Source organism: Helicoverpa armigera, chromosome 12 (genome assembly GCF_030705265.1).
Source record: "Helicoverpa armigera isolate CAAS_96S chromosome 12, ASM3070526v1, whole genome shotgun sequence".
Taxonomy (NCBI): Eukaryota; Metazoa; Arthropoda; class Insecta; order Lepidoptera; family Noctuidae; genus Helicoverpa; species Helicoverpa armigera.
Window position 1 is genome coordinate 7,649,495 of NC_087131.1, and position 72,089 is coordinate 7,721,583.

The window sequence follows — 72,089 nt, forward strand, 5'->3', positions numbered from 1 at the left end:
AATTGATTTTCCTTGTGTCATACCAGTCAAATAGGTAATTTGATGATACATTGTCCACAATGGTTTCCATAGCACTTTTACGGTTTCATAATCTTTTTCAGCTAGAAAACGGTAGCACACCAATCAAAAACAAATCGAATTAGAAAGCGTTCCTCTTTGATATATATTTTATTTAAATTTATATTTACGTTCATTCTCTAAAGGTTAATCTTATTAAGATAATAAGATAGGTACTCGTCTATTGTTCTACTCGAGAGGCTATTTACAGGTCGTCTGAAGTCGTATACAATAAAGCTCAGTAATAATTTATGCGTGTAAAATCATCGCATATAGCCAATAAATAACATTTTATAGCAATCGTAAGAAATTCATCGTAATTTTCGCGAGAAATCAACCATCGATTGTGATATATAAAGCGTTTTCAAATTACTAGAGTTGCCTGGAGAAATATCTCATTATAAACGAGCGATTCGAGCAAGCATTTCAAATAGGCGCGTAATTGCGTACACGCCGCCGATATATCAAACAAACTCATTATTGAAGAGGGTGCAATCACACATCACGTGGTCTTTTTAAGGCGTCCCGTCCAATACGTGTAAATAGCGACCCAACTCTAGTAATTGCGCTTAATGTCGTCCCAAAGGCTATTCAGTCCGTTTTCAATGCGATATTTTATTTTAATTCGCCGACGGTGTTCCCTAGATTTTATCTTGTCACGCCTTTGCTCATTGTGAACTCGAGCATTAACCGGCTGTTCGTTTTTGTTCCAGAAAAAGGTATTTCCAGTGTATTCGTGCGTCTTGTAATAGGATAATGATGTACCAACGCTGTAAGGAAATTCTCACAATTCCGTAGCCATTATACTCAATCTATACATATAATAAATCTGTAAAAAAAGTGTGTCTGTACATTGAATATATTAAAAAAATAATTATTGGGTGGGGTTTAGAAACAGTAATGGAGCACAAATCCAAAAAAAAAATTCTGTCTGTATGTCTGTATGTCTGTATGTCTGTTTGTTTGTACACGCTAATCTTCGGAACTACTGGACGGATTTCAATGATTTTTTCTTTGTTGTATCAGTATTAAGCCTGGACAACATATAGGCTATAATTTATCTTCGAAACTTGAAGACCTGATGCAGAACACCAACAGACCAACACAACTATAAGAGATACCAAAATGGTGCCATAGCAAAAATTGTTTCATGTGATGAGCATTTTCAGCTGAGATAATAAATTTTAAGATCTGGAACACCTGATGTGCAACCCCAAGAGCCCAGCTTCTCTGTACCATATACAGGTATGACGTTTTAGCAAAAGTTGTTCAACTTGATAAGCACTTTCTATTGACTTATACAAATTGAAGATCTAAAACACCTGATGTGGAACTCCAGGGGCCCAGCTAGACTATAGCATATAGAGGTGTGACGTTTTAGCAAAGTTGTTCAATCTGATAAGCACTCTCTGTTGACTTATAAAAATTGAAGATGTAAAACACCTGATGTGGAACCCCAGGAGCCCAGCTAGACTATAGCATATAAAGATATGACGTTTTTGCAAAAGTGGTTCAATCTAATAAGTACTCTCTATTGACGTATATACATCGAAGATCTGGAACACCTGATGTGGAACTTCAAGAGCAATACTACACTTGAAATGTATAGAAACGAATGTTATGAAATAGGTATGGTGACACAAAACCGACGATTATCCCTTTATACACTATAGAAATATGAACTCAAGGACAATCCCCGGTGGACGTCGTTAAAAAAAAGACAATCCCCGGTTCTGTGCTATACCATTGCTAACTGTGGATGAAAACTACTTGGGCTATTGTGATGGGATGGTAATGGACTAGGAATGGGGAAACTACGGGAACTATGGCACCTGCCGATTACAATGTATTAGATACATGTAAAAATTGCAGGTGGAGACTTCGCCAGCTCACTTACTGGGCCCCCAGGAATCAGTCACTGAATAGCAACAAGAGGGCAACAGGGACATGAGCGGCTGAAGTGTGAGAATACCTCGGCGGATTTTAAACGCAGATTACGCGCTCCCTGTGGGTCACTTACCACGAGGCACCTATCCTCCGAGCAGGGCTACTAACCCTGCTCTAGCGACTTCACTCTGGGCGGCCAAGCCAAGCCAGAGGCTTGAGACCTACCCCCGTCATGGTTCACTCCGACCGGCCGGAGATGGGGGCAGTATACTCTCCCTGGAGAACTCAGTATATATAGCCCCGCGGGGTAGCTACTCCCCGTCATCAGCCTCAGATGTCCTGCGGTGCTTATATCTCATTATTATTGTGGTTATTATCTCAAGAGCCTTTGTCCCAATTATGCTAGAGTCGACTTCCAGTCACGATGCAACTGGAGCGACTGCCTATCTGACCTCCACAACCCGGTTACCCGCTCAACCCAACACCCCTTGGTAAAACTGGTCAGACTTACTGGTCTGACTACCCATAACGACTGCCAAGAATGTTCAATGACAGCCGGAACCTACAGTTTAACATGCCTTCCAAATAACGGTCATTGGTATCCAAAATATACGTAGAAAGTACCTACCTACATACGAACTTAGAAAAGTTGCATTGGCAGGTACTTGCCAGACCTGGAATCAAAGACGCACGCTCATACTTGAGAGATTGGTTCTCGACCCACTAAACCACCACGACTTCCACTAAGTCACCACGACTTTGTCATCTATTTAATGTTTTTTACGTAATAATACGTGTAATATTTTTGCCACACACAACTTAAATGCGGAATAATTAGAATCACTACTTTTATCCCTATGGTCGCGTCTATTGCGGTTCAGTTCTCAGCGTTTTCTTTAGTCTGCTGTGCTTTTGCCGTTGAAGTACAAAAAATAAATATATGGAACGTTTCTAATGCGTATTCCGTTGTTTTCAAGTCAACGGGCTCTTAAAATTCAATATCAGACGATTAAGATCTTTGATTTTGCTGACCCCGTAGTCGCTGGCATAAGGGACAGGATCCGCGTACGAAGTCGCGGGCAGAAGCTAGTATTGAATACAACAATGAGTCGGCTCCTATTTAGATAGGCTAATGATTGGTACGTAATCTCAGACACAACAAATGCCACGTGATTGTTAACATTCTTCGAATGTGACACAGAAGTGAGAAATTCGGCGATCATATCAGCTTATAACCAATCACCGGAACCCGGACTCTGGCTATCAGAATTCGCTATCAATACACGTTGAGATGCAAACAATAGATAATGCAAGTAAGGAAGAGGTTCTATGAACTGCACAAGTCGCTGTTGGTACGGAAGACAGGAGCATAGTTTCACGTAAAGCATACTCGGGACGGCTGTCAAAAGCGAAACGTCCTACAATTTATGAAGCCGTTCCATTTCGCAATAACATAACTTTCGGCCCTTTTGTTGGCCGCAGCGATCTCTCTGAACAGAGGAATATGTTTAAGATAAAAGTTCTTGTATCGAATAAACCGATCGAAAGCCTTTCGAAGACAATGTCGTGTACCATCAACAATCGAGATTTTATTAATATGACCGTCTATAGACTTACTTATTGGTTTTGCGCGATATATTTCTTTTGTTTGTTTTGTGTCTCTTACACATGTATTGATGTGTGCAATTGTCAGTTGAAACCTTTGGGTCATTTATTTACATTGTGGGTATGTTCTAGATACCAACATGTTTAGAAAGACTTATTAGAAGTAATTAAAGTTTAAAACTGAGCAAAGGCCTCATTACGAAACTAACTGGGACTTTCCAAGTTCCTGTCGTAATCATCAAATTCCTTAGTTGCAACCGATAGAAAGGACCCTGGCATTAGTTACATTACTTATATTTATTCAAATAGAAAATTATGTAAATATCTTGTATAACTAATGAAAGTAAAACTAGTAATGTCGGATGTAATTAATGAGTAGCGTTTTGCGTACTCTCTGCCAGTGGCTTGGTTACGGGTGGCCCGTCAAAATATTTTGACAGATATCGCATCGCGTAATACGCAAATAACTAAACATAACTCTTTATTGCTACGCATTTATTAAAAAAATATCACTTAAATTTCGACAGGAATTATTATTACACACATTTATTTATTGCATTAATTACTACATATTTGTTAACCAAATATTTGGGTGTCGTAATTTATTGTGTCCATTCAATTCACGTTAGACTAATTAAAGCAGAATTCCAGTCTTAGCGCAGCACATAAATAACTAATAATGCGTAATTTATTGCATCAATGCGATGACAGGAACATGACGAAACATAAACAGCGGAAAATTGAACATAAATCGTAACATTTTGTAAGACGTTTGCGCCGAACTTTTATATAACGAACTATGAAGAATTTTATAATATTTTAACAAGAATGTAGCAACGTTTTGACAAATGTTCCGTATACGGGATGTGTTAAGTGTTTGCTAACTAGCAATGTTTAACAGATTAAATAGTAAAGAGATTATATCGGCTGCAATATGCTAATGCCATCTAATTACCGAAAACTTATCCTTAAGACATTGATCACGAAATGTGACTTGTCTCTTACATAACAGTAAAAATAAACCCAGTAAAAGTAGTTCGAACATTGCGAAGGAATAGTTCTATGTCGTTAAATGGAAATTTTTCACATTATATTTGCATTGAAGTTTCCTTGGTAAAGAATACGTTTTCTGTATATTGGTCACTCGCTGTATTTCTTTCTTCATATCTTAATTGCAATACAATGTTCATTATGTTTATTTCATTACGAAGCCTATGCGAAACCAGTGTCCAAAACTAGTTAATGTGAGTATATTGATATTTGCGCAACTGTAACGGTTTACAAATTAGCCTCTCAGTTTTATCTATACATTAAATTATGAGCTTAAGGGACAGTTCTTTAGTTGGTAGAGAATATCTTAATTCAATTTAATTACACTTATTGCCACCCAAGTGTTTACCATCTGTTTCCAAAATATTTTTAGATATAAATGTCCTTCAGTTAAAATGTAAGATGAGTATGTTAATATACTTTTTTACTAGCTATTTGTAAAAGTGTTTATGAGATGTCGATTTGAAGAAGGTGGAGGGTAGTGGATGAATGCGGTCTGCCCATGACCGGGATGATTGGCATTCGTTAGGGTAGCAATACGTTCAGCATCGGAGGGCAATTGACTGATATGATGATGGTGAGGCGTTTTATCAAAAGTGCTCTTGTCAATGCATTTTCTAGCACATTACTGTTAGTTCTCTAACAGAAGCCTATCATAAACTGTTTATATAACAAACTGCATGTCTCATAAAACGATTATCCAAAAAAGAAAATATTAGAAATCAATTTGAAAGCAGCACTTAAGAGCATTATTTACACATTTATTATATGCGGTTTCTATCGTTGTCGTAAACAATCGATCGAGTAGTTGCACCTGCTATAGATTTATCGTTGAGTGTTGCCAGGTACCGCCCACGACCATCCGAATGACCCATCACGATCATATTACTCATCCGATTCGTGAGAATAAAAGTTTACAGTTGCTAATTCGTGCTTTGTGTTAGTTTCTATAGAAAATTTACTATGGATACTAACGTACTGGATGTTTACGTGTTAGGATCTGTTTTCTAATAAGTGAGTAACCTTGTACCGTATAGGATTTTCCCGTTCAGTGTGACTCAATGGAAACCGTCTTCCCCTATTTTTCTTGGATTCGTTGTTCAAGCTTTTTTACCGCAGCTGTGCTGTGGTCTATAGATGAAATAAGATTTGTTAGCGGACACTTCTTGCTGTCTCCTGGGGGAGCAATTTCACCAGTCTTCTTACCATAAGAAAAGCATTTATATTGTTCCTTTATTTGTACAACGTGCTATAAACTATTTTATACCGTCTATCGAATAACAAACAGTGTTAAAACTACGCCTTAATAGCGGCAAACTTGTCACTTTCTCCGCTCGGTCGCAGACAGTCCTCGTCAGATCTTCTCCCGCGATTATTTCCATTAGTGTCCATTAGCCATTTAACTCGATATGATTAGAACACGTCACGACACCACACACAGTTTGCCAATGCCATAAATCAACCGATCTGGTTCTTCGATTCGAATTTGCACTCAGTTTACGTAACGTAAGCTAACGTTGTCGAGTTATGAGCGCGTGAAATTTCTGTTACAAAATTGTTGATCTTTGTTTTTCTAGAGTTTGGGGTTTGGTTGGGAAATGGCGAAGATATACATATTTTTATTGTGCAAATATTGCAAGTCGTCGAATGAGAATGATGTGTTTCGTTTAATAGGTAAACAAGTATTTTTTACATGATCTACTTGGGTTGCCTTTGTTTCATATATTCCTCTAAAATCAAAGCTATCATTGTTAGTAATAAGTTTGAGAGATGTTCTTCTGCTGACTGACTTCCGATTATTCACCACATGTAAAGTCGTAGTCGTTTTATTACTTGCTCAGGCTCAGAGTTCAACCATCGAGTAATCTTGATAATGTTTGGCATTATCAAAATCTCTGCAGCAGTTGGCCACACAGACACAAGTTCATATCTCCATTTATAATAACTGTTAGTTTATTAATTGAAGCAGGGTTAGTAGCCAAGTTTCCATCAACGTTGACCACGCAATTAGGCCATTGTCGCTCATTTAACTCTTGATTAGTTCTGTAACAAAGTTTGTTCTATTTCTTAATGGAATCTTACTGGCTTCACTAATTAGCTGTGTTGCTGCAATCGTGGCAATACTAGGTACGATTAGGAAATGGCATTAAGTAGGCGTGCCTAATCTATTTTATAATGTTGGTAACTACGGAAAAGAGAAATGACAAGATAATGACTAAAAATGAAAATGTTTCTGTTGTGGAAATGAAGTTGAAGGAGATCGTATAACTGCCTGGTTTAGTGTTGGATTGTTTTTTCGTAAAAAGCCGAATAAGGGCCAAGCTAACTCTTTCCAATAATCTCGCAGCCTCGGACGAAAAGCTTTCCTAAGTATATGAACTATTTGTAAGCCTTATTTACTAAACAAAAAATAGCACATACATAATAACATTTTTTGGACAACGTTAAAATTAAGTGACAAGTTTACTAAGAACTTGATATTTAAATCAATGCAACGATTACAGTAAGACGCATAAGTGTGTAAATTCACACATTCACAGAACGACCACAACAAACTTTCATAGAAACAGTAGCACAATACCGACAAGTGCACGATTACGAAAATGACTCTCACTGCCAAAACTAACAGATCCCTTATTCACAAATCACATAACATCCGTAATGTCAATGACACCTCGCGGATGCGCTTACGCAACGACCACCTTGACAGTTATAGAGATGATGATCGCTGTGACGTAACGTCTACACGACGATACACTTATGTTAGACATACAACGCATCTTTCATTCAGTAAAGCACCGTGTGAACCCAAACAAACACAGCGATGGTAAGACAGTTTATGAGAATGTTCTAGCAAAAGCGTAGGTCGCCGATAGAAGAGGCTCTCGATGAGATGAAATGCAAGTGATAGCATAATTGCACAATAAACTATTGTTCAGTAAGCAAACGTAATTCGTATGAATGGACTATCATCAGTATTATGATTATTATCACAAACTTCGATCTCATATCTGTTCCGATGATTGAAAATATTATAGACGAAATAGATTTGGTTTTTACTACCGTCATAAACGATTTATTGCTTTAGAAACAGTTTTCATAGATTTCATGTTTGGTTTCAAACAGGATTCCGGATCTAGGATTTTATAGTGCTTCTACGTAAGTTATAGTATCCTAAGGCCTGAGTACAAACTGAACCAGCACAGGATAAGGAGTCTAAAAAGTTTTAAGGTCAGATATGGCCGAAAAGTTTTTAAGCCACGTATGTTTTTTTTTTTAATCCTTCTTCTATATTAAGATTCCAAGAAGGGGAAGTAACTGCAAAAGTAGTTAACACAGAATTTCGACAATGAAATAAAATTACTGCATTTACTGTCTCATGTTAGATCTTACGGTTTAATTGGCTACCCTGGAAGATTGCCATAAACGTTAGGGAATTGCTAGCCCACAAAGATTATTTCTATGTCCATCCCGGAATGATGGCAAAGCACTTATTGGATCCTGTGCCTTTGTACTTAAGAGTTAACTAAGGGGAACAGGTTGTTTTACTCTCCGGCGATAAAGTTTGTAAACTACCCACGATGTCGTTGCATGTATCGAAGGAAATAGAACCTACAATGGTCCAATGGCCAGCGCCGCCTCGCGATACACTGTAGGTTCGAGTCGTCCCTATGTCTTATATGGTGAAACTGCTGTACTAAAGTATAGTGCCTTGTTACACAGCCCAACGATTTCAGATCCTGTACTTTTCAAAGAAATAACTACGTCATAAATATTTTAAGGGCCTTGGCAATTTTATGGTCAAAGTCTTTTGGTAAGGTTTTTTTTTATTAAACTCCAACCGCCTGAGGTTAGGAATGTACACGATCCCAATTTAGCTAGCAAATGGTTTCAGCAATAAAGTCGTCAGACCAACCCATTACTCTAAGGCATAACATTTTACTTGCAAATACCGCGAGCCTGTCAGTTCTTTTGATGAATATGCAAAACTCATCTTTTTTTGAGTTCTTGAATAAACTGTCATCGAAATTCCGTCATTTGTATGCAGCAGATATCTGTCTCCATTAGAACTGTGGTGGGCTACATGAAAGTTCTTGTAAGATGTTAATGAAATGATGTAAAGGGCCGGGAACACGGTTCCGTCCGGCGCAGGTAGGTGGCGCCAACATCGACAAGTCTCGCGGTCGCCTTGGGTCGTGTTATTAGCATAATATCGCCTATACTAATGCTGCACAACAGTATCGTACTTTATTGCTTTAGATTTCACTTTGATTTAGGTAAATATTTTGATCTGTTAATAATTTTTGATAAACAGTTATTTTAGATATTTATCTAAGTGAGTTATACGCCAAGACTCCTGTAAGACTATTCTGTAAACATACACCTGTACCTACGTAATATATTTGTAGCTAGATACATCTTCTAATAACAATGTCAAAATAATACTTTTATTCATCTCTTACAAATCCGTAGATAGATGATATGCCCCAAAAGCCTTTAAAGGGTTCTCCGGGAGGTGATTGTTATCAATGGAGTAGTTTTGCTAAAAACTTGCCTTTTGAGGGTGATTGCGGACAAAAGAAGAATCATGAAGAAGTACGCCATTATTGAATGTGGTACATATTATGAAGGGTTCATAGAGAATACCTACGTATATAGCTTACCGCAAGTGATTAGACATTCTGTTGGTGGGATAATTTTTGCGCATTTAAATATGTGTTAGTGGCCTTTCCAACTCATAGACCCACGTCTTAAATTAATTACAAACTTATCAAATAAATCATCTAAATGTTACGCAAGCACTTTTCTTTACGACCAAAGAAAGTAACAGCACTAGAGAATTTAACATACCTACCTACAATTGAATCATTTGATACAACCCACGCGCTATTGTTGTTATGTAAAGCCACTATTATATTCATTCACAACTTCAAGTAGTAAGTCTATACTAAACATGTATACTTGTAAGTGTACCAAGTGATTGATAGCAAGTGTCCATTTCGAGAGAAAATTGGATGTTATAGTGGTTTAGTGTCAATGCTCTGGGTATTCTCTAAGATAGATGAATTAATTTGAGATGTATGAATTTTCCAAATATGGAGAAGGTACTGAAAATTTCGTTGTAAGATCTTCAAACATTCGGTGCTGCGGGATTGTTCGGAAGAGTTACCACGGCCCTGGTACATAACAGGCCTACGACGGAATACGACGATTGTAGTAACCCACAGCGCGAGGGGTCATTTGATGATTTTTGACGTCGTTAAAAAAAATCTTAAGATCTTCAAATATTTTTAAGAAACCCTCAAAGTCAATAGTTTGCTTAACTGATAAAGTGGCGATATCCATCCTGCAAAATTTTCCTTATTTGCGCTGCAGGATTTCCTCATACCTGATACTAACAACTTCATCAGTACAGTCAAAGCCCAGCCAGTGTCTGTTTACAACGCAATAATATTCCGTGAATGCATCCAAATGTCGCTTTGATTTATAGGAATACCACGTTGTAAAAGTAACCTTAAATATCACGGTCTCAACGTGACCTTTTATTTGTAAAAGAATTTCCATTTACACTTTTATGTTCCTTTGTTACGTTCCCAACATATCTACAAATCAAGATGTTATGTTTACTGTACATAATGTACGTTTTTACTGAAAAAGGCAAACAGTTATTTACAAGAAATCGGATTCTTTGACAAAACGAGGTAGTTTGCTGTTCATCATTTTGAACTGAGAATACCTACAAGCTTGGGTGGTTGCATTCATTCATTTCAGGATCTGTAAAGACAAAGGAACATTTCAGATGAAATGTGAATTTCGTTGACACAGTTGTGGTCTAGCCCTTAGGCGCCACGACTGCCACAGAGAAGCAGCAGTTTGCATTCGATTAGATGTAAATTTATTGAAAACATGAGTTCATTAGTTGCACTAATTGCGGTCTCCATTCCCATGAACTGTCGGGTGACCTTACGGTTCATTCTGCTTAATATTCATACGGGAACAAGACGTAACTACTTTGTATCTCTATAATTTTTCTTAAACCAGAAAGAAAGTAACGATCAGAACAATATGTCAAAGGGAGTAAAGCTAAGACTTTATACGTGGGAGTAACGTGGGAGGTATCGTATCAAGTAGCATCGTTTAAATCATACGTAATCTGTTCTTTTTATGATATCCAAATATTTGTGTTTGCGTAACAGAGTAATGGTCAGTGAGTTTAGAGCGTCATTACGTTTTGCCCTAGTTACTTTGGTCACAGCAAAGCGTTTGGTCTCGGGGATTATCCGGCGGCGCCTCTACACCTCGGCCTGAATACCACCAGTGTATACCTATTTGTTCCGTAAACACTGATTAGTTACGTCGTCTGAAGGTGACCTTTGTACAAGGTTCATACCTATAGCATTAGTCAGCAACAGATGGCAAACACGGGATTGTCCAATTAACACTTCGAGTAATTTTTGGCAACGCATTGCATATGACTCTTTCAGCAAATCGAGGGTTAAGAACTAGAGTAGCGTAAGGGCAAAAATACAAAAAAAAAATTTTTTCACCATTCGTTTATTTGGCCGTCGTCGTGGTGGCCTAGTGGGTAAAGGACCAACCTCAAGTACGAGGGCGCGGGTTCGATCCCAGGTCAGGTCAGGCAAGTACCAATGCAACTTTTCTAAGTTTGTATGTACTTTCTAAGTATATCTTAGACACCATTGGCTGTGTTTCGGATGGCACGTTAAACTGTAGGTCCCGGCTGTCATTGAACATCCTTGGCAGTCGTTACGGGTAGTCAGAAGCCAGTAAGTCTGACACCAGTCTAACCAAGGGGTATCGGGTTGCCCGGGTTACTGGGTTGAGGAGGTCAGATAGGCAGTCGCTTCTTGTAAAGCACTGGTACTCAGCTGAATCCGGTTAGACTGGAAGCCGACCCCAACATGATTGGGAAAAGGCTCGGAAGATGAAGATTCGTTTATTTAATCCCCATATTTTTATGTGCCAAAAAACTGGAACGATGTAGTGAGTTGATTGCTTAGTACAACAATAACGTATAACAAAAAAAGATATTTGTTTATTGCTAAAATGAAGTATTTCTACTTACAATAGTCTTGACAATATTTTCTCAAAAAAATTACGAGCACAACGATCGTAACTCGATTTACAGAGCGAATAAGACACCAAAATATGCCTTCAATGTAATCGCTTAAATAACGTATCTTGTTATACGTTATTAACGCAGAAAGTTTGATTATGTAGGCTTAGTTTGTTTCGTGCCAAATAAACGTAAAGTACCGCTACTGCCTTGTTTCGTAAGCTTCCGTAATTTTTCTTCCTGCCAAAAAAACGTAAGGGTGGGATACGCTACTATGGCACTAATTTATGTAACAGCCAAAATGACGTATGTCAACCAGTTTTTGAAAAATAAATTTTATTAAAATGAAACCGTATTTTGATTGACCAAAAAGTTACATTATTCTGTAGCCGATAAATAAAGTTTTATTATTAGTAAAAATCAGATATCTAACTACTATAGATATGCCACAAAAAGGGCTATAAGATAACAGTAGGTGAATTTGAGTTGTTTTCGGGCTCTCCTGAGAAGTTGTCATTTTGGCCTTACGCTACTCTAGTTCTTAACCCACGAAATGCTTTATGGGTGTTTCTGTGCGACCTTTAGCATTTATTAGTTTTAACATAATAACAACCTTTAATGTACATATCATAAACTTATAGTGGGCTGTTTTTAGGAAGAAAGTTTAGTTTCATTCGACGACTATGAAAGTTCATAAAATCATCGTCTCAAACAATACAGGAATACTCACTATCGGAACACTATTCGCAAAATTGTACTTAACAGATCATTAAAACCAGCGCTCTTTAGAAACAATACAGGTAATGTTTCTATGATGAAAAGCATTCCAGGTTTTATTTTCAAATATAACGAGCATTGAATAACATTGGTTTCGCTTTGGTGTAACATCTGCCAAGTCCTTTCAAATGGGGTCGTTATGGTGTGTAAAGTGCGCTCATAACTTCCGGCTGCAGACACTATAAAATGTTGGTACGAGACTATAAAACAGGACGTGAGTTTCCACTGCACCATTAGGCTCTACACGGAGTACACGTGGCAAAGGAATTAAGTGTGAACACGTAATGTAAGTCCACAATTTATTTATTCCAGGGATGGGTGATCCCAGGTCTTCTCAAAATTAATCAAAAAAATAAATTAAAAGTATCAGCAGCAACAAGAAAAGCTTCTTCAAAAGCTTTTGCAAAATTGAAAATTTTTCTCAAATAAACAGCTCAAAACTTCAGTCTTCAGTGGTCCATTTTGTCGATTTTCAAGACACCATTAGGGAGAACGTATAAGCTAAGAAAAATTACGTAAACAAACTGTTTTGCCCACAGTACACAGGTTAGCTCATAAAGTCATAACAGCGTCTTCATGGCATCGCTGCAGTGGGATCATTTATAATTCAAATAAATGCGTCGGGCTCGGTAAGTGGCGGACATGCTTGTTAAGGCGTTAAAAAGAATTATGGTATGTGTTTTCTTATGCTTTGATTTGTGGCTATTTCTAAATTTTCTCATCTGAAAACTAATTATTTTAGTTGGAAGATTAATGTTTGTTGAGTTGAAAATTAAGCAATTATTGTTAACACATTGCATAAGGCCTCTATGTTTTAATTCCAATAATTTTAACTATGATTTTTATTGGATACTTACACCCAACAAAAGTGATAGTTCTAATTCCATCTCTATTACATTTACGAGTGCTATTTCCCATGACATAACGTGGTAAGGACAAGTCGTTTGGCAATGAAACTGATTCATGTCCACATGTTCAGTATAATTTCCCCGGAGTTTAGGTGATATTTTCAGCGTTTCGAACTAGATGTTTGTAATAAGCTACACGAGTTAGACTGTTCTATATGAGGGTATATTTTGATTATCTTTGTCCAATCGTGGAATTGAAATAAAGATTTTTTCACAGAAGCCCGAACGCTTATAAATCTCTGGGGAAGGACATAGATTACTCTTTACTGATTTATATGAAATTGTTCTTTCACATTCTCATAACCATTAAAATTTTGAAAAACGTTAGTATCTTAGCATAGAAACTTAAATTCTACGAAGTGTAACTCATAAATACAATCCTCGGTGTTAATTTGCAAGACAAGAGTATGTAGCAATTTCTGTAGCGTGATTCGGTGTACAAATATTTCAAATGTAATCGCAAGTAAGAACTGCAAATTGCGGATCTCCGGAACAGTGACGGGACATTTCTTAGTGATGTAACACTGACGCAGGCGCAACTGACGCATTCGATTTTTTTTCTTATTAAGAGCAAGCAAATGAAGATCACATTCCGAGTAGTGAGTCAGTACTTTCTCTCAAGTGGTATCGATGATTAATTGTAGTTTTATTAGTAAGTAGATCGATATTAACTGTTTGATCTTTTTAATTGAGCCAATGTACACATGCATTGTATAAATGAAGCTGATGATATATTATGATACTTCAATTTCACCGAGGATGAGTAATACAGTTAGGTATTTAGCTTGAAACTTTTCACATTTGTCCAAAATATTAAGAAGAGCTTCCAATATTTCGCATGATCGTGATTGTAAATATACGATTCCTAATGAGGTTGCTATTGGTCATCGAGTAAATAATTGCTTTTACAAGAAATTGTTAGCGTACAAGACAAAAGAACAGTGTTTGTGAAAGATATTCGACAGTCACTGAAGTCATATTTTCTTTTCACTTTTCCTTTGTACTTTGCACTTTAAAAACAGAACAAACATACATAATATATTAACTAGTTGTAGTATTAAGTACCTACTTTCGTTTTCAATATTTATCTACAGATGAAGATCGAGCAATCGAAATAATACGTTGACTCATAGGCTCTGCAGTCGATGCTAACAGCCTAATTTTGTAAGAGCGCAGACTATTCGCGGATCTGATATAATTTAACAAAACAGATGTAAATGATGAAAATGCTAAATAGTGAGCTGCTAAATGCGTAATAGCTTATTGCTAACGATTTAGATTAAAAGGTGACATGGAAGTCTCCAGAACAAGTGCTCGTTATCTCGGAAGAAGCTCATGATTTTAGTACTATATAAATAAAACAAGCACTATATTGGTAAAGTTCAGTTTCAAATACAAAAGATAAGTTAGCTAATAGGTAATGATCACGTTACTTATTCTAGTCTACGATCCAAAAATCCCCAGTCCACATAGTGATAGAAGGTAAACGGATCTTCGATATTAAATATTCCTCTTCATTAAATACCTACCAAGCTAGGTAAAAAATTAATGATCTAAGTTGTAAATTGATTGTTGACAGAGCTACAGTCGCTGATGAACGATTCTGAAGTGACCAATGACCCGTAAGGAGGTGCATGTTTATAATTATACATAATATTACGTGAATGATATAATCGATTCATTGCCCCGAATACCTGACTAATATCCTACTGAAGACCAACTTCCTCATACGATAGGTGCGGTTGATAGATATCTTTACTTAGTATTAGAAATGCCAAAGTTTGTGAGCAAATGTCTGCCTGTCTGTTTGTGTTTTGTTATGATTTCACGGTTTCTTGAATCGATTGATGTGGAGATAGCATGAAGCCTTGGATATAAGGTATATTATTACCTCTTAATGCAATACAGGTGACGTATGTCAAAATCTAAATAAGTACACTAAACACTTTGTAAATGTAATGACGGAAATGTGGACCTATGATGTTGAAATAATTTTAAAAGATAATGAATTGAGCTTTGGTCACATTCAGCGTACCTACTCATGTTTGCACTTATCGAACATTTAAAACATATGTATAACATAATTATATATTGCATAGATCCTGCATGTAAGTTACATAACTCTGAGACAAAATTACTTCAGTAAATAAATCGACATTCTATAGTACAATTAAGTAATTAAAGTAGAAATCGCTGCAGATAATCAGATATAAGTAGATGTTCATAAAGTACCGTTTCCCACTACCCAGTAAGTAATTGATCGTGAGATAAGATCGATATCTTCCGATGATCGATAGTGCAGATCGGAAGAGACCTAGAAAGTGGGATAAATCGTGATTTTACTAATTATTCGAGTTACGTTAGCCATTGCGACAAACGTTTGTCTCCTTATTGCAAATACGAGAAGATTTATGGCTATTAATCAGGCTATAGCGGTAACCGTGTTTGTTTTATTACGTGATCGAATAGATAATAATGTGTTTAACTTAAGAAATTTGTTTCGTAATGACCTTTTAAGTGTTTTTTATTGGCCAACACTAATGTTTACCCTGGCTGTGTCGCAAGTGTAGCGCTGCGTTCGTATGCATTCCCTCCGCTTAATTAATCCTATATTTGCAAGTCATACATCACAATACTTTACTGTGCATGTTGAATGCAGACAGAATGTGCAAAAAAACTGTACCTATAAAAGGGACTTTACAGTCATACCGAGAAGTGACGGCAGAAACATCAGTAACTCAAAGGGACAGGGGAATGAGTTGTAAATTTTCTAACATAAAAAAAATTCGAGCGTCAGGTCGCGGACTATAAAATTTCAAATAAGTCCAGCACTAAAACTCTTGGCTCACAAATTAGTCAAGTTGACATGCTTGTATACACTCACCACGGGCTATTTCGCATTAATTTAATGGTAGAAGGCGTTGTTTAAAATATTGTACACGCATCGTCGTAAATAGTTTTATGGTCATGAATTCATTTGTTTTTATTTTACACTTTTTCATCGACGACATGTTCTTTAAGTCTCGGCATTATTTTAAATAGCAGCTTTTAGTCGAAACATTTCTAGGCGATATTACGGCATAAGTTAATGGAGCTATAAAAGTTTTTTGAAATTTATTTAAGGGCCACAATCCTTAGATATTATTAGGTACTTAGCCCCAGAGCTAAGTGCAACAAGAATAGATTACCTGCCCATAAGCAAACTGTTAAGCAAAATCACATGAAGAAAATATTATGTCGTAACATTTTCAAGTTAATCATGAATATGACATCAGTCCATCAATAACACTGTTAAAGTGGAACTCTTAAAAGCGGTTGATTTTGATGACCTTTAAAAAATCTCCATGCAAATCTAATCAGTAGCGGAAGCCATTTCATTAAAGCTCTCTTATAACTGCTACTTATCGAGTTGTCAATCATTCGAATGACCATTTACGGAAATAATCAAAAGTTATTTTCTATAGATATTTCATAACACCATATTGGCGGCAAAGAAAAGCGCGATGTCATTGTCGTGTCGTGGTTCCGCAGTCCCTCAGATGGTGCGCATGATTCGCCCATTGTGCACTATCAATGGAGACAGTTTCATAGAAATCATTTGCATTTGAAACGGCCTAGCAGGTAATGTGGACTGAGAAATATTTAATAATGTTATGAAAAAGTTTGGTGTTATGCAAATGGTGGTAAATTGTCTAATGATGTGAACTTCAAATAAGTACTCGTACTTAATCAATGACGAAATATAATAGTAATTTTGTCCAATTAAGGAAGCACTATGATAAAACGCCGTAGAATAACATTTAAAAGGAAAAAACTTCGTTGTTATATTTGAGGCAAAACATTGCGAGGCGTGAAAAAGTACGATGAAAAACTGAAAAGCTCGCTCACAAAGGAAAAGGCAACAACAATGAAACATAAATTAAATGGGACTGCAATTAAAAAGGAACAGCACAAAGAACATCCAGCAATTAATAATTCAATGTACCACGACTTCCTTAACGCACACCATATAGTATTCATTACATCCTATTGAAGAGACGATCTTTGACTTTGATATATTATCTATTTAAGTGCTAAAAGGACGGACACTATTAAATTACATAGGCAGTAACTTTAGATCATAGATATCTACATTGACTAACGTATGATTAACAGGCTTCATCGTATTCACTGCATTCAGGTACGAGTGTTCCTCGATGGTACTTGAGTCCAACTGGTATCAATCTTGTACACAAATAGAAGTCGTTTCTTGGCCCGTGCAAGACTAGTTCTTTCGTACCAAGCGAGTCATTAAACAAATAAATACTACTTCGATTACCTAGTATTTTATATGCGTAACGCGTGAAGATTTGTTTATGGACGTTTACTTGTTATTCTGGTAAAAAATATGGATGTGTCTGTTGCTATTTTCTTAGTATATTGTTATTGTTTCTGCTTATTACAGTTTTAGCAGACGTGTTTGTTTTTTCTATTCCATAATATTGTGCACCTAGCTCAACAGATATACTTAGATCGGTATCATTCAACCAGTAACGAGAATATATTAATGTATTCTTCGAAGTCTTGTTTCACAGCAGGTGCTGTTGGTTCACTTTTAGCTAAAGCAGTTACAAATCTACCGATTTTGCTTCCACTTTATTACTTCTATGCTTACTAAAATATTAGACTAATTCATCATCAGCCTAGCTTTTTTCTTCAATTTACATGGCATCAACATTTCATTCCTTTAACGATACGAGCAAATTCACATCCATAATTTATTTTCCTCATAAAAAGCACGCAAACTCGTCCACATTCTATATTTAGCGATAGTAAACAGTTCTGTTAACCAACTGGCGGTGACCGCGTCGGCGCCGGCGCCAGATTGACATTTACACGGGGACCTTGCGCGGAACAATTTGCGAACAATGAGAGACCTGTCATATGTTCCCGGAACCCGTCGCGAAGGGGTGACCTCAGGCACCGACCTCTACACTTGCAAACGTGCCGAGTTACACAAAAGATCCATGTACGAAGGAAAATATGTGCAATGTGGACGATGTGCATAGGAGCTCCTACAATTGATATGTCTGTGAAAGTATTTATTATCACGCAAATTACATTGGTCCCAGAAATACATAGACACTGGTAGTGTCACACTACGTAGGTACATCAGTTCCATCTATTCGAAGATATTGACCTGTCTTGGTTAGCCGATCAATCTGAATCGCGATGAAGGTTCGTTCAAGTCATAGTAACAAGCCTAAGCTGAAAGTAATAGTGGTAAACATAATCAAACCATAGTCCTATAGACCTTTATTTCTGTTGTAAAGCCTGAACTTTAGAAGCTATTGTTCGAAATGCGTAAAACTATAACATTGTGTAAGTGCAATCACTTGAACAACTTGTCACACGATACATTCAATCTGTGAAATACTTCCGTATGAGAGTTTAATTTTGTTAACGGGTCTTATATACTTCTATAATATGAAAATACTATATTCTGTCTCTCTCTCTGATTGTCTGAAAGTAGATATGGTAAGAAAGAATGTTACTTGTGAGATGACGGCAGATAGAAGAGTATGGAAGGAGAAAACATGCTGCGCCGACCCCAAATAAAATTGGGATAAGGGCAGGAGGATGATGGTGATATATTATCTCTGGTAATTCATAATCTATTGAAAGCGGTGACTACTGGATGTTCGGCTGTTCTATGTCATGAAAAACCAAGTAAGAAACGAATTTGTTATTTAGTTATTGTATAACATCTGTTTATTGTGTTCATTATAAATGATGATTTCAAGGAAACGAAATTTGTAAAACATATTGCTACTATCATGTACTTATTTCTGGTAAGTAGAAAATTGCGTGAAAGAATCTGAGTCACATCGAATATTTTCGGAAAATTGATGCCAGACGATGAACATGATTCCATACATCATATGTCAGAATACTTCACCGTTACTTTAGGCCGACCACCAAATTATTATTATTAGTATTCAACGGATGGCTGACACGATCATTGGATGATTGGTCTTGCATTGCAACATGTCAAAGATAATATCACCCTTGAGATATTGAATAAGCGGTACCTAGAATTTGTCAGAAATTAAACATTATCCTCTCAAGTTACGAAACTGCAGCCATGCATGTCGCGATCCGAGATTAGTGTGAAACAAATTGCTTAACCCGTAGTTCCCACAAGTGCGTCAGTGTACCCGATGAGGTAACGATCAGCCGGATCTACAGGCTCATTAAAAGAAAAAAGATCATATCGCAGACAATAGAGCACTCGGCGACCGAAAGTGATAGTCTAATAGATATTATAGTGAGACGATGACGATAGTGACCAGTAAACTGGCCAGTCATTACTCATTACGGAATACTCGCGGTTTTCCTAACAACTAATTGGTTCCTTTGTATAGCTGATACAATACTTAGATGTAGACAATAAGATTAAACACCATTTCCTTCTCCTATACAAATATTAAATTTATACAACCACCGATAGCCTTTAATCCGAGGTTTTACTCAGATAATAACACGATATGGACATTTCAACCGCTCCAGGACTTTGCAGGTGTCTAAATTTCAATAAACAAACCTTGGCAACACGAATTTTGCTTTCTCTTTGAGAAAATTATCAAAATTATAGCTTATTACTTAAGAAAGGTGGGGTGTTACAACAAATCCATTCAGATACACCTGAGTGGCAGTTAAACAACAGATCATTCGTCATTTGCAGTGAAATTATAGGGAAACGTAGAACGGTGGCAGTTTATGCTGTTTTGAATAGCAAACGGAACGCGAACTTCAAAATTACCGCCATTTGCAATACATCAAGCTGCGCCGGCGGCTGCGCGTCGCACCCCGGCTTGCGGTTGTTTGACAAATGAAGTTGTTGTTCTTCCTGGCCGGCGCCACCGCATCTTACGACCCGGAATGTGTGTGTGCCATACACCTTCACGCGTTCACGGCTCACTCTGACCCCGCACACACTGGTGACACTGATGAGATATTGCTCAATTGGAACGCGGTTTACAACAAAGACATTGATTGATGCTCGGGTAAGAGACTACGAGGTTTGTCAATAAGTGGTACAATCATAACATTCGTAGCCTCAATACTCAAAGTAGCCAGTTGGTAAAATTATACCGCAATATCCGATTTCAAAGTTGTCACTTTTGTAAACTAGGTTAACGGCTAACGGTTCTCGTATTGATTAGTCATTATTTCCATGTATGGAGCTCCTTTAACATTGGAGCGATCGTATATAGTGCTAAGTAGCGGAACAGTAGCGAGTGGCACCGCGTGGCAGCATTATACATAATTGGCGTCACTGACCTACGGTAAACATTGCGTCTCCGTTCAAGGTCAACAGCCTTGATGTTTTATCGTTTCCAATAAGATGTCAGTATACGTAACGTATTACAGTTTGAGCAAGCTTTATTGGCTGTTCGTGTTTACATTACTGTTACCGGTGAAGTAGAAGTACTTATGTAGGCGTTTTAAGAAATAAACGTTAAATTAGTATGAATTAGTTTTTCTGATCTTACCAGAAAGTGCATTGATTCAGAAAACATAGTGGATGATTAAGGATAACTTTTGGAAAATGTTCTTCGTGATCTAGAAAAATGTAGATGATAGAACAATGAATTGAATTGAAGATTAATTATTAAATGCCTCACGAATTTCAATAGAGGTCTACAGGCATCTAGCAATAAAAGTGAAAATATTCACGGATTAACATGAATACCCAATAAAATTTAACCTTGAGGAATACCTTGGATGGCAGACGAAAATACAGACGTAGCGAAACAAAGGGCGAGATAAGAAATCTACAGAGTCCTGGCCATTTAATACATAAGGCATTTACATACACAGGGCCACGAGATGTATCGAACTGATTGTAGGAATACTACTGGATTTAACTTACTTTAATGGCACCCTGAATATTGAACTTGAACTCCCACATATTCGCAGGAAACACGTTCTAAAACCTTAATGGAGTTATTCTAATGTCTGCATCTTGATTTTTGCCATCGATACTTGGTACGTGTTTTTTTATTATTCAGGTAAAGTTAAGGAGGATTTTTATATGTAGGTATGCTTTTAATTTTACATGTTAGATTCTTATCATAATGCTCCAACTAAGTACTTAGCTAATAAGTTACATAAAGCCAAATACAGGAAAATCGAAATAACGTTCTGAAAATGAACGACAAGAAAAACAAGTGCAATAGTAAAATAGTATAGGTACTTATCTACCTACTAGGATTAAATGAAATTATGCATAGAACAGGTGGATAAGAAGTTAATCTCATTACAGGTCGATATGAAACTTTTCATCGGCTTCTTAATTAGATTAGGTAAATGTCAGTTATTGAGGTAGGTACATTTCAAACAACCTGCATGAATCGAAATACTTTTTTAATTTAACCGCCCTAGCATGGCTTCCATCTTGGATAAAGATTTATTTCCAAGTGTACCAAAATAATTAAAATACTGGGAAAACAGATAAGTATAAAAGGCAAAGATAGAGATAGAAGAACAAATTAAATTGATCACTTAATGAATAAAAAAATATGAGCAAGATTTAAAGGAAGCATCATCATCAACTAAGAAGGTAGGTGTAGTGGACAAAACAGACCGACATCGTGCAAAATGCATATAAATCAGTTGAAATATTGTTTTGAAAAAATACATAAAACAAAGCCATGAACAGAAATACAATGTTCGATTACGGTCGCACCTGAGGTTTCTCGTTCGAATACATTGTTTACGAGGTCAATTCATTCGACCCAATTTGTTCTGTCTAGCTCAATTTTATTAAATCGCTGCTAACATAACAGATGTTGCCCGCTATAATTAAATCAATATATCACAGGTACTTATAGTTCAATAAACGATCATTGAAGATCTACCAATAATAAAATTATAAAGGATTCTATCCTATGCATTTTGGAAAATGTAAAAAGTATAATTCTGCTAAATAAATGGCTCAGAAAGTGCATAGGGATTTTGTAATCTGATTAAAATTACAGGATACGCTGTACCTAACTACGTAGGTTTATTACAAGTCAGTGACCGGTGCAGGGTAACCCCTAGCCGTAGCCTGTGTTAGTAAAATAGTTATAGTTACTTGTTGCAAGGTAAGACAACGGGCGATCCCGCACATGCGCAGTTACCCTCATTGATTTTTCTCACTTTGACAGTTCCACCTATGTTTTGGGCCATCGCTCGCGTACCAACAACAAAGTAAACAAAAAATGGCTTTAGATTTTTCTGCAACGTATAAATTACTAGTTTTAGGTGATTCTAATGTAGGCAAAACGTGTATAGTGCACAGATATTGTGATGAGAGATATTACGATATATACATATCCACTATAGGTAAGCAAATGTATTTATTTTTAGTTTTACGAGCCTTTGTGAGACAGGTGATGCTGTTTTTTAGTGCCGTTTTGTAACATAACGAATCTGCGATTATATTTTATATTGCGGATGTAAAGCGGGAAACAATGGAACATGTGACGTGAAATAGCCTTTTAAATATTTATATGCCCAGGACTTCCCTTTGCAGACCATTTTACAGTTAAATGTTAGTGGCCGACCAACGTCAGTGAGCTATGTAGTCAAAGACATAGAAACAACTTGTTTTACAACATGTAATTCGTATATTTTTTGCTTAGAGTCACGACGAAGTTGGCCACTTGCAAGTGCTGTACGAACTTTGAGATTTTACGAGAAGGTTTTTGTGTTTAAGAACGTACTTTAACAAAAAGCTTTTCGTCTTGGTATTACTCGTAGCTACATTAGTATAAAATGAGATTTTAAGACGTATGGCGAAGTTTTAGCATTACTTTAGACGTCTGTAAGAAGTTGTATGACTAAGCACCTTCCTACCAAACTGAGCCAAACCGTATGATAATTATCTAATCATTAGTTTATAGCACCTTCATTCGATGACTGTGCAGGTCATCAATAAACAATCAACTTCAATCATAAGTTTCAGGAAAGTGGTAATTTTTCCCCATAAGCGTTTTTTAAATAAAAACCTGAAGTCCTGTCCTGACGTGTAAATCCAAAACACTGTATCTCAAAAGTACCTTTTTCGTGTAAAGGGCTATTAAAACTTTTTTTGATTTTTGGTTTGTTTTCTTAATATATTAAAAATAAAGTATATAGTAATAGGTACCAAATTATAGGCATTTTTACGTCTAATCTAACCATCTTAATTTTACAACCATACGATCCATACAATAAGACTTAACTAAGTAAACGTGTATTGCCCCAATAAAACTAAGATTTATTTATCCGATTGTTTGAGCAGAACACTGTATATTTAGTTACAGTGTATTGGTTTTATGAGAACAGAGCCAATGGATCATACAAAAACACTGTATTTTCAAATACAGTGTATTACCTTAACAATAATAAGTATTTATGAGGATGTCCGAATGAATTTACATTGACAATTTTAAATACTTACAGTTACAAAGTGTTATAGGGGTGTTAAATTTTGTTTGGGTCCACTTATGTCAAAAATAATAAAACAGAATTTACATTAAAAATTATTTATTTGTTATAATAAAATGAATCAAATCTTACATTATAATCAAACGAAAAATTACAAATAAAATCAAACATTTCAAAAATAAAATCAAAAATACTTGAATAACAAAAGCTCAACTTAGACTTCTCCAAACATCAATTATTATTTCTTAATTCTTACTTATTTCTTAGGTAGAATAACCGTTGCAGTAAAATTAAAATTAACATAACAAAACTAAAAAAAAATGCAAATTAAATACAAAAAATTCAATAATGAGATCAAGTTTTTATTAGTAATCAGTCTGTAAATTACTTAGAAGTTATATTAAATCAGTATCAATGTGTTCGTCAAGATCGGGTGATTCCGAGACAACAAGATTTTCATAAAAAAATGTTCTTGTTTGAGGTATTGACTTGCACAAGTCTAATAACTCTTTTTTAATCTCGCTAATACCTCTGGGTTGACTCTCCTTAGGTATGTCTTCCAAAAGATCATTTACTCCGTTTGATATTTTTGCCCGCAATATTATTTCTATTTTCTTTTTCAAAAAAAATATCTCTTTAAATTCAGCATTGTAATCATTCTTAACAAATATTGTTACATTATTTCTTCTAAATTCGATTACTTTAAGGTTATGTATGTTATATTCTTTGGGAAATGCTACTTTGGAATCATTACTAAACATTATCATATTTTGGTGACCTAATAAGTCGACTTGCATGTTTTTTCGTGAACTTTTAATTGTACATATAAAATCATCTATATCGTAGACTTGTCCCTTAGATTTCAATTTTTTTGTGATTGCGGCGTGTACAGCATCAGCGGCCATAAAGGTGTGTCCTGGTTCAAAGTATTCCAGAGTAATTTTGTCTATATTTGTCATTTTATCATTAATAACTCTTATCAAAGCAGACAATAGTATCTTATTTTTATTTTGTGCATTACAATTATCCAAGAAAAATGTTACGGACTTCAGGTCTCTGCAATATTTTCTAAGAAAATGGGTGTACGTAGAAGCAACATTGTGAGCTTTTCTACCACTTTCTCCCTCATGCCAAACGGCACAGACAGCCTGTTTGTTTTTCCCGGAGGCACAAATGATTCATTGAAAAGTACGAGTTTTCTTGAAAAAGTATTCTTTTGTAGTTAACAGTGGCATACAAATAGCTTTTTGCATATCTACAGTATACAGCACGTCTCGTCCTTCTGAATTTTCACACTTTTCTTCTATTGCTTTCAAATCTCTTCTTGAATCTCTTTTGTTTTCTAAATGTTTGCCTATATCTATACAGTCAGTACAATTACACGGTAGAGGTAATGCTTTATGTTTTACCTCGTGGTTTCTACATTTTGTACAAATATCTTGAGCTGGCTCTGCTGTAGAAAGATTGAGCTGTTTGATCATCTGGTGAAAATGTGCCCAACTACAAACTTTCAGGTTTTTCTCTTGACAGTATATTTGAAATTCTTTGTATATGGATGTAAAATTCACGCCTACTGGCAGATATTTTCTGTTAGGCGCATGTTTTATATTATAGTGTGATGGCATAGGATTATACTTTAATATAAAATTCTTCATTTCGTCTTCGTACTCCGCAGAATAAGCATTATAAGGTGTGTGACGACCTCTGGGATCAGGAGCAGCACTAATTTTAGGATTTTTATTTCCACTCAAGTGATTTTGTTTTAGAACAGCCTGGACTGCTTCATCGTTACTGTATCCTAAGGTATTTAAAAAAAATGTTTTGCATACCTTGAACTCATTAAGAGTCCATGTCAAAGTGTTGTGTCGCCTTGAGGTAGGACCAGCCGTTTTGGTTGCCGTGGACATTTTATGCACCTGTCTTGATAAGTAATCCCGTCGTCTCTGTCTGTCCATACTCCAAAACTGACTGTGAATGGTCTCTCTGTTGGATTCAGAGATGTTAACAGAACAGTTTTTTTTGCAGTTTTGGCAAGAAGGTCTCATGGGATGCTTTTTTGCTTGATTTTCCAAAATAACGTTAGGGTCTCGGCATCTTTTGACTGGTGGAGAATAAGTTTCTTCTAGTGTTTCACACGGAAATACAGCACTTGACGTATCGAGACACTCTACGTTGGAAGTAGAAGAGGGCGCCGCGTCTACATTAATTACGGGTCCAGTATCAGAATGGAATGATGGACTCTCTGCGCAGGGTTGGCTACTTAAATCCTTGCATAATTCTTGATTGGTACTAGAAGCAGGTACGGGTAATAAATCAACGTAGTTGACGTCGCCACCAAGATTGTCGGCAATACACTCATTTATTTGAGATTCACTAAGGGGTATCAAGGGGCTTATATTACGTGAATCGAATGCATATGTGGAACAATCATATTCAATGCTACCACAATCGTATGATGTATTGATACCAGGACGCTCCTTATTAATGCCGGTGATATTCTCTTTTTCATTCAACACACTGTTTAATTCTGAAGCCATTGTGGTACATGATGAGTTGTTGTGATGTTGTTTATTGCTTTGTGACAATTTCACTAATAATCTATTTCGATACCCACTCATTGTTATTATTTATAAACTCGTTTAAACGCACAAACGAAAATCTATCGAAAGTAGGTACGCGCCATCGATCAAAACACGCGCGTCCGAGCAAGCAATGATTCACGACTGACTACTAACCGTTGAGCCCTCGCTCCACCCCCCGCGCGTCTTGCAAGTATTACGCGCAGAGAAGTGTCGCCGCGCGCGGCGTGTCAAGATTGTTTGGGTATCGAAAACACTGTATCTAAAGCTTTCGGCTATTCGCGCGTAAAATGTTTTGCCAACACACTGTAACTTCAATTACAGTGATATGCCAAACTAAACCATAAATGTAACTAAAATACAGTGTTTTTTAGGTGCTCCTATCTCCTTCTATGTACTTTAAAATGAAAAAGTAATATTATAGAGATATGTAACTGCCTCGAAGGAATCAAATGAGCGCTATTAAGGCAAAAGACTGTAACTCGAGTTACAGTGTTTTGGATATACACGGTAGTGTCGTCCTCTTATTATAGAAATTATTTGTCATAATTTGATTCATTTACCGTAAGAAAATGCAGAAATCGATTACCACAATTTTGTAATCTTTTCACCCACACACTAAGTCAAACCTGGTTAAAGCAGGGAATTTACTTCAATTCCATACAGGGCTCAATTACGAAGTTCAATAAAATAAAATACTATAAAAAGTGGAAGTTCTATAGCAGGAGTGTAAGCTAGACTTAACATCTCGAAGTCAATAGATCTTCCTAACTGACTGTCCAAGCAAGATCCGTCAACATTACGAAATTGGCCACACAATAAGCTTCATTGTATCTAACCACAATTATATAACATTTCCAGGCATAGATTTCAAACAGAAGATAATAAACTTAGACGGCGTGCCAATCAAACTCCAAATATGGGACACGGCTGGTCAGGAGAGGTTTCGAACACTCACCACGGCGTACTATCGCGGTGCTATGGGCATTATACTTATGTACGACATCACTAATCTGGAGTCATTCAATCATTTGTCGTACTGGCTCAGGAACATTCAAGAGGTGAGAGATAAATTCACTAGAACTATCGAAAATTATCAATCTACTAGATTAACCTCCTACCGTTAGTTCGGGAAATATTTCTTTGATATTCGAGCAGGACTCGTAGAAAGACCATTATAAATGTTCAATTAGCTGATAGTCATCCATTGTCGGTGTTCAAGGCAAGAGCGATTACGGTGCCTATATTGTAACGTCAAGGGATAGTGGGTAATTTACTTTGATTTAACGACAAATAATAACTCACCACGATAGCGTCAATAATTATACATGTCTACATGCCTTTGATTGATAATACGGTAGCAACTGTACCAAGGTGTTAATAGGTAGGTACTTCTATGAAGTTCATGGTCGTGTCGAATTGTGTCTGGAATTGAAACAAATATTTTGTAGATTATAATCAACTGGTCTGTAAGTCATTGCCAAAGATTGGATAACCATGATATTATAAAAACTGTTGACCTTAGTGATTTCTCACAGAGTATTTTTTATACGACCTAGTATTTTTCATCCTCAGTATCTATAGCCAATTTTTTTAAGACCCAAATTATGCATCAGTCAGTATTAACTGATTTGGTATTACATTTTCAGTACGCGTCTCCCGACGTGATCAAGGTGTTAGTCGGCAACAAGTGTGATGTTCACGAGAACCACAGAGCTGTACCAAAAGAGAGGGGCCAAAAGGTAACATTATTCTATAATTGAAGCCACGGCACATTTGCAAGGATTTCCAGTAGAATATTTGGAAAAAGATTGATGATGATGACTTTGACTTACTCGTATCAAATTGTGAATCATACAAAATGACCTTGTTTTCATCAAAGTGAGGTTTATTCCCACAGAAATAAAACCAAAACGGTATTCAAAATATCACGATTTTAATCAGTTACGGTGCAATCATCATTATCAAAGGCGCCTAAACGCCGCCGGTTCATCAAATTGATGAGATCCAATGTTAAACGAAGGTCTTATCAGAACCTATATCGGTGAAAAAATAAGCCACAGGCCAGGATATTTAGAAATCAAATGTTTCTGGATATCCAGGGGCAGATATTAAAGTACCTACACTATGACATGAAAGATTTTTTAAACATACTACTATATAAATGCGCTGAATGTTTTTAGAGCTTATTAAGTATATCGTGCCAAATTAGAGTTGTATTAAATGAAAGACAATACAATGATTTCAGATAGCGGACGACTTCGATATGCCGTTCTTCGAGGTGTCGTGTAAAAGCAACATAAACATAGAAGAAGCCTTTTTGACATTAGCCAGGAAAATTAGAGAATACCGAGAGACCAAAGTAAGTAACACTTTTTTCTTGAACGATATAATTTGGACCAAGAGAAAAACCTTTAGAAGCCATCACCTTTATGAGGTCGCTTCAGCCTTTTTAATGTTGTAAAATGTATTTTTCAGGCGGATGCCTTCGAGCTGAAGGAAAGGGACAACGTAATAAAGCCTTCTGAATCCGAGACGGACGTGTCAAAGTGTAGCTGTTAGCCTAATTATTGTAGCATTCCTGCGTTCGTAGACCGCAACGATGAATGATGTCGGCCAAGTTTTCATCTGAGATATGATAGGCTTGACTGATTTACTGTTTGATATTATATGAGTTTTATCGACTACAATGTCAGTTTAAGGCGTCGTCTTAATTGGCAGCGATCGCACGATGGCGCGATGCGTTTTTCATCTCGCGATCTCACTATCTCACTTGCGAGGTTCAAATAGGACACTCTGATGAAATCTGTATGTTTGAACTCATCGAACGACGAGAACGCATCGTGCCATCGTACAATCGCTGTCAATTAGGACGACGTCTTAGATGAAAAACGCATCGCGCCATCGTGCGATCGCTGCCAATTAGGACGACGCCTAAGACTTATAATAATCGAGAACTGTGTAGTATTGCTGTTTGAAAAGATATAGCAAGTAGGTACACGACGATAAAGATGAATGAACAAAATCAGTCTCCTGTAAAATAAATTGTAAGCGTTGTAGAATACAAACACAGAATGATAGATACAGATAGTCTAGTCTGATATCTCAGATGTAAACATTGGCGAGCGCCCAAATCATGCGTCAGGGGAATCAAAGTCGTTTTCTCTTTGGTATTTACAAGTACGCTGACTAATCAGAAAACGGCTGACAAGTCTTGTTTTAAAACCCTCTTACCACTAAAATAACGTTTAGGATTTAGTTAATTTAAATTATTAAGATAATGATTTTAAAAATGTAGTCTGGTAAGAGGGTGGGAGTGGTCGCTTTATGCAATCTGTGTGCTAATTTGGCGAAATAGGGCGCACTATCGAGACTGTCAAGACACATCATTTTTGCCCCTCTTGTGAGGAAATGAGCGAAAATTATGAGTCTTAAGGGACTCGAGAGTGCGTGCTAGTTCGCCTGCGTATAAGACCTATCGCGATTTCTGAATGCACCTTATAATGAAGTGTTACTAAACGTCTCAATCCATATTTTCTTTTCCTCAAAGTGCAATAGATGTATTTATCAAAAACAAAAAGATAAATAGACCAGCGGCTACATGGATTTTCGGTACATTTTATCGGTTTTTATTCGTGAAATTTGAAATACCTAATTTAATGATACGTGAAATAAGTTAGATTTAAAAATAGTTGTAGATTTCATTACCTAATTCTATCATAGAAACTACTAACTAGAAATATTTCAATTTCATAAACCTATACTTAATCTATACGGTGTAAAGTCAATTTTAAGAAGTTGTATGTTCAAGTTTCACAAATAAAATTGATAATGAAATGCTATAAATAAGAAAGTGACAATAAGTGAAAAACTATGTCATTATGACTGACCATCATGATAAAGAAAATAGTTTCCATCTCGGTGCAGTCAATAATAATTTTAAATTGAGGCAGAGCGCAGATGTTTTGAAAAGATACATCTAGGTACCCAGACGCGTATCAAATTTTGAATTCGTCAGGGTGGCCGAAAGCTCTTTAAATAACACCAATTACCAATAAATTCTAGCTGGTCGCATTTATCTTGTTTTAATTATTAACTAAATTTAAAACTACTGACACTGAGAAGGCCTTTAATGTTGTCGGTTTAAAAGTATTAATAAAGCCTACGCGACTATCAGACTTGCTCAGCAAATATTATAGACTCAATAATAAAAAGCACATTATTATATATCTAACGAATTTAAAAAATATATAGGAGTCGTTTTGTATTAGATGCGTTTGTTGATAATTGCATTTCCATTAAAATTTGGCGAAAGGTTACAACTAATGCGGTCATTGGAGACTTATTTATAAGCTTTTAATGTTATATTGTTAATAAGCGTACACCTATTTTATGCTTAAAACTATACTCATGTTTGAAACTTAAATTAGATACCTAATGAACTGAGGAATCTGAAAATCCATAGTTACAACGTGGAAGAGGATAAGAGTGTAAGACAAACATACATAGGCAATTTTTAAATGTTGCCAAATTCTGAATAAAAGACATGTTCCCTAATGTAAATAGACAAATAGTCGCCTGCCCAGAGAAAACCTTGTTAATTTCGTGTGGGTGCTGCTTAATTTTTTCTTAACAAGTCATAACATTGTACCTATGTAAAGCAAACTTTAGTTCAACGCTTCAGAAAATGGTAGCTTTTAGTTAATATTTAATTTGTGAAGTGGATAAACAGTCAGAGCAAAAATCTAATAGGGCCGGCCCCTAAATACTGCTGGACAGTAAAAACAACACTTAACACTTACAATGATACTAGATCAAATTACACCAGATTTTGCATCAGGATTCAGAGCTGTGACTGTTCATTAAAATAAATATCAGTGATCCTTCAATTTGAAAAACATTCTTGAGAATTTCAAGACCTTTTGATGGACCAAGTGTTCAGCTTGATTCATTCCGATATTGGTATAGTTTCACAGACTGTATTAAAGAGGTAGTATAGTGTGTGTGTGTGTTATATTTCCCTTGCTGAAGTCGTAAACACCTATCCACTATTTATTGTATGTTACACACTTCTATTCTATATAATATGCCAAAATGATTTGTGAGAAACCTACGTTTTTGGTCTTGCATGAGTTGATAATGCGCTAAATTGGTAATGCTTTGTACAACGAATTAAAATTTAATACTAAATATCATCTTTGAAATATTGTTAAATCCAAATATGTAACTTCAGAAAAATAAAAATTACCTTCTTTATGATACTGTCGTATACATAGCGCTGTATTAATATTAAAATAAGTTAAAATAATAAGAATATTGTATTGTTAAGCTTAGTCATTGTTATATTACGTTTAGTTATCGCTCGCAGCTCCAATAGAACGCACTAGTCGTAACATTTTTTACACTAGCACAACTAAACTAACATTAGATTTTAACAGTTCAATGTATAATAAAAGTTTTAATATAAAATTAAAGTGTTTATTTCATTTCAATCTACACAGATATGCTTCGTATTCTATTATCATTATTTTCGAAAAAGATTTAATGGTAAGATATCTCTATTACATTTAATTACTTTGATATTTCATTATACAATAGAATCCTTGATTACTACATTTTAGATATTATGTTTATGAAAATAACATTTATAAAGAGATCCATTTCATCAAAAAAAAATCTATAAGTCAGCAAAACATTATTCTCAGAAAATAAAATAAACACATAATAAATTCCATATATACCTAATTTACATTATGAACATTAAATTTATTTATAACATAATATATTAATTTGTAAAATATATTAAAACTAGTTCATAAAAAATAAACATTTAGGTAAATAAACAGTCTTAATATCACCATGCCTCAATTGGCAAGGCTGTAGCATATATACAGCATAATAATTTTGATATTATAATAGTAAAGGATGGATTCCACTACGCTCAAAAAGTTAAAAGTTGAATCGTGACCGTTTACGTGGAACGTGAGCTCGTAACGTTTCTCGTTTGATCTCTTGTTTGAAACTTACTGATGCGGTAACAACTTGTGCATTTGTTTCTTCAGTAGTTTCTTGCTTGACAGGAGGCTCGGGCTCCGTCAGGACTGTTGTGTCAGGTTCCATCTTGATAGAGGGGCCCGGCACGATTTTAGTAGAAGGACCAGCTTCTATCTTAATTTTTGGTGCTGGTTCTGGATGTACAGCAGGTTTTTGCTTCCTATAATTTAAATGAGTTAGAGTTAAAACAGGCTTCAGAATAGGAACGGTTTTATGCTGATAAAATTAAATATGCAAGATATTACTTCATATCATACTTATCAATATGATTGTATTTATTGTATGTATTCTTATATATGACACACAAGTTATCCAGAGCATAACTTAGTTTTTGTAATTAATATTATGTGGCAGCTTTTTTTGCTTTTAGCCTGTCCCTCAGCTGGGCACTGACCTCCCCTCTCCTACTTTACTCTATTATATATAACAGTCAGCAAGGAAGGTGCCTTAATACTCATGCAGTTTGTAAAAAATACTTACAGAACATTTTTCTCCAAAAGCTCAATAACTTCTTTAATGAAAGTCGGGGACTTATTGCATGCTCCAAACTGTCTTTCATACTCCCTGTATTTCTGCACATGTTCCTCATCATTAAATGGCACTGTTTTGAGATGTCCTGAAATGTTTTCAAATCAGTATAAATATTCCATGATGTTGTTGTGTGAACCAAGTTTATACATAAATGAGTTTCTCTTATTAATTTCTCAAAAAATATAGTGTGTAATCAGCTATAATATATGTATGTTTATGTACAATTTAGATAACTAATTATCAATTAATCTGCGAACTCGAAGAGGAAGATTTCTTGGATAAAGCGAGGTGGAAGATGAAGACACGGTAAGCGGACCCTGTCACAAGACAGGATAAATATTAAGATGAACTCAGATTAATTAACCGTTCTACTTACTTAATACAATCTCACCACCCTCAGATTTGTATTCTTCTATTTGTTTGTCTTTTCGCACCAACAGGCGTCTCAGTTCAGTCTCACTTTCTCGTATGTCACAAATAACATTTAACAGTGGCCGGGTGACTTTCTGGAAATACTGGAAAATACAATGTTTCTTATACACCAAATAAATTATTTAACGCGGTTGACATAGAAAATAAATTAAATTTTCATGGAAAAAAATCCTAAGCGAGTTTGGAAAAAACTCGATAACAATAGAGAAGAGAATTAGACAAAGGGCACAAAGAATAAAAAAAAAATATCAAAAGGCTATAAATAAATTTCAACCAAAAAGTGCAGGAAAATATTAGCATTAACACTCAACATTACCTACTCTTATTGATACTTACTAATTCTTCCGAGCCCTTTGATAGTTTACATTCAAAGTTAAAAAGGAATCCCAATGATATTGTCAAGGTAATAAATAAACTTTTACCATTGTCTTTGCTTTCTATACCAAACTTCTTCAAGTTATCGAGATTTGTGAGCAAATGTACACCTTTTTGTACAAACTCACTGTCTTCCATTTCAAGGCCGTCATTACTTTCCTGTAACATGCAATAAGCACAAAATTATAACATTTTAAATTAGGTTTTCCTTCTATAAATATAATACATCGCAAGAGTGTAAATTAGTCTGTTTGAACATGCTAATTTCAGGAACTACATCGTAGACTACTGTTTATCTGGGTGCACGAAGTTCCCATGAGACTACGGTGAATAACAGTGATTATAATGTAGTAAATAGAACATCTAGGATGCCTTCTCTGTTTCAGGCAGTTGGACTCCTACAAAAACATTGTAGCGAACTATACCTGCTTGCTAGCTGCAAAGTTCGACTCTGTTTTTATGAAGATTATTTTTAATTTAGTGATTAATAACAGTTCATTTCATAGAAAAGATATAATAAAACTTACTTTCAGTTGAGCAACGAATGCCTTTTCGGAGTAAAATGAAGTCCAAACACCAACGTAATCTGTTACGCATATCTCGTATTCACGATCACTTGAAAATGAAAGAAAATATGTTGTGTCTTTAATTCGTTTCCACATTGTTTCAAGAAGTAATTCTTGCTTATTTCGATATTATTTTGTACACAACAACAATAATTTTGTTCAATTTATCGATTAGTTTATTTTCCCGTTGGAAGTCTCAAATATGACATTGACAGCGAAGAGCATCCGTCATCTGCGTTATGTTCGTGCTGCTGTTTAGAAATAGAAATAGAAATAGAAATAGAAATCGTTTATTTGCTGAAAATGTATGTTACAGATATGGTGGTAAATTAATTTATATTGTCTCAATACATTTCGCCTTACGGCATGCAAAGTATTTGTTGACGTTGACAATTTAACTTAATTATATTAAAAACTTATAATATTACACATTTTTAAGTTAAAATTCTACCCAAACTCTAAATAAAAAAAAAAAATCGACAAAACTAAAATACAAAAAATTCTAAATAGAAAAAAAAAAAACTTAATGAATACAAAATAAAAAACTAAATACGACTTACATTAAATTTCAAAAGTATACTCTACAATAAACTCGTAATTTACTATTTACAGTAACAAATTTTAATCTAATTCATCATTTAGGAAATCGTTAATGTTGTAGTAGCATCTGTCCTGTAAAATTTTAACTAAAGATTTTTTAAATAATTTTGTCGGTAACTCTTTTAATTTTTGCGGAAGTTTATTGTATATCTGAGGGCCCATATGTAGAATATTCTTTTTTAGTAAAGCGGTTTTGTGTCCACCGGAATACAGCTTATCTTTATATTGCGACCTCATTGGTCCGGCACGTTTCCTAACTTCAGTCAGTGATGTAAATAGGTGTTGATTTGTTTTTACAAATAGCGCTACTTCCAATATATATAGAGATGGAAAGGTTAGGATTTTTAATGCTTTGAATTGTGGTAAACAACTTTCCGTAGACTTGAGACCGGTCATTGAACGAATGCATCGTTTTTGAGCTTTAAATATACGCTCTCTTTCACTACAATTACCCCAGAATATTATACCATATCTCAATACGGAAGCTACTAATCCATGATACGCGGATACTAACGTATTTAAATTGACCTTTTTTGACAAGTTATAAAGCACGAAAGCATTTTTGGCTAGTTTCTGGGATAAATATTCTGCATGAGGACGCCATGTCAATCTGTCATCTATATTAATTCCTAAAAATTTAGTCACACTGGTTGTATCTATTGTTTGGTCTTTATATTTAGTCTCTACACTATCAGGAAGTTTTCTTTGGTAAAAATGCATGACTTTAGTTTTTTGTAAATTTATTATAAGATTGTTTTTATTCAGCCAATGTATTAACGATTTAAGTGAGTCATTTATTTCTTTCTCATAGTTTCTTTTATCACCGCATTCAATTGTTACAGTACTATCGTCCGCGAATAATGTCGTAGGTTGATGAACATTAGCAGGTAAGTCGTTTATGTAAAGCAGGAATAGTAATGGGCCAAGCACGCTACCTTGTGGTACTCCAAATTTAGTGACTCTACAGTCTGATAGATATTTGATCTCCGTTTTGTTTTAGTACATACTCTAGTTAATTCTGTGTGTTGTTTCCGATCAGTGAGGTATGATTTAATTAAATTTAAAACGTTGCCTCTTATACCGTAGCTGTGAAGTTTATTTAACAGAGTTTCATATTTTACACAGTCAAATGCCTTTGACATATCTGTAAATATTGAACATACGGGATTTTTCTTATCAATGTTATTCATGACAACTTTTAAGAAATCAAATATTGCCATATTTATATTTTTGTCTTTACGGAATCCTTTTTGTTCCTGGCATAATATATTATTTTTAGATATGAATGAATAAATAGATTCATATATAATTTTTTCAAATATCTTTGAAAATATAGGAATTAATGCCACGGGCCTATAGTTTGACATTTCTTCCTTATTATTCTTTTTAAAAAGCGGTTTTATCACAACTATCTTTAATTTATCTGGATACACACCTGTGCTAATACAAGCATTAAGTATATGACTTAAGGGTTTCGCTATAATATCAGACACATACTTTATTACGACCGTATGAATACCGTCATAGCCATAACTATTTTTATTTTTTAAGTTTTTTATCACTCGTGTAATATCCCGGTCTATTACCGGATGCATAAATAAAGACTTTGGATTATTAGGAATATCGTATTTACTATCTGAATTATTACTAGAGATATCTTGCACTTGGTCTATAAAATAGCTGTTAAATGATTCTGCAATTTGTTTAGGATTTTTGATTAATTCATTGCCCTTACTTATTTGCAGTATTGGTTCAATAAGTTTATTTTTATTAGCATTAATTACTTGCCATGAAGCTTTGTTTTTGTTTTGTGAGTTATTAATGAAGTAATTGTTTTGTACTTTTTGTGTAAGATTAATAATTGTTTTGAATAGTTTTTAAATATGTTTTTATTTTCACTCGAAGGAGCTTTTCTATATTTCCAAAGTAGGTTTCTTTTTCTTTTACTACAAATCTTTATTCCACGGGAAATCCATTTTACTTTATTGTACGGAGTTACGGTGATTAATTTGTAAGGAAAGCATAAATCGTAAATCAAACAAAAAAGGTCCATAAACTTATTGCATGCGTCATTTGGGTTATCACATTCTAGCACTTCCGAAAAAGATAGGCACTGAAGGTGCTTTTTAAATAATATTAAATTATCTTTCGAAATGTCGCGTTTCCGAATACGCCATTGTTTTAAAACAAATGTTTTACTAACTTGTATTTTCATAATTTGAGCCGTATGATCGGACAAAGCAAAATCAACTATAGAACTTTCGCATCTTTGGTTGTAGTTATGAGCAAAATTATCAAGACAGGTGCCACTTTTTATTCTAGTAGGTTGTTTAAATTCTAGTTTAAGATTGTAGTTCAAAAGTAGATTTTCAAAATCTAGCGTGTAAGAATTTCTTTTAAGTACCTATATTAATATTGAAGTCTCCGCATAAGACGATTTTTTTGTTAGCTTTAGTACATAGTTTTCGTAATAAATTATCCAAATTTTCTATAAATACATCAATACATGACATCTTTGGTGGCCTATAAATACAAACTACAATAATTCCCTGATGACTCAACTCTATTGCACAATACTCAAATATACCAGTGATAGACGTATTGGGAATTTCTTTAAAATCATGTCTATTTTTTATAAGGATACAGGAGCCTCCTCTTTTTTGTGTAGTTCTTGAATAACATGCTGCAAGCTTAAAATTTGGTATGTTAATCAGCGGTTCTTGTCCAGAAATAACAAAGTGTTCAGTAATACACAGAATGTCAATGTCTATGTTTTTCTCAGTTTGCAGCTCTTGAATATGCAGCGCCATTAGGTCCGATTTATTTAGAAGACCAGCTACGTTCTGATGCATAATGTACATGTGTTTATACGAGAAAAAGCTCGTTACTTTGAAGACTGCTTTGTGTGGATTCTCTTGCTGTTTCCACTGCTGACAGGTGCTGATCAACAAGAATATTATCCATAATTCGACTGTAGATATTTCTCATTCCATGTTTGTTAACTCTGCCACTGTTTATCGAGAACATATCGAGGGTTAGATCTCTGTTGCTGTCGAAGATATATGCGTAGTTATTGTTTTGTAAGTCTAGATCCATAAGATTGTTGAACATTTCAACTTTAAAATTATAAATAGGTGACCCTGTTATATATGTAGGTAAACATAGCACAATGTTGGTATGTTTAATTTTTCGGAGTGATTCTTTTATATCATTTATTAAACTTATGTAGTTACCTTCTCCTCTTATGTCATTTTCTCCAATGAATACTAAGCAATAGTCTTCAAAGGTATAGTTATTTAATTTCTTATCAATATTTCTAATAATTTGTTTTGTGGTACTATTAGGGTATATGTAACGGCAGTAATTGAAGTGATCTGAGAAAATATTCTCTATTAATGATAAGGGTTCTACCACATTGTTACAGCTCACAATACACAATTTGTTCTTCTGTTTTGGATTTGAGATTATTTTCGGCTTGTTTCTATCTGTTCTAACATCTTTGCATATTTTATTTTTCGTGAGGCTTCGATCACTATTTTCTACTATTAAAGTGGTGTCTACTTTTTGTGAGGCGTTCGTGGTGTTACTTTCCTTATTATTACGTAACTTATCCTTTTGGTTCGGAGATGTGCAGGCAAGTGATGTTGTTAGCAGTTTTTGTTTTTTTTGGCAGTTGGAGTTCAGTGGAGTTGAGTTCTTTATATTATTATTTTTGTTTGGAGTTATGTTGACATCGCTAGATAATCTTCTAGTAGCTTTTTTTACCAGATCATGTTTCACATTAATGTCGTGTATTGATTGTTTAAGTTCCATGTTGACCATCGACAGGTTGTTTATTTCATTATGCGCAGCGTCTAATTCGGTTCTTAACTTCTGTATTTCGTTCTTTAGCTTGTCTATTTATGCGCAGTTTTCATCGTCAGATATATTTGGTAAACTTTGTGTGGTGCCATCTAGTGTCATGTTGCTGCAGGTAAGGTCACACTCGTTCAATGTGCTATCTGACAATGATTGAGTGCGTTTTAGTGGTTTCTTTCTAAAGATGGTAACATTTTCGAAGAAATCCATATTTAATTTACTTTTTGTATTTTCTTACAATCCAATAAAGTTCGGTTTCTAGTTATTTTAAATATTCAAATTTCAATTCCAAAAAGTGAACAGATGGTGAGATTCGAACCGGGCACTCTCTACACCGCAGTCTTACTGCCTTAGAGCATTGCTATTACAACAGTTAGTATGAGGTGCGAAATTAAGTATCTGGTAAAAACTGTTCGAAAGGGACGGAACATTGGCTGTTTATGAATATTCAAATTTGAAAGTGACAGTTTTTTTTCTTCGTGAATCACTTATTTTTGTTTCTTTCCAGTTTTTTGACCGAGAATTGTTTTTATATAGCACTACACTAAACTGTTGATTGCACTATGTGTTTTTATTGTTATTTATGTCACTGTTTAACTGTTTTTATTGGTCTTATAGATAAAAATGTCCTTTTCACTGTTCCAATTGTTATGACACTCAAAACTATTTTATTTGTTAATGTTTTTATTAGATAACACTTACACGTATTATTTACACTATCTACTTTACTTTAATTACACTTGTTATACTTAATTGCAACTATTTCTATTTTTAATCAAAAAATATTGACGGAGCTTTGTTTACTCGATGGGCAGCGCCATGTTGTTATTTAGTATTTTTAAACATTGTAATGTAAGTAATTTTTAACATTGCAATATTACTAAATGACTAACTTTTACCCACGGTTTCACCTGCATCTGTTTCTTCAAACATAAATATGAAATCGCTTGCCTAAGTTACAAAGAAAGAACTTATAAGTTTTTTTTCTGCACAAGTCCAAAGGTAAACTGGGCTTAGTTGACAGGGAGTACCTTCTTAGACGAAATTAATCTTATACTGCTAAGGTTTTGAATTTTGTACATAATTATGTACTTTTATATACCTAGGTACATACCACGATCATAATCAGCGGTAAGTAGTACCTGCGTAAGTAGATATACCTACTTAGCTAGGTAAGTATCCAACAAAGGCTGTCACTTTCAGTTCTGAATATATTCGGAAAAAATAATATAATATTATGAGTAAACAAACACGTTTAGATTACAGCATGATATTTCGATACAGATCGTTTGGGCACACTGGATTGGATTAATATATCAAGTGTGGACACAGCAGTGTACGGGGACTGTGGAAGGGTGTACAGGGTGGAATAAATGATGTCATTTATCAACTCCTATGTCGTATCGCAGGCACGAATGACACCGACGTATGTGTTATTCGTACAGGAGCATACGGCCAGTTTGAAAAAAAACTGTAGAAAAATTCGTAACAGGTGTTGTTAGTAGCGACATTTCATGTGTGACAATGAATGAATGCGCAGTTAGGTGCTACGCGCGGGTGGTAATGATGGAATAAAAAAAGTAGAGTTGAAAAATCAGAGTTTGAGTTTGTTTTGCATAATTCTTCTTATTAGGTAAGTACCTATTTGTTTCATACAGAATAGAAACAATGCAGTGTCTAACTATCAACTTTCATAAATAAGATCGTGAAACTTTAGCAACAATCGTTTAGCTAGCTGGGTATTGCATTACCCAAAATTATTCCATCTTCGTGCATATCGGGCTGCGTATGCTAAGTAGTATTATGCCAGAAGTTCGAGGAGACACGACAAACGGTTCTGCAACTTATAATTAACTCATGCTTTGGCGCCGAATAGGTACGAATCCTGTGCAAAGCCGTGAAAATACATGCTGTAGGTAGTGCGCCTCACCGCAAAACTTCACGTTGCAATGTTTGGATCCCATTAAGTACAACTGCAACAAATTACAATTGGCCAAATTGGAACAATCATCCGACGTGATCTATTTATAAAGTCGGATAAATAATAAAATCTCAAAGAGCCGAAACAATAAAAGGGAGTGTTGAAGTTAATTTGGGCAATCTTCGCAATAGCTTAACGAAGTTTTTTATTGCTTTCCTCGCTGCAATATAAATTCTAAATGGCGATGCTTAAAATTAAGATCGCGGTAACGTCTACTGGTGTTTGCAAAAGGTCATAAAGGCCGAACAATGTGTACGATTTAACGGCAGGATCGTTTATTTATCTTCCGAATAGCCCGGTATAATGTGCGATCGAAAAACGCTTAGGTGTTAAAGGGAATTACAGGGGCAAAGTCGTATTGTTCTCCCTTTAAATTGATGTCAGGTACCGCAATTGGAACACCTTCAACTACCAGATTAGATTGTAATTGCTTAAAAGTCCGGATTTGAGGTAGTTGAGTGAACGTCAACATGGGTAGTAGAATGTCTAGATTAGTGAAGTCATCATGACTTTAATCGAAGAATTTAGAAAACTACTGATAGGTATCTAAATATATGCTGTGTTATTACAAAAAAGTTTAGCAAACGTTTAATTGGCACCTGTATTCGAAATATTTGAAACACGTATTTACAGAGATTTAAATCGCAAGTCAAACGATTTCACAGCGTTCTACGATTCGATTTTAAGATGACTAACATACAAGATCTTAGTGGTCAAGTAGTACCTATATAGGTAGGTACCTAGTTCTAGAATAACTGAAACTAATTTGGAAGGAAAAGTTCAACGTGCTTATTATGCACCCTTGTTCTGACATACCTACAATCTCTACGGTAAGTGCTATTGTTCAGGAAATAATGGTATTTTCTAATAATAGTCCATAAACCTTTTCACAAAACACTACCTTTTACTCTCGTATAGGAATACTGAATATATAGGTATTCTGTATGCCGTGAATGAATTGTACGACAGTTTTATTGAAACATGGTTGGGGAAAAGATCTATTGATAATCACACTGAGTGCTTTTTTGCCGCCTCTGACAGTGTACCTAGTTAGTATTGTACCTACATAGATTTCAAAATGATGGAAAAGAAAATTGAGGGCAAGTATGAAAACTTCGCTCTTCGATTAATTAGTAACGTTGTAGAAGAGAATTCGAATTGACTCGTTCTGATTTAAATAACAACGCTTTGTGGAACAAAGAAAACAAAGGACTCGGTATTTTGATTGAAAAAGTATTTAGCTTCCATTTGACTGTTCATTTGATACTTTTATATAGGTACTTACTAATATTTATTCTATAAGATGTAGGAGTAGGTATACAATTTTTATGTGTACCTAGTGTCTTGTGCCTAAAATCTGCTACATGAGCTAAGTCTGCCAGTAGTCGATTTTGCCAAAGGCCAATGATGCCTTGTTAATTGAACCTTTCCTCTGTACGGGTCCGGACAAAAGGCCATTCATTTTGGTTTTACCATGTAATCATTGGATTGTAAAATCCGAGCCTGTGTTGACACCTTTAGTGTTACTGATGATCTTTGGACCGCAAAATTCTGCTTCATTTCGCGTAGGGAACTTGGCGCTCGCACGTAGGATTATGCCGATCCATTTTCAGCCAATTTTCGCAGATTAAGTTTGCCTTTTTCTTAAAAGCTATGGCAGATTTTGAAAACATATTTTCTCAAGATATACATATATATTTATTTTCTCATTAGTTCTCAAGATGTCATAGGTCTTCTTGGGCTTAGTTACCTACTTAATTGAAAGCTGAGAATTACTGTTGTCTTTGTGTAAGCAGGTGAAATTCTGTGCTTCGACTTCAAACTCTCCAACAAAAATTCTTCGTTCGAAAACAACAAATGTTTGAACAGTTAACTCAGTTTATTGAGCTGTTAAAAGTTACTATTGTACTATTTTTCACAATTCCAAAGAGTTGATTCCATAACGTTTTATCTATCCTCGTAAATATAGAACTGTTAATAGGGAAATAGAAACGACTCCCTCGAGTGTGATTTTTGATCATTATCTAGGCTCGGAGTGAGAAAAGTATTTTCACGAGTCATAAACTTTGTATGATAGAGGTTCCGATAATGTATGTGCATTATTTATTATAGAAATAAAGGTCTTATTGTCGACGATGAGAATATTTATTTGAAATTACAAAAAAAATAAATTATATAGACCTTCCTATTTTTTATCGAAGTGATGTCAATAATTCTAATGATGATACTTGTACTTAGAAGAATGCTTCGGAGCATCATCAATATACTTTTGATGCCTACAGCTATGAAACAAAATCAGATATAATCAAACAGCAGACATTTTAGATGAAGATGAGGCGATAGGAAAGTGGAATCTCTTTTAATTCTCGGCAATTTATCAAAGTCGCCGTAAGGCCGGCAGCGTAAACAAAGTGTTTTAATTAAACGACTAAACTGATTGCTTAATCGTGTCTAAAATGCTTCTACAGGACTTTTTCGGGTATTTGCATTAACTTTTTATGATGGTACCGGAGTCCGTCAACAGACAAGCCCGCCTGAACCTATTAGGATTAAAACATAATTCCTTTTTGCAGGAACCTTGTATTTTTTGTATAATGCTTAACTTTGGTGAAGATTAATTAGTATTCGTCTTCAATGCTTCTTCACAGAAAATGTGCTTAAATAGATTTGCTTATAGAGTTGATAATATGTAATTAATGAAGGAATCCATATCTAGTAGCATGTTGCGTGGCTTAGTACCTATGCATAACCTAAGCTTAGAAGGCATAGCAGTAACCATAGCCACCTAAGAGCGAGGAATTAATTTCGCGAGCAATTTCAACCGCCTAGCCAGTAGACGCAACCACAATCGCAATATTGGTTAGCACAATTATATCGTATAACAATATCTTCAAAATTTTTCCTTATCGGTACTCAATTTCTGTCGAAAATCCCCTCAAAATTTGTTGAGAAACAAAATTTATACCACATTAATTCCGTTCCAATTCTTTTAATCTGGCGCGTTTGGATTTTGTTCATAATTTATTTAAACAGTCTGGTGTTGGGTAGGTGGGTTCATTCGTCTAATGGGTCGCAACCACAGAACGTAATATGCCCTTGATAGAATCCGAAGCGTGTGCCCAATGTGTTGCTAGACATGTTTTTGGTAAATCACACATTTACTTAACTTAAAGTGCGAATTCATTTACCAAGCGTAGACCTCTCGTTTCGCTACAGCTTTCTCTCAAAATCATTTGAGTTTTAGTGCGCTATCCACATGCAAAATAAATGTTTCTCGAGCAGAATTGATTATGGCATCCCGCCAATGCTTCGCGGCACAGTTGGCGAATCCCTGTTTCATCCGTTTATGAACGGGAGGCAGGGACTGTGGTATTTTTCCGCGTGATCAGGTGATCCGTATGTGCGTATTACACCTAGGTGCCATTCCAGAAATGTTCGAAATACCCCCAGCCAAACATTTATCATGGTGCTCGTTTATTGCCTTTTTTACGAGGGCTATGGTGCCATAATAAAGAATCGATATGACATGACCGGCAGGCATTTGTTTTAAAGTCGATGATTCAATCGAGAAGCCAGACATGCCTAAGTCTTCCATTCAAGAATTATGAAATTCAGCTCGAAAGTGATTTTGAATTTTGTTCAAGACAATGGTTCAAACAAATTATTAATGACAATATGACGGAAACGCTGAGCACATAGAAATTAAGGAAATCTTGATAATTTTGGAGTTCTGAGATTATTATTTGTGCCTGAGGCAATGTTGCCCGGAGGCAGGAAATATAATTTATTTGTATAGCGAGCTGTACAGTTCAGTTGATCCTGTCTTTGAGTCTGTTTAAGACCTTATTACTTTTATGTGACTGAACATTTAATAGTTGAATTATATTATTGCACTCAGAAACCAAAATTACCCAAAATATTAAATTATTTTTTATAAACTAAATAATGAACTTATTATGAAAACTGTAAATATAATTATTCTAGCTAGATTAAAGACAGCCATTTATAACACAAAGACGATTAGACTAAATAAACAAATTGGTGTCTAGAACTTTCTAAGTACAGAATGATTGATTATTGTATACTTATCTAAAAAGGCAAATCTGAATTACCTTAATCGACCAATTTTTAAAACAAATACCAAAGCCTTATAAATCTTATTTAATGAACATTTATCCAAAGATTTGGTAAAAGGAAAAGTCTTTCCCTAATCTCGATACTTGATTGTATTAATCTTGAATAAGAGAGAAATAACTTTGCTTTTAGATGTTAGGAAATTAGTTTTATTGGATATTTTTAATTAAAATATACACACTATACATATATACAAACTTAAACTACTTATCTTTATACAAAACTAAAAATAAAATACTATATACAAAATATATATAAACATAAAATATAAAAGAGCATCGATCAGGCGTCGAAGTATTCCTCCGCATCACTGTCCTCCGGAAACGTGCCCAGAAGACTGGCTGCATTGCCACGTTGAATGGCAATGCTGATTCTTTGTCCGAAGAATAAGCCAGCCCTCTGGTCACGCGAAGCGTCGACAAGCCTTTTCGCGATGTCCTTATAAAGTAACCGCGAACTCGGGCCCCATGGTCCGAGCGTTTCGACCCCAAACGGCTCAAAAGTATAGTTCCCAATAAGGTTACTATACTTGCGCCGCTTGTTGGTCTCTGCAGAAGCAGCAGCCGCACCAGCATGACCTGCCGTGCAGGGAAGATGCGATGGCGCCAGGGTGTCGACGCACGTTGCATCCCACACCAAGGGCCTACCCAACTTCCATGGCAACAACGTCATACCATCTGGCCTCTTTCCATCGTCACGTACCAGTCCATTAGGCTCTAACACGGCTGGCACGCCGGCGGTGGAAAGAGCACGACGGATAATGTCGTTAATGCTGGCATGCCGTGCAATACGACCAGCACTTCTGCAGCACGACAGACCATGGTGCCCGAGGCTGTCGACGGCTTCACCGCAATGGCAGCGATGCGGAGCAACACAGGGAGCGCCTAACCGTAAGCATGTAGCGATGCGGAACGTTGTGTCATCCAGCATAGTGCCTATGCTAGATGACGGGATCGCCTGTAACCAGAGGCCCGACTCCCACTCTCCCACAGCCAACAAACGGGCACGCTCAGCAGCACTATTACACGTATTTAATAGATTATTCCGTATAGTGCTACAGAGCGGCCCGTCCCATTGTCTCTGAGAGCAGCGGTTGCCGGGCAAATCCGTATTGGGAGTAGCCATTTTCCAGGCATCCAGCGCATCGGTCAAACACGGTACTTCAACATCAACCAGTGCAGAAGACGACAATATCTTTCTGGTTAATGTATCAGTACTGTGAACCGAGGAGAGGAATGCCGGTAAACTAACACTTGAAATTTTGCGGACGCCGAGACCTCCCATGCGTATTGGGAGTGCAGCTTGCTGCCAGGCTCGATCGTCCAAGGCCACATTGAGGATGGAGGTGAGGGTGCTTCTGATAATTTGGTCAACTTTGTCCAAAACTTGTGGGTGCTTCCATATATGTGAGGAGCGAAGAATATAAGTAAATTTTGGTCCAAAACAACAGTACCGAATCAAAGTGAAGGCCGAATGTATACTGATTTTGTATAATCTCTCTGAAACATCATTAAAATTTTGAATTTTCTCGTTAATATAACTGTTGAAGGACTCATCGAGAATAGGTGATCCCAAGAGGCGTTTTATTGGAGTCTTAAAATATTGTAGGTATATCTTCAAAGTAGTCAAGTATTAAATATAGAACCTTGATTGATTGGCACATAGGTATGTGATTGCTCTCAGATATAATCATCATAATCAGCCTTTTTTCTTCCCACTACTGGGCACAGGCTTCCTCTCACACAGAAAAGGATTGAGCGTTTATCACAACGTTCACTCAAAGCGGGTGGCCTCTGAGAGACCATTACAAGATATGTATAAAACCTTGTATATACCTACAGCAATTTATGAGTAACAGAAAAATATGAATGTAACTTAACCAAGCAAGATACATATGTTTACTTGCACGAATTCGTTTTGCTTCGTGTAAAAGTTTTATAACTTTATTTATCTGTGTCAGCCACTTTATGGCAAACGTTTAAGGGTTTACGATTTATATATTTTTTTGTGTTTGCTATATATGGTCGTATATTTCTGCTTACTTACTAAAAAATATCAACGACTAGATTTTTATCGTTATGTTTAATAGTATCATGTTTATCTTGTACATTTTCAGGCATAAAATTAGGTTGAATAAGTCATCAAAAGCCACACGCATCAACCCGACAAGAGTCTAAACAACAAACGAACATCAATTTCCATACTCTGTCACAACCAAACCATATTTCCATTCCGCTAAAAGCACATTCGCTTAATCAGTGCATCCACAAACTAATTTGCGTTAACAAAACATGATGCATTGTCATTAAAATGACATTATTCAGCAGTTGTCAGCGATGTCAGCTAACGCGCTCGCTGATTCAAGCGCTGCAAACGCTGCAATCTGGTGGTGGGCATAAACAAAACAGTTTTCGTATACAATTCGCACATAGTCCGCTTATGGTGAAGCGAACATCCACGGAATGGATTTAGTGTTTTGCGTTAAATCTAATTAAATTTTGTGTTAAATTCTAGTAACTAATATTCACGCATTTATACATTTTAGAATACTGATTATAGACTACTATTGTTATTTCAACGTTCTAAAGCATTTATGTAATTTCATGCCGGTCGTAGTGGTTGTATCATTGATTAAAGTTTATCGGCGTTGAAACATTGTTGGAGATCAGCTCAATGGCTTGGATGTATTACTGCTCTCGGTCAGCAGTGGCTGATCCGCGTCTAAGTGTGAGCAATACGTTTTCACATGGTGAACATTGTTTCTCAAATCGATAACGTGTAGGATTGCTGCCAAATGGAATAGCATACGAGGGAGTGCCTTGTAAATCGTTATGAGACAGATTTGATATACATTGACTGGCAAGCTTGCGACTTATTGAAGTTTTCGAAATGGTGCATGGATCCGATTGAAAAAAGTTTTTAGTGTTCAGTTTATTGTATTCAGAGAATCTCAATTTTAGGTGACTCGAGAGCCTTAAAAACCTCTGTTTTCAGGGTAAATTTTGCTGTATGTTTTTTAACGTTTGTTTTATTTTCCTGCGTCTTTAAATAACTTTTTACCTTTCGCTCTAGAGATTTCACCAAATAGCTTTACCTATTTACGTAGCTAAACATTCGTAGTAAGGTAAAGCAAACATAAACTTAATCGAGTGCCAATCTCTGGCCTCTACGGTAAACGTGTGGCACTTGTTTAGTCAAACAAATCGATTTGTGTGTGACCCAACTTGCGTTTAATCTTGTTCTGACATTTTGGAACTAAAGGTAAGTCACAATAAAAGAGGAAACACCTCCACTTGTCATTCCGAACACGAAGTAACGCTGGTTTTGGAAACGCGCTGACAAAAACAGTAGTTTGGATTTTATTTTTGGTATTATTTGGTTTTCGGGAAAACTCCATTTTAAGTAGTTTAAGATTAAGGTTTATTTATGGATATGAATAGATTTTTTATATCAAACTTTGAACTTTAATTTAATTGTTAAGATCTACGAATCATTGGATTCGTCCAAGTCTAGAAATTGTTCTAAACACGCGGTTAAAAACAGCGTGCAATTTTTGATCCCAGTCATAAAATTCCCTAAAAAAGGGGACGAAAAATAACTGTACTGGCTTTTGCATATTTTTCGCGTAGCCCTTCACATGAACGGCGTGTTATCAGAGATCGTGTAAGCGTGACGTACGACCATCCGTGTTAACACTCCGATGATATTGGCCCATAATGTTAGCTGTAAACGACCGTTTGTGGACACTGTTGAAATGACGTCATCTGTTATCCCCATATTTGGAACGTATTGGATCCATTTATCGACTGTGACATCGAAACAAGTTGTAATACTGTTTTACTGTTTGAAGAACAATGTTGATGTGGCCTGTTTGAGATTTGAATTCTGTGGTAGACAATTTACATTGAACACCTTTACTGTTACAGCCTTTTTATCGTCCCACTGCTGGACACAGGCCTCCTCTCACACGGAGAAGGATTGAGCATTAATCACCACGCTTGCTCAAAGCGGGTTGATGGAATTGAACACCTTTATACAGTCATAATTCGGCTTCTCTGTTATTTTTCTCCTGTCAAAAATAAGGACCAGGTAAACGTACATTTTATACATGCATGAATTAATAACCATCTTGGGAGTACGTAAAAGACAATCAACTTGCCTCTAGGATATTCATGCATTTTCTGCCGGAAAAAGGTGGGATGACATGTTCGAAAAATAAGAATTAATGTTTCACTCCGGTTGCCATCCTCATGAAAAATGAAGCCATTGAAAGGGTTTATAGGACATTTGAACTTAAGGATCGATCTATGCGACCGAGAGAGGATAGTTGTGGATTAAGTAGGTCACACATGCCAGCAGGGCAGAAAGAACAATATTAGCTTTTACACGACAGAAAAAAATGCATATTGTAAAATAGAATTGACTGTAGCATTGCATTAATAAGTCAAACGTCTTTCGATACCATACTTACATAGTTTTAAAGCCGTCGATAAAATTTTGTCTTGTGAGTGGACCAAATATTATCTGCATTACACGAACCCTCAAAATTCTTTTTTCCCGTCTCACAGCACCTTTTTGTCCTAATTACAAAGCTGCCTACAAAAAGGCTCACCTGCTTAATTAATGTGAGAGGGATATAATTTGGATAAACTCAAACACACACTGCCGACGTGTCTAAACAAATATCGAAGTTCCTAACTAGAGGGCGCTGGGCTCACGAGTTGGCGTGAATTCCAATCATTCCACTAAGTCCGGTAAAAGCCATTTAACTTTGAAAAGAGACAACAAAATTACCTTCAGGAACTTTTTAAATGAACATTCGCACACTTTTCCTGTTTTCAGGTGTTTTGGGAGACGGATATTGCGTTTGATAAATATGCTTTTTTATGACATTCATCTTTCTTAATATGGTGATCAATCAGTCAGGTAAAAAAATGTCGGCTCGAAATCTCCTGAGGATCATCAATATTAGATCATTATTTAAGCTTTGCTATTTAGATGACGGAATTACATATGATGATGTCCTCCTAGCCGATTATCGGCTACGGCGGCTGTTCTCATGTAAGGAGATTAGCCAACTACGCAGGACATATTATAGTGCACGAGCATTTGCGCAGACACAGGTGCACTCACTATTCCTTCACACTCATAGCCCGATGGGACGGAAATCCGACACGACCGGAGAGAGATCAGGCGCAGGACCGACATTTACGTGCTCTCCGATGCACGGGTGTATCAATCACCAGCTTCCAGGCTCCGGGCTGCTTTGTGAAAGTCTTCTAAAACCCACAAAGCGATTTCGGCCCGACTCGGGAATCGAACCCGAGACCTCGTGCTCAGCAGCCGCACTTGCGACAGCTAGACCAACGAGGCAGCTAATTGCCGTTGCACTGATAGCATTCCTGATCATAACAACGAGTAGATAAATTTTAATAGCTCCGCAAAGCGTTTTCTGCACATACTATGAACCGTGAATTAATGGGTGGCGGAAGTATAACCAAGATTATAATTCTAACGTACGTTGAAGGCGAAGCTTGGTAAATATTACATGCATGTGGATATCAAGATAACACGGTGAATAATGTTTATTATGTACTTCCACTGGCAAAGGCTCGTTATGTGGGATCTTAGTGAACCGCAAAAAGCAGCCTTTTAACTCGTTACGTGAACGATCGAATATATAGCCTAAATAGGTGTTAGCAAAAAGGTTTGTATACCAAAACATTAGGATCGGTAAACCCCTTTTTTAGGTCAGTGTAATTGAAAGAGAAAGAGATTGCTAAAGCTTTCATGAGTTTAATAATCAGATTTGCAATTCCATGAAATGGTTTGACTATTTTGCTGTACACAAATATTAGTTTAATATTGGCGCTTTGAGCTAGAAATAAAATAAAGCCACGATTAAACAAAATATAAACCTGTATTTGAATTTTATAGGATTTTGGTGATGTATAGGAAACAATTTAAAAAAATCCATTGCCCTGTGAAAGCTGATTATTACTTATATAAAAAAAAAACATATACCTACATAGCTTATTCGTTAGTCAATTGGTTACACAAATTAGACATAGGAAAAGTTTGGCTTTGGCCAGTCGTAATGTCAAGCAAACGTTTTCGCTTAACGAATTCAATGCTCTCCCGGCCCTGTTAACGAAAAGCATGAATATTTCATACACTCAAGCGCATTAGCGAACCGGACAAATCCTGCGTTGTACAAATATGGTGTAGCTTTTTTTTACGTATTTTTGGCGACGTTTTTGTAATAGTAAATGTTTCATTTAGAAATGACAAAGACTGTTTCAAAGTATTAAATTGTAAAATATCATAATATGTTTTACATTTTTTTTGCTCTGAAAAAAAAGTCTCACGTCTACGAAACTATATTCTTTTTCCAATATCTTTACGTTACATAATTAAGTTTGCTTATTACAATACATAGCGAGCAGATGGGAACGTGAGTCTATTTCTCAATTTATAACTATGGTATGTATGCAAGCAGAGACACGGTAAATGAGTAGATATTATATAGGGCTTGTATCGGCTTCACCACATTATAGTTAATAGGTCGTCGAGCCGTCGCCTATAAGAGGAAATTTTTATGATACAGCCTCAGGCTATCAGCGTTAAACGTTAAACTTCAGTAGGATGTTGGGGGAAACTGTTGACGGTTAAATATTGTTTTATGAAAAATAAAATATTATAAATGTATTATAATCTCATTTCATTTTAAAAGTTGTATCTCGTGATGGAATCGTTGTATAAATGTTTACTTAAATACAATTTTAATAAAATGGTTTCCAATAATCTATTTATAAATAAAATATAGGTCTGTACCTACGACATTTTTGGATTCGAAATGGGGTTGCTTCTATGGAATTCAAATTGAAACGAATAACTTAAGTGATTAATGGAACGTTTGGTGAAAAATAGCATCTACAATACATTTGGAGTTAAATTACAGAAAGCGTTTGGATTTAAATTGCCAAAAACGTAATACATTCTGACTTACTTTATTCGAACGAATTGAGAATCTGAAACAGATACTGCCTGTTTGATTCATTACAAGCTAGGTATATTGCGTTTTGTAATACCTTTTAAAAGCGTGCTAATAGGTACAGAATGCGACTTTTTCTACCTGAGTCCTATGTAGGAGCCAAAACGAGGGCTACTTGTTCAATATTCTATCGAACACTTAGACACAGGCCATTGTGACAATGTTCAGAGGAAATCTGTACGGAGCATCCAATCCGATAGCAAATGTAATGAAAAAAGTCCCAGACCACTGCCGCTTTGACTCGTTTGTACGACAAGCGACCGAAGTAAAGGTCACCGCTGAATTTCATGCATTTAAAATTTACATTGTTGAACAAGCTCTCATTTTATTTGTTCGGCAAACATTTTTGTATTGAGAATTTTTGGAGTCATTTGGTTACATTTGAGTGACTTTATTTAAATGCTTGACTTAGAGGTTACTTTTGTGACATATCGTGTGTTCTTATTAACTGCACTCAAATTAAATCAGAGCAACAAAAGAAAAAATATTTTCGCATTATTTTAAAAATGACTCAACAAAAGAAAGCGAAATCATTTCTGGCTGCTTAATCATAATCATTGTCCTTTTTATAGTACAGAACTGGGCAAATCTATACAAAGGAAGCAAGGACATCGATCACGCTTGTTCAAGGGATTGATTGATGGTGTGATTGGGGACTTCAGTTTTTTTACTAGAGTAATATCCCAAGAGGACATGACGCTGCAAACGTAGCCAGAATTTTGAATTTGAAGGCACTTTTGAAGTTGAGCAATCGAGGCTCAATTGCTCCGTTGCTCAATTCCCGGACGGTATAACTAAAACTGTTCCGGGTCTGCGATCCTGTGCATATGTTTGCGTATGTAAAAAGGATTAAATTGAAATTCGTATTATGGTCTTTTTCGATGTCGGAAAAAAAACCGTCGATAGCAAAATAGTTTGAGCAGAAACTTTCTAGCTTTAAATAGGTATGAAAAAAATCTTCAGTTTTCACAGCTGATTTACAAGTTTTTATCTTGTTTTCCAATCGATTGTGTTGTAAAAAACACACCTTTCATTTTTGCCGTAAACGATAAAATCCAGGTTTGAACAAAAATAAATGGTACGTAAAACCACGCAGGTATTGGTACGGTGATTCTAGAACAAAGAATTTGGGATTTTAAAAGGACGTTCTTGTTTGACATTGACTCGACACGGTTTTACTTATGTAGGGATGAAAACTGTACAGTATGACATATGGCTCTGTCTGCAAGTTTGGTAACTGAAACAACTATGTAAGTATGACCATATATCCGTCATGTTTTTAAAAAGAAGCGATTACGATGTTTTAAATTATTTAATACCTATATAGTTATATTATTTACTAGCTTTTGCCCGCGGCTTCGCTCCCGTCAACTGACTTCTCTACTTTACCCTATTTTTTTTTTCATAAGAACCTTCTCCTGACAATAACAAACACAACAAAAAAAGAATTAGCCAAATTGGTCCAGGCGTTGTTGAGTTATGCGCTTACCAACACATTTTGCGATTCATTTTTATATTATAGATTAACAAACAGCTATTCTTTCTTTCATGAACTGTAGAACCAATTTGGATAAAAACAAGAATAAGTTTAATTAACGATTACGTAAAGGAAGCATATTCCTTTTTCTCAACCCAGAAAAAACGGGAGCAAGTTCTAAAATAAACATAAAAGCTGTAGTAATTCAAGCTTCATAGCTGTAATTAAAATTAGTAATTTCGTTCACATTTAGCTACGAAACTGTACAATGTAGGTTTCGCTATTGTTTTATTCTCACTAAATTCAATAATGAATGTGTACAACGTCGCAGCTTGTTTGAGAACCCGAACATTTTGTTCCGAAACATTTGTACGGAAAATTTCTGGACAAAAAGAAAACACTTTCAGTTCACAGTGTGAATTCTTCTAATAGGTTTCGCTTCGATCCTATTACATTTTCACTGTGAACGTTGAAATGCCTAGGTACCTAACTATTCGATTGCAATGATGTCAGTTAATTCATCAATATCTGAATAGTCGATAATGAGAGAAAAATATATTACTCTATACTAAAGCTGTTCCGTTCAGATACGCATGTAGGTACGAAGACAATGTATGACCTCCAATGTACTCGATAGTAATTCTGAAAGGACGAAACACGCTCGCAGCAACTGTTTTTTGTTTTATTTCAGACAATAATTCAAAGAAAACAACATAAAGAGCGTGTATTTGTAATATTGCTGTTCAGATGACAAACGACAGCTTTTTTGTAAAATACATTGTAAATAGAATTTGAATAAGATATTCTTTGTGTCGACATCAGTACAGCCTCTGCGATGTTTTCTTTTATTGCTTGGAAATTGAGTTAAATGGGAGTTACGTCTGCTTTCTACGATATATGAGTCAAACATACGGCCTATAAAGATGAATGTCTTGATATCACAGCATTAATATAAACACTCACATAAAACAACAAATATTAATTCATGCTAAGCTCTATAAAATTAGAATAAAAGAAAGATTGAGGAAATAGATAAATCAGTCAATGAAGTAGGTATCTTGTATAATGAAATGATTAGAAAGAAGACTAGACATTGCACAAATTTTACATCTCCAGCCATTAACACGCATGGTACTGTTCCATGCCTTTGCTTGCATAAATAAAGCTTGTACATATTCCTAAGAGTTGGCACCCGTTTGCCCGTTGCGTTTCTCTAGCGACCAAATACAAGCAAAGCACGGTACACGGGCGAGAGGTGTCGGTGCCAGATTGCTTATCGGAAATATTGACCAAAGTTGTTTCTTAGTCTATAAAAAGATTCGTTGTATACTAGGCTACTCGTGGTATTTAAGAAATTAATCAACAAGAGTACCTATTGACATTGAAAGTGACTTAGGTAAACCGTTTTGCATACTTTGCTATAATTGCGTCCACACTTTTTTTGGCGGGATACAATAGATAGAAGTATGCAAAAAATGCATAATTGTGAATGTTTCTTAACATACACTTACCAATCACTGATTTACCTCTACTTCTCAATTTCGTGCAACTGGTGGTAACTTAACTAAGCTAGACGTTAATCTTGTTCAAGGCAATGTCAAGGCGTAAAATCAGGAAAACGGACCGAAGACTGAAATAGATCCAGTTAGGTGTAAGGTGTCCGGCCTCGGAGGTTTACGAGAGACACCATTTGAAATGCGGTCAAGGAATATTGTTTTAATACTAGTTGATAACTTATTTTGTCAGTAAGTTGGATGAAGCGTTTCATGTTTCAGTTTTGAAGTAGTTCTGTGTAATACAAAAGTGAGTAGTAAGTAGTTGTATATGTTATAAAATATACCATGTACAAAATTCGTTGAAGTTTTAAAAGGATAAAGCATATCAGTCTGGATTTTTTTATCCATTTTTTTGGAAGTATAATAAAAACGCATAAAATCGGTCTACTTTGAAAGCAAAACAACAATGAAAATCTGAATGATTCATATTCACATTTCTGCTTTGATTATAAACTACGAACAAAATATTTGATCGAATGAAGGTTCGGAACGGACAAAGGAAGGACACTATGAACAATTCATGAGCGGAACTTTGTTACCAATTGTCTTAAAATTTTGTGATTCAAATGAGTAGATAAATTATGTTAATCTATTACAAAGTTTCGGAAGTGTCAAGTTTGAAAAACAACTTTGATTTATTTCACGTTGATGGTGAAATGTTTGCGGAGTAAAATGTTTTATAGGGTCGTTCCTGATACTAAGCAACCCTTGATTTTGCGCCATGGTCGGAAAAAGGGGAAACATATTGCTGTAACGATACGTCGTATGTGCCCACTGAATTTATATTACTCAGAATAGTCTCCAAAATATCGTTACAGAAATTCAATAAAAAATACTGAATGAAGGCAATAACTCTTTTGAATGTCTCTACGATAGCCATGCGTCTGAAATACGTAAAATGGGGTTGTTATATAAAACACGTTATAATATTTTTTTCTATTATATCTGAACAATCTTAACCATATATTAAAGAAAAATATTCCCCATCTCAATGTTTTAAAAAACCAGATACCCACATATAATCCTACCAATATTTATAAATGTGAAAGTTTGTGAGAACGTATGGATGTATGTTTGTTATTCTTTCACGCAAAAACGGCTGGACCGATTTGGTTGAAATTTGGTATGTGTACTGGTGATACCCTGGATTAACACATAGGCTACTTTTTACTAATACACCACGTGGGGGAATCCGCGAGCAGAAGCTAGTGTGTTTATTCGTAGATCGTTAGATTAGCTTACAAAACTGCTATCACTCTGTAGTATAATTCATTTCGCATACTAAAAGCCTTTCATCCTAGGCTCAACATGTAAGCGTTTGGCTTGTTGAAATTGGTGTTATTACCTTACCTTAAATTCCTAGGTAACGTGTGGCCTATATTTCATTCGCAGCCCTAAAGAAACCTCAGTCCCTTTCAATTCGCCTAATAGTCCACCTGAGGTTGGTTTCTTTTAAGTGAACGATAAAATTCAAGCATTTTAGCCAGAATATATGGTTCTAGATTTCTGTGACCTGGAAATAAGTATTATTGGGTAATTCGCAATGTGAGTGGTGAGTGAAAATATTTATTTAGTTTTCCATGATCGTATTATACTTGTTGATTAAATATTGAGTTTTGTTGGAAACTAAGCGTAATTTGCGGTGATTTCGTTTTTCATATAGTTTTTCATTCAAGGCTTTATTGTTTCGAATACTGTTTAATTCATATAGCTAGACACATCATAGTAATGTTAAGGGACAAACAATGGCTTCATACTCGTATTTTGCCATAGCTTGTGATCCCAAAACTGTAGTTCCCACAAAATACCCCAGGGATAAAACTAGTAATAAATATATGCCTCAGCTAAAATAATGTTAGTACGTATAATCCACTGCAAGTCCCGCAGTACGCACAAATATATTAGAGGCAGCTTAGTCTGCACTATAAATACGGGGCTGATGCAACCCTGACTATAAATAGCGGATAGACGATGCGACGCCCTATTACATAACGTAGCCAGGACTGGACGGTTAAGATTTACCATAACTATATGTAGAAGGACCTATTAACATAAAAAATACTGTATCAGTTAGCGAGAAAGTATATTGAATGTTTTAATACTATTAAAATTTATTTACATTAGATTACATTAGACAATATCATGACATTAAAGGTACATATTTAATTATTTATTATTTCAAGAAAGTTCATTTAAACAATGAAGTCGAGAAATTGGAAACTCCATACTTTCACAATTATTACAAAAAAGAAGGTAAGTTGATTTACTGATGACAGTAGGATCATATGGAGAATTGCTAGTAGGTACCTATAAGAAGAGTACTGCAGGTTGAATAAAATTACCCTAAGTTTCCAAGGAATACCTCTAGGTCGTAAGGGTTGAGGGCTCAATTCAGAAAAACGAACTTCGAAATTGAAGCAATGAACGGAATTTATTTACATTTCGTTGTCATTGACGGCAGCCACTGAGTCAAGTAATAAATAATTTTTTTTTTTTCTATCTGAATTTCAGTTTGTAAATACGCTAGAGTAGGTATATTTACCATCTGACTATGGTTCACTAATTCCGGATTTTAATTTTATATTTGTTATGATACGATAATCCCAGAATAATCTACATATTTAACGTATAGGATTATCTGAATCATAAATCAACGTGCACATCGGATTATGTTAATATAAATTATAAAAAAAACATATTTGTCATCCACTAAAAGATTAAAAGCAACGTATTAGGTACATTTCTCTAAAAAATCGCTTGAAACGAACATGAAATTATAATTACCGCAGAACAATGCACTAAACCCCACTCACGCGACAAACATCCGAAAGGTTTTGTAAAGCGTTCACATCTCTTTCAACACATCTACCAAAATGGAACTCTGTAATCCGTCTAAGCGCAGCCTACATTTTACATAGAAGGCGGGCTACGAAATAGTAGTTTATGCTAGAACCGTGTCGAGTTCCATATTCATGGCTACCCTCCCTCCGGAAACAATATAGAGGCCCGATGCCAATCGTTATTGGTGTACAGGAACTGCACAGCCATATGAGTCTGTTACATTTTTTATTTAAATTCCAATGTTAGTTGTCGACTAGTGGTTTATCTGTGGAAATGGGTTAGCTAGTTTCAACACGGGTACGAGGTTTCGATTGATTCTGTAACCTGGGGAAAATGTTGAATTTTCGTAACTATTCTAGAACACTAGTATCAAATAACGAACCAAGGTTCAGTACATAAACTCCAGACTTTAATTTTTAACTAAGGATATCAAGATTTGTAATGTACCTCACAAGTAGTGCAGTAATTCTGTATTCAACGATATAGTCAAATTTTCGATAAATATCTCTTGCGTCCCAATTAGGGTATGCAATTCCGGTAAAACAAAAATTACCGGTAAAAAATCGGTAATAAAAATATTTTTACCGGTAAACCGGTAAAACGGTAATTTTTGTATTTTTTTTTTAATGTAATATTATAACAATAAGATTGGGTAGTCTTAAAGCAAAAACTAAATAAATATGCAAAGTATAAGGTGGTAAACGTTTTTTGTGACGTGGGCCGTAACAAAAAACATTTCAGTACTATCCGTACGCGATGTCGCCGACAAAATGCAAGAGAAACGGCTGCGATGGTTCGGACATGTAAAAAGGAGTGACACCTGAGAACATCGGCAGTGTGAATGTGATACTCAATCTCAATATACCCGGTCAAAGGCGCAAAGGCAGGCCGAAACCGTGGTGGTTGAGTGTCGTAATGAATGACATGAAAATCTGCGAACTCGAAGAGGAAGATTCAGGTACTACTACTATTCAGGTACTATTCAGGAGGATAGAGTGAAGTGGAAGAAGGAAGATACGGAAAGCCGACCCCGCCACAAAACGGGATAAACGCTAAGAATTACCGTAAAAAAAATATTTTTCATTGAAGTGAAAGCCCTTTTTTATGGTAAATCATCACATGACAGACTCTTTCTGACTAAAACCCATGTTTTTAGTAGGCGTTTTATGGACCAGGGTCGCGGTAACTCTTTCGAACAATCCCGCGGCCCCGACAGGCCTTGGCCCTGCTGGGCCCCACTGGGTTTGCTGACATCTCCCTGAGGAGCCCGTGGAACAACGCGCGCCGCTGACACGGGTCTGTTGTCTATGCAGACGGTGGAATGATGAGCCACCCGAACTCACCGCCCACAGACCGACGCCTACAGTGGCCGGGAGTCGTCTCTCGACCCTTGGCGCCCGTGGTGTCTTCCTGGTTTGCTACAGCGGCTGGGATGAGAGGTGCTACTAGCAGTCGCTCCGCCGTCTCCTTCTCGAGCATGACTGCTTCGCAGAAGGAGGCGACGGCTTCCCATTCCCTCTAGCTCCGGACCATGGCTTGAACCAGGGAAGGACGCGAAAGGTTGCCGCTGCCTATTGCCTCGACGACAACACGGCGGTACCCCTCCCAGGCAGTGCACACCTGGAATGTGTGCTCCACCGTGTCCTCAGAGCTGCCGCATGGTGGTGAAGTAAAAGCCCTTGCTCAGTAAGGTCATGGAGAAGGTAAAATAAGCATTAGCTACATTTGTACCTAGTGTGAGCTGACAGCTATGAGGAAAAACAGAATAACCGAATGAATACAATTTGTTCAGATTTTATAAATTAAAACGAGAAAGAAGATTTGTATCTAACCTAGAGATAGTTAAGGACACACAAGTTTACTTTCCTAAAAAACAGCAACTTTAACACTCTTACAATACGTAATGTATGCAACATTACATTATATTCAGGCTACATAACAAAGATTTGACGTTAAATGAACAATTGCTATATTTTATCAGAAAAACGTAAAAACCGGTAAATTACCGGTTTCATATTATTTTTACCGGTAATTTAAAACTCGCCAAAATGGGCGATTTACCGGTAAAAACGAAACCGGTTAACCGGTATTGCATGCCCTAGTCCCAATCCATCTTTTTGTTACTGATATCAATGAATTTTAATGCAAGATAAGTTTCAGCAGTTCTTGTCAATTGTCAATTTTCTAATTCAAGATATATTCTAGTTTTAGCATTTCGGTGGTAATCCTTTCCTTACTTGCCTAATTATTCTCCTAAGAAACTGACTTGACTATCACAGTATAGGAAATAGAAAGCTCAGTCCAAATAGAGCTATGTTTAAATAGGTTCAACCTACGAAACTATTCACCACAATCCGCAGTACTGAACAATGAAAGACGCACAATTAAATGACCGTAAACTTTGCCTACAATCCCTTCAGTACTAACCTACATTAGCAAGTTTCAAACTTCAGTGTAAGGAAAAGGAGTACTTATTAACAAAAGAGCGCTCGAACATAGAATATAGTCGTAACGTAATACTTATCAGATTGATGTACTAAAATGAGGGAGGCGAAAAAACAATATTCTCATTTGCTCATTTATACCTCTAGAGGAAAGCTAAGTATAGGTTTTTTATCTGGGTGTGCGAAGTAGTTCCCCCGAGAAGCGGGTGGAAGTTAGTATAAGGTATATCGGGTGTGTCGTTCACAATCACATTAAATCATATCGCATATACTTTATGATATTCTGTGGAGAATTGTAAAAAAAATAACCTAATCCATTCAGTGGTTTAGCCACAGGAGTCATTTTTCGTTTTTATAATTTACAACATCATGTGTAAAGCAGAGATAAAATTAGGAGTATCGTATGTTTTGAGTCATTCAGTTGACAGCTGTCAGTTTTCAAGGGAGAATTTCAGTTGTTTCTAATGACTGACTTTTATATGGTGTTCTAATTTTTGCACATTTTTATTCCATTTACTTTGTTTGAAAAAATCATTTTTTTTTCATTTTTACGTATTTTTCTTCTGTCTTTGTGTTTATCGACATATATTAACCAGTATATTAACGCATTTAATTTAATGTGATTATGAACGACACACCCGATATGTAGGAACAATCTATAGAGAAACTTGAATTTCTAGTTTACCCCGTACTGAGGATAATGCCAGGAGAGCTTTATAATAGCATTATAATAAGTCGATAAGTGACTGGCAGAAAATATTTTAGTTTAAAACAATTTCCATGATTTAAATATGTATTTTTTAATTTAAAAGTCCTGTATTGATTTACCCAAGCACATGATATACCTGGTCTTTTCCAAAAATAAATTTAATAATATTTCCGTACATTTATGCGCTTATGGTTGTGGTTTACAAAGCCAATCCCGTAAAAAGCGACCACACGCAGTGGTAGCCGACTGTTCATGACGCGGAACTTGTTTTGTGGTTTTGTACCTGTTAGCCGGATTATGAAATGCAAAAATGTTTAATACGTTAAAGTAGCTTGCTAAAATACCCCTCTGCTTTTAAGTATTGGTTGTACATTTCCATCTTTCTCATCTCAAAGCTACACAGTGCTCCAATCGTAACAGTATTAAGTAAAAATACAACAAACGCCTGATACGTTAAAGTCAGCATATACGTAAACATATTTGTTTACTCAACGTAGACTGCCCTGAGTCTGTGACAAAAAAAGTAAAAGAATAAATACGCTATACGTATTATGTAAATAAATGAATAATCAAAACATTCATTGAACCTAATCCAAGAAAATATATTAAATACAAAATGCTACATATACAAACAAGAAATGTGAATGGAAAACAAATACAGAAGCGTATTACCAGACAATGGTAATATGATAAAATATCTCGAAGCTCCAAGAAGTTATCCACTCAGCTATTCTGGAAATTTTATTTGTTAGACTTGTGTTCGAGAAAGCTGCTTTGTATTGAAGACTAGTGACGCGAGTCAGCCCGCTCTATCCGTAATGTGTTTCCACTAATACCGAAACTGTTTCGAGTAGCGTGCGCCTTTAAGAATATCACTTGAGAAAGGTTCGGGCGCAGATGTGCGTTTACACAATACAATTGTTTCTCTCACCATTCCCGAGTTTGTTCTATTTCCTTCTTCGTGTTGACACCGCGGTTCGCCTCAGGCTATATATCCTGAATTCCCTCAAAAAGTTCGCGACTAAATCGTGTCGAGTTCAATGTATTATTCGAATGTTATCGTGGAAATATCTGGTTTATTGCGAATGCGAGTGCCTCTTTGGACGGTAAGGGAATTTTATTAACATCATTCGGTTGATAAAATGAAAAATATTAAATTATCTTTTTTTATTTTCTTTATGGCTTCCGGGTGATAACGTGATTGGCTGTTTGTGTAAATACTTTGTAATCTTTGTTTATCTGAAAGTCAATTTGCACGGGAAAGAGCTTTGGCCTCGAATTTGCAAATAAATAAAAAGTTCATTATTTTGTAAGAAAAACAAATAAAAAATAAATGTTCCTCGTGCGACCAACATCGATTAATTGGCCGGGCGTGCACACGCTGTAGAACAGATTCACACTCAAGCGTTCAAACAAAGCAGGCTTTTATGAAACAACCCCCGTCGCTTGGCCGCGAGCCTAGACCGTTCAGTTTACTGAACAGCCAGTTCCAACGCAATTGGAAAACCACACGCGCCGCCGTTAATGCGGGGACAGTTTGTATCAAATACGACACAACCTAAATAGGTTCAGGGGACCTTAATCCTTTAAATATGTAGCGAGATTTTGTTTAAATACAGACTCAAAGATTTGGCTACAAACATTTTGTATTGTAACCGACATTGGAATATTATTTTCTATATTTCAGAAAAGGATTAGTGTACCTCCTTCTTCACTTAATGGGCTATTACAAACTTTTATTATATTTTAAAATTCGTCTCATAGTTAAGAAGATTCATTAGCATTTAAACAAACAAACAAACTTTTTAATTCAACATACGAGAAAATCAAGCCATGTTTATTTATTTTTTCCAAGTAATATCACAACGAAATACGCTTTATTCTGAAAACATCGCAACATTGTTCCACCCCATGTTCACGTATCTTCAATGGGTTAGAGAGCACTTATGGTCTTTACGGAACGAACTGACTCTGTAAGTCTCAATTTGGTCTAATGCCAAATGACTTGGTGAAATTGAATACTATTCCCTCCCCGTTTAACTGTACTTGCTGTTAGTCCAAAAACAATAATCGAATTGTCTTAGTAAAGTTACTCATAAATGGAACTTTCATTTCATATGTTCAAAGTACCTATACCTACTTAAGCTAATAGTTTTATTTTTGTTTTCAGTTCCAGAAAAAAGTTCGTTTAAAAACGATCCAATAAAAGTTCCCCATTGCCAATGCCAAGTGCGAATGGATCACATTTTTCTTAGTTTGCAATCTATATAGGAATTTCCTTTGACTGATCTACAACACTCGAAAAAAGGACCAAAAAAGAGAGCTAAACTAATTTCCTACGTCTAAGACACCATTAATATTAAAGCCACCTTCACTAAAAAGGAAAGTAAATTAGACTAACTCAATTAACACTTAATCTAATCTCATTATTTATTTCTGCTTTTTCTCAAGGTCAAGGTCGAACAGACGAGATGAGACGAGCATAAGTGATTACTGGTAAAACCTCCGACATGGCCTTTTAACTTTGACTGACGGACCCTTCGCGTACACGAAGGTAAAAGAGACATTCGCTTGAGACATTTACTTCTACATCATTCATCATTTGTTTTGCTTTGCTCAGTTCTGAAATGTGGGCTACCGAACATAATTTCTCGTAATTTAGATAAGTATTGCAATGAACAGAAGCTAGTCATTTCCATTAGAAAATAATCAAGCTAAGAATGTATGTTTAATGCTTCATTGAATGTGTTCAAGACTGCTCAAGTGATCCTGACGACATAGCCTGTCTTTGTGAAATTAGTGTTTAGAGAAGACAAAATGGAGGCTCATTAGACAGTAGTACATACCTTGATTCAGACGTTAAGATCACGCGTCACGCCACGTTTGAGCTAAAGACTCTATTGTCTTAAAACCCACCTATTGGTACTTCTAATTAAGATTACGATTCAAGGATGCTGTCTGAATAGATTTAATGAACCCCCGTCAGTTACAGTACACTAAACGGATTATGTGTATGACGTGCTGATCTAAATTAGTATGCCTTCGCTGTTTCTAGTCCTTAGTATTATTTCGAATGACAGATACTTTAGTCAAAGTGACCATTTCAGCAGGATAAGGGGGTGCCTGGGGTCGACATAAATTCCGATGTCAGCGTTATTGCGGCGTCCTTAGTTTGACGAAGGTACGGCTCGAATTGTTGAGGTTATCTGAAAGCAGATCGTACCCTTAAAACTGTCTTTCTTGTGTTGTGTTTATTGTTTGCGGAATTCTTGACAGGATGTTAAGATTTCTGATGATTGGGTGGGTGAAATAACTGCAAAATACCGGCCTTTATTTGCGGTATTTTGATTTATATTGCAGAACATTTTATAGTTAATCCACGTGACCTCATTGCGTCAAAATGAAATAGGTACATTCTTTTTTTAAGAATGTTTTCCAATATACCTTCTTATTTAATCCACCCCTTTGTCTCACAAGACTGCCGAGAGAAATTGTCACCGCCTTATCTCATTGATTAAGGAGGATATGTTGCATCGCACGGAGACGGCGTCTAGTAACGAGAGGTAACGATCCAGAGGGTTTTGTTGCACATAGAAGGATATTAACTACAAGCAAGAAGCTGTAGAAGCGTTGATAAAGTATCGATATATGTTGCCATCTGATCGTAATCGAATCCCCGGTTTGGTATCCGATGTTTAGACAAGATATCGATACTTATCTTGCTCGTTAAGCTATTATCTTTGATTGATGAAATAACAGGCTGAAATGATTCGAGATAGCGGTAGGTATGTTATTCTTAGAGATCAGGGTAATCGCTTAAGTTCATTATCATGGATAGTTCAGACATAATATTACTTAGACTTACACAGGAGCATGTGAGAGCAATTTCAAAGACCTCGTTAAAAAGAAGTAGTAATATAAGAGTTTAGAGACTAAGACAGTCACCACATTTGTTGCATAAATGACGTCATTCACAATGCAGAATTGCATGGCAAAAAGACGTGGTCTAAGCGTGCTAGTGCCCGTATTTTAAGAGTTAAGTATGCGCCATCATAATCTGGATAGTGCTGGTAGTAAGATATTTTAAAATTTATTAGTACTTACAGGCTATTGATAGAACTTACAGCTTATAAATTACTTGATGTGATGTGACGTTACTGATCGGAAAACATTATATTTCACGTCTGAAATTGCAATATGCTTTTAATTACGAATTATACCAAAATGGTAGCATATTATTAGGTTTCGCGGTTATGGGACTGCAAGTACAATATGCACTTATCATTTTATTACAATGTTTAGATTTAAAGTTATTAGTACTTACGTACTTACCGATACCCGACAAAAGATTGGCCTCATCACGCTTGACCGGTGGAGCTGGAACTTGTGTCTGACTTTTTAAGGAACAGCTTCCAAGTATTTTCATTGTTGTGGGTCAACCATTGTGCCAGTCAGTGCCTTGGTCGATAGAGAAGTGTGGTTCGACTCGTTTTGATGAAATAAGTACTAGGTATAATATTTTCTAACCACGTGCTAGGATTTTTTTATAAGCAATACGCACTTTTATAATATTGTTGATATACATACTTGTATGTACTCAGAAATAATTATCTTAGATATGAAAAAATAAACGACCATAAAAGTTTGATTCAGGAAAGAATCCTAAATCAATTACGTCTACCTGACTTGTTCTTATTAAGATCACTGAAAAGAGTCCCATAAATGATGGCATCTAATCCTTTAGGAACGAAAAACAAACTTTTTTAATTAGGCCATCCGAGTTCAGGAAAACGAGGCCATAAAAAGACAGAGCAAAATTACGTAATTGAATACGTTTGTTGGTATCTCCGGTGAAACTTCGAATACATGCGTCATATAGAGAAGTAAGTTCTTCTTCTTCTTTCGAGTCGATGACATGTCATATATTGAGAAGAGAAGTAAGTAGACTAGGCTCTCTTCAGACATGCGTTGATGCTTAATGAAAGCATAACTTCACATCTTTTGAATTTGATCCCGTGTCTAATCATGCGTAGCTTATCACTGCATTAGGAACCTAGGCGTTCCATTTTTGAATTCTTTCAACATGTTTGATCTAATAAGGACTAATCATGCATAGCCAATTACTGCAATAGGAACCTAAGCGTTCCATTTTTGAATCCTTTCAATATAGTGTGTGCATTTGGATGGTATCTATTCTAATATTATAAAGAGGAAAACTTTGTTTGTTTGTTTGGTTGTAATGAATAGGCTCAAAAACTACTGGACAGTTTTTAAAAAATCTTTCACCATTCGAAAGCTACATTATCTACGAGTAACATAGGCTATATTTTATCCCGGTACGGGCAGTAGTTACCACGGGACGCGGGTGAAACCGCGGGAAAACGGCTAGTGTATTAATAAAGCATGAAGGTAAATCCTAAGCAATACTACTGCCAGTAGTAATAGGTAAGTTACACTGTATGTCTTCTTAATAAGTTTTCTATGAGTACGCAGATAGATAAACCCCCAAGGAGCATAGAAGGAAGGATATAGTTTACACGCGTAGGAAAAATAAAGTAGAATCTTCGAGAAACCGCACGAGGCAGTTAGTTTTTGAATAAGATAAGAGATTAAGGCCATTGACTGTTTCCTACACGTGAATGATTATTTCTTTAGAAATATGTTCTTTATTTTCTTCAGCTTATTCGAAATTGGCTTATCATTGGTATTCAATTGAATCTTCCCATAGTAACATATTGATACTTCCTATAGGTAATTTTGATAGGTACGTTATGTTATTCGTAGCCTGAGAAAGAAAAATAAAACGGGTACTATTCTTTTATCTCGTTTCAGATAGAAAATTACGTAAAATTTCGTAGAATCTGTACGGATCTAAGTTTTTCTTTCATATCTATTCTATACATATAATAATCTATACATATAATAAATCTGTAAAAAAACTGTGTCTGTACATTGAATATATTACAAAAATAATAATTGGGTGGGGTTTAGAAACAGTAATGGAGCACAAATCCAAAAAAAAAATTCTGTCTGTATGTCTGTATGTCTGCATGTCTGTATGTCTGTATGTCTGTATGTCTGTATGTCTGTTTGTTTGTACACGCTAATCTTCGGAACTACTGGACGGATTTCAATGTTTTTTTCTTTGTTGTATCAGTTTTAAGCCTGGTCAACATATAGGCTACAATTTATCTTCGAAACTTGAAGACCTGATGCAGAACACCAACAGACCAACAAAACTATAAGAGATACAAAAATGGTGTCATGGCAAAAATTGTTTCATGTGATGAGCATTTTTAGCTGAGATAATAAATTTTAAGATCTGGAACACCTGATGTGGAACCCCAAGAGCCCAGCTTCTCTGTACCATATACAGGTATGACGTTTTAGCAAAAGTTGTTCAACTTGATAAGCACTTTCTATTGACTTATACAAATTGAAGATCTAAAACACCTGATGTGGAACTCCAGGGGCCCAGCTAGACTATAGCATATAGAGGTGTGACGTTTTAGCAAAAGTTGTTCAATCTGATAAGCACTCTCTATTGTCGTATATACATCGAAGATCTGGAACACCTGATGTGGAACTTCAAGAGCAATACTATACTACTGTATAGAAACGAATGTTATGGTGACACAAAACCGACGATTATCCCTTTATACACTATAGAAATGATAGTCGTTAAAAAAAAAGACAATCCCCGGTTCTGTGCTATACTATTGCTAACTGTGGATGAAAACTACTTAGGCTATTGTGATGGGATGCTAATGGACTAGGAATGGGGAAACTACGGGAACTATGGCACCTGCCGATGACAATGTATTAGATACATGTAAAAATTGCAGGTGGAGACTTCGCCAGCTCACTTACTGGGCCCCCGGGAATCAGTCACTGAATAGCAACAAGAGGGCAACAGGGACATGAGCGGCTGAAGTGAGAGAATACCTCGGCGGATTTTAAACGCAGATTACGCGCTCCCTGTGGGTCACTTACCACGAGGCACCTATCCTCCGAGCAGGGCTACTAACCCTGCTCTAGCGACTCCACTCTGGACGGCCAAGCCAAGCCAGAGGCGTGAGACCTACCCCCGTCATGGTTCACTCCGACCGGCCGGAGATGGGGGACAGTATACTCTACCTGGAGAACTCAGTATATATAGCCCCGCGGGGTCGCTACTCCCCGTCATCAGCCTCTGATGTCCTGCGGTGCTTATATCTCATTATTATTGTCGTTATTATCTCAAGAGCCTTTGTCCCAATTATGTAAGAGTCGACTTCCAGTCACGATGTAACTGAGTTCCAGTGTTTTACAAGGAGCGACTGCCTATCTGACCTCCACAACCCGGGCAGACTACTGGTCTGACTACCCATAACGACTGCCAAGACTGTTCAATGACAGCCGGAACCTACAGTTTAACATGCCTTCCAAATAACGGTCATTGGTATCCAAAATATACGTAGAAAGTACCTACATAGGAAGTTAGAAAAGTTTTGAAAAGTTGCATTGGCAGGTACTTGCCACACCTAGAATCAAAGACGCACGCTCATACTTGAGAGATTTTTTCTCTATCCACTAAACCACCACGACTTCCACTAAGTCACCACGACTTTGTCATCTATTTAATGTTTTTTTACGTAATAATACGTGTAATATTTTTGCCACACACAACTTAAATGCGGACTAATTAGAATCACTACTTTTATCCCTATGGTCGCGTCTATTGCGGTTCAGTTCTCAGCGTTTTGTTTAGTCTGCTGTGCTTTTGCCGTTGAAGTACAAAAATTAAATATATGGAACGTTTCTAATGCGTATTCCGTTGTTTTCAAGTCAACGAGCCCTTAAAATTCAATATCAGACGATTCAGATCTTTGATTTTGCTGACCCCGTAGTCGCTGGCATAAGGGACAGGATCCGCGTACGAAGTCGCGGGCAGAAGCTAGTCATTAAATAAACGTTCAACCGCCTTAGCATCGAAAGGATTTTAGCCTCAGGTTTCTAACTGGAATTGTTATTTAGGTAGTCGAACCTCAATGGAAGTAATACCTTTTTGTAGAAAGTTTTCGTTTTTTATACCTGTAATTCCATCGATAAAATTGCTGCCAGAGACACGTCAAAATTTAAGATAGGTACTAAAATTATAACGCTTTAGTTTTTTTATATATACCTACGTTATATTTTACACGCTTATAAATGTGCTGATTATTGCGTTAATTTTCTAATAACAGAACACATTATTCACATTATTATAGACGAGAAGTTTTGTTGTAATTAGAATAAAACGAACAACCCAAGCAAAGACACAAAGAATTTAAAATTCAAATATTTATCAACAAATTCAAAGACATTTCTTTGTTACGAAAGAAGAATAAACAAACAGTGTTAAATAATCGACCTCTTTGGTATCTTTTATGGCGCAAACTTTCGTTCTATTCTAACAAGATTTAATATTGATGGTGTGGCCAAACAAAATATTTGTCCTGGGGTGAAGCTTAATTAAAATACTTAGAAATTCTCAGCGGACAAGGAGTTCGGGTTAATAACACGATTTTATTAGAGTACTAAAGGTAATTTTCGGTTTTCTCTTGAGTTAATTTACGATCCTGATACCATAACATATTTAGCTAAATCGATGAAATTATTTTACTATTTCGCCAAGGAAACTTAAATTAGTCGATTTACTTCTGAATATTTAAAAAATACATTAATGTTTTACACAGTTTAGTATTAGAGAGATTATGAATTGTTTGATTTTTACACGCTTTTTATTAGCTTCACCTGTATGTTTGTATGTTTGTAGGTTTGTAACCGACTTCTTTGGGCGCGATTTTGACCCACTTTAAACGGCCAGATTTCGTTCAAACTTTGTAGATTTATTGAGGACCGATGACAATACACTAATTTGATAAAATTATTCCATTTTTAACCGACTTCCCAAAAAGGAGGAGGTTACACATACACATCGATTACTCCGAGGTTTATAGACCGATTTACGTGATTCTTTTTTTGTTCGACTCGGAATAGCTGCCAGTTGGTCCCATAGTCATCAGGTCAGGATCTGATGATGGAAACCCTGAGAAATCGAGGGCAACCTTCGAAAGTTGTAGGCATACATAGGGTAAAAACTTGACACTCAGGTGTACGCCTAAAAGCACTATTCAACTGTGAAGATTTGGAGCTGACCTGATGATGGAGACCAGAGAGGGTCCAGGGAACTCGACAACTGAATATGTAAACTACCTCGTGTTTGGGCTTAAATTATTTGTATTGACAAGACCTATGCAACAGTGAAGGTTTGGAGCTGACCTGATGATGGAGACCAGAGAAAGTCGAGGGAACTCGACAATTGAATATGTAAAATACCTCATTTGGACTTATATTCTTTGTATTGATGAGAACTTCCCACTTGTATGGATAGTGACAACTATTCGTAATATCACCCGTGTCGTCACGTTACGCACCAAATCCTCAACCATCAAGAGACCAACATCCAAAATATGTATTTTACCCGTAGTTGAATAAGTTTTATGTTTTACGCATGTTATTTCCGTTTCTATTGCACTAAATTAATTTTTAGCAAGTATAGAATTAATCTCCGTTAAATTATCTCGACAATAGTATGCAAAATATCTAGATTCCTTTAACTAACAAGGCTAGGTTAGGCAGGTTTAAAATTAAAAAGCTATTATAAATAATCCAAACTAAAAAGTAGAAAATAAATAATAGTTTTAAAAAAACTAAAAAACACGCTTTTTATAGAAAACCAAACTAAAAAAAATAGAAAATAAATTTTAATGAATTTAAATTAAGAAAATAGTGTTAAAATTTCAATGAATATAAATTAATAATAGTGTGAATAAAAAAAAATATTTAAAAAAAGCGTGGGGTGCTTTTTAAGATATTCTCGAAATGATAACACTCTACTCATATCCGTCAATAAAATATTTATAACTATTGACACGATGCAATGCACCCCACGCTTTTTTAAATATTTTTTTTTATTCACACTAGTAGTAATTTATATTCATTGAAATTTTTCACACTATTTTCTTAATTTAAATTCATTAAAATTTATTAACATCAATTGTGATCTGAAAAACCAGAAATGACAGTGGAGAAGCTTAGTTTCACTGCACGACAAGTTCCTAGAATATTATATTCAATAGATGGCAAATTCTTTTTATTCCAAGCACGAGTGCGCTTTCCTTGAACAATTCATTACTCTTTCTGAACATTAATCAAGGACATTTTAAGAGCTGCTGCCATGTACCTGTAGAGAGAATTTATGGTCTATTATATCATATTTTTATAGAAAAACGTAGTCAATGTTCACTCTTGCTTTATCAAGAGTCACTTAAAAGTTTTCATTTGTTAGCGTCACTTCGTTATATTTTAACAGAAATAATCTTAACTCAAATGTTGAGAGAAAGGAATAGCGAATTTTATTCCAATATTTACATAAAACCTGCGACGAAAGTTTCGGCAATCTAGTGAAGGTGTTTTATTTTCGTGAATCCGGCTCGTAAATCTGACGGATTGACGAACGGGACCAAATAAGAAATTCTGGTTTCCAGACTCGAATCTTTAATAAAATTATTCGGGATGTTAAATTTAAGAGAGGAGTTTTGTACAAATGACCACAAGCGTTCGTTTTAACATCGTTGTCTGTTCGAATAATGGAAAAAGTTTGTTAGTAATAGCTATCCCAGACAATCAACGAAGAGAAGGAGGTGGTTTTTCTACTTAATAATTTTTCAAGGATACCTTTGATATGTTTCTTTCATAATTTGTTAAAATTCGATTAGTGTGAATTTTAAAACCAAAAAAACTACTTACCGCATTATCTACCTACTGTTTCAAAAAATACAACGATTAAAGTGTAGGCCATAGCGAACCCGATTTTTTAAGTAATACCTGCCAGTTATTTTATCGAGCGCAGTACCTTATTCGATACTCAAACACTTTTAATCTTACATTATCTCTTCTAGTTTTATCGAATGATCAGTTTCAGTGCTCAAAGAAGTTAACAAATCAGTGGTTTCTCATAATTCCATGTAATTATCTCTCTTCTGCTTCACCAA

General features: G+C 35.8%; 2 protein-coding genes across 2 annotated transcripts; one reads left to right on the plus strand and one right to left on the minus strand.

The window, feature by feature from the left end:
- Positions 1–22,541: 22,541 nt before the first annotated feature.
- On the plus strand, positions 22,542–31,873 carry LOC110384022 (ras-related protein Rab-8A). Its single transcript, XM_021345039.3, has 5 exons — positions 22,542–22,734; positions 27,261–27,460; positions 28,049–28,141; positions 28,648–28,761; positions 28,878–31,873. Exons 1-5 carry the CDS (start codon positions 22,611–22,613, stop codon positions 28,959–28,961), a joined length of 615 nt encoding a protein of 204 aa, XP_021200714.1. The 5' UTR covers positions 22,542–22,610; the 3' UTR covers positions 28,962–31,873.
- On the minus strand, positions 31,864–34,567 carry LOC110383963 (non-homologous end-joining factor 1). The gene is made up of 5 exons (XM_021344952.3): positions 34,319–34,567; positions 33,753–33,950; positions 33,361–33,499; positions 32,934–33,069; positions 31,864–32,613 (listed from the first exon to the last, which is right to left on the minus strand). Exons 1-5 carry the CDS (start codon positions 34,451–34,453, stop codon positions 32,349–32,351), a joined length of 873 nt encoding a protein of 290 aa, XP_021200627.3. The 5' UTR covers positions 34,454–34,567; the 3' UTR covers positions 31,864–32,348.
- Positions 34,568–72,089: the final 37,522 nt, after the last annotated feature.

What these genes read in the sequence shown, in the direction of transcription:
- LOC110384022 (XM_021345039.3), top strand. Translation starts at nt 22,611, where the DNA reads ATGGCTTTAGATTTTTCTGCAACGTATAAATTACTAGTTTTAGGTGAT. An exon ending in GGCTCAGGAACATTCAAGAG is followed by an intron (nt 27,461 to 28,048) that starts GTGAGAGATAAA and finishes TTACATTTTCAG; the next exon opens with TACGCGTCTCCCGACGTGAT. An exon ending in CAAAAGAGAGGGGCCAAAAG is followed by an intron (nt 28,142 to 28,647) that starts GTAACATTATTC and finishes CAATGATTTCAG; the next exon opens with ATAGCGGACGACTTCGATAT.
- LOC110383963 (XM_021344952.3), bottom strand. Translation starts at nt 34,453, where the DNA reads ATGTGGAAACGAATTAAAGACACAACATATTTTCTTTCATTTTCAAGT. An exon ending in CATTCGTTGCTCAACTGAAA is followed by an intron (nt 33,951 to 34,318) that starts GTAAGTTTTATT and finishes TGCATGTTACAG; the next exon opens with GAAAGTAATGACGGCCTTGA. An exon ending in GGGTGGTGAGATTGTATTAA is followed by an intron (nt 33,070 to 33,360) that starts GTAAGTAGAACG and finishes AAAACATTTCAG; the next exon opens with GACATCTCAAAACAGTGCCA.